At 45.8% G+C, this 71,810-nt stretch overlaps 4 protein-coding genes across 4 annotated transcripts; 2 read left to right on the top strand and 2 right to left on the bottom strand.

Annotated features, from left to right (window-relative positions):
- Positions 1 to 5,135: 5,135 nt before the first annotated feature.
- On the bottom strand, positions 5,136 to 6,003 carry LOC123397006. Its single transcript, XM_045091726.1, has 3 exons — positions 5,813 to 6,003; positions 5,621 to 5,728; positions 5,136 to 5,532 (listed from the first exon to the last, which is right to left on the bottom strand). Exons 1-3 carry the CDS (start codon positions 5,884 to 5,886, stop codon positions 5,136 to 5,138), a joined length of 579 nt encoding a protein of 192 aa, XP_044947661.1. The 5' UTR covers positions 5,887 to 6,003.
- Positions 6,004 to 27,836: 21,833 nt separating this feature from the next.
- Positions 27,837 to 29,549, top strand: LOC123399957 (UDP-glucosyltransferase UGT13248-like). The gene is made up of 2 exons (XM_045094348.1): positions 27,837 to 28,583; positions 28,805 to 29,549. Exons 1-2 carry the CDS (start codon positions 27,924 to 27,926, stop codon positions 29,522 to 29,524), a joined length of 1,380 nt encoding a protein of 459 aa, XP_044950283.1. The 5' UTR covers positions 27,837 to 27,923; the 3' UTR covers positions 29,525 to 29,549.
- Positions 29,550 to 31,394: 1,845 nt separating this feature from the next.
- LOC123399959 (acyl-coenzyme A thioesterase 2, chloroplastic) lies at positions 31,395 to 35,233 on the top strand. Its single transcript, XM_045094349.1, has 5 exons — positions 31,395 to 32,045; positions 33,348 to 33,525; positions 33,636 to 34,123; positions 34,549 to 34,677; positions 34,803 to 35,233. Exons 1-5 carry the CDS (start codon positions 31,479 to 31,481, stop codon positions 34,944 to 34,946), a joined length of 1,506 nt encoding a protein of 501 aa, XP_044950284.1. The 5' UTR covers positions 31,395 to 31,478; the 3' UTR covers positions 34,947 to 35,233.
- A 433-nt stretch (positions 35,234 to 35,666) lies between these two features.
- On the bottom strand, positions 35,667 to 39,115 carry LOC123399956 (formin-like protein 15). Its single transcript, XM_045094347.1, has 4 exons — positions 37,712 to 39,115; positions 37,382 to 37,581; positions 37,013 to 37,257; positions 35,667 to 36,691 (listed from the first exon to the last, which is right to left on the bottom strand). Exons 1-4 carry the CDS (start codon positions 38,818 to 38,820, stop codon positions 35,876 to 35,878), a joined length of 2,370 nt encoding a protein of 789 aa, XP_044950282.1. The 5' UTR covers positions 38,821 to 39,115; the 3' UTR covers positions 35,667 to 35,875.
- Positions 39,116 to 71,810: the final 32,695 nt, after the last annotated feature.

The following is a 71,810-nucleotide window of genomic DNA, read 5'->3' as shown; positions in this document are numbered from 1 at the left end:
AAGACACACGGCAACAACACCCGTCTTCTACTCATCAGATCCACCGTTCCACCAACCCATCAGCCCAATCCGAATATTCCTCTTTCGCTCGCTCCTCCCCGAACCCTCTCGTCGGAACAGTAAGACCGGCAGCGAAATCGCTGCCCGTCTCATCCGCGCCCTCCCCGAGCTAACTAAAGATATGCCTCTGAAAATCCGACAACCCAAAAAACCATGTTTTTGTCAGATAGGGATTACAGATGGAGCCTAACCACTCGGTTGACAACATATCTACCCATTTCACATAGCTAGCGATGCGGTTAACCCAACTACTAATTGTAATTCAATTTCTGCCCAACTTAACACCAAAACCAAAATAGTAGGCGCCGTAGAAACAATTCAACCATGATTGCACACGGCTGGCTGACTGAAGAATTCTACTCATCTCACTGGAACTGAGGATGGTGATAAACAATCCGACCATGTCTGTCAAGGGTATGCAATGCAAGTCATCTCACCGGAAGGAACAGATGGCAATCAACAGTCCAACAACCATGTCGATGTCTTAGATGGGGCGGATCGATATGGTAGGCGAAAAACAAAACCTTTCCTTTCCTACGGCGGCGCAAGTCAACCATATGGATCTTCCTTGTCTAGCAGCAACCCTAGTTATCATGCCAAAAACAAAACTTGAGGCGTGCGGGCGCTTGATCGGTCTAGCTCTCGGGCTGCGGCTCCATGGCCTGCTTGACGTTGACACATGTGAGCAAGACACCATTTTTATTTATGGTACAACACAAAAATGCATAGCCATTAGTCCTGAGCAGAACCAGTTGGTTCAGGGGACAGACAAGCAAACCTGCGTCGACCATCGTCGTCGTCGACGGTGGGACGGAGCCGAAGAAGTAGCTGACGCGGCTAGTAGGCGGTTCGTCGAGGATGTCATCGTGGAGCCCCTGCAAGGCGTTGACGAGGGCGCCCATGTTTGCGGCGCCCCGACGGGCGTGACCAGCGGCATCAGCACATGCCTGGGCGGCCGTGGCAGCTCTCCCGGACGACGACGGCACGGTGAGGAGAGCCGCCACGTCAGAGTAGACAAGCTCCAGCTCGGACTGCGCGCGGGACAGCCCGCGGAGCGCGTGCCTGACCTCCATCCTCATGTCGGCGAGCCAGTCCGGGTACCAGACGTGGTGGTCCATCCAGCGCGGGTCGCGCAGCGAGAAGGAGCGCATCGCTTGCTCGGAAGGCTCGGAGGTCAGCAGCAGCTGCAGCCCGCGGCCGACGTTGAACAGGAGGCCGCGGTTGGGACGTAGGGGCTCGGTGACCGGGACGGGGGACGCGACGGGAACGGGATCCTCGCTGCGGAGCATCCTCCTGCGCCCGCACACCGCCCTCGTCCACCCCGCCTCCTTATCCTCCTGCACCCACGCGCCATCCCTCCTCGACCCTGCCTCCTCGTTCCCGCACACCGCCCCTCGGCCTAGCATCGCCGGCGACAAGGCCTCGCCCCGAGCTCCATCGCCTCCTCTTCCCCATCCCTGTGGTTGAGGACGGGAATGGATAAGCCTAGGGGGCGCTACGTAAAAACGAAACATTTTTAACTTAATCAGGGACTGCGGGTTGAATGCTTGAAAACGAAGGGACTTTTTCGTAAAAAAACCACGACGAACGAGAGAAACAATATTCGTTTTATTATTACTAGCAAAAAATCCCGTGCGTTGCACCGGAAAAAAACTCGCATTATTACATCCTTTTTTTCAACATGATGCCTGAACCAAATAACACAACAAAAAGAAAATAGGGTTCTCTTGCCAGTCGCGGCTGATGATGCATGTGCCACATCTGGCAATGGAGAGCCCACCCGTGGAAACTCCTCCTGGCTGAAACCTTTTCTTTTTCTTTTTTGCGTGTGGTGTAACGTCCCCCTTGATCCATGATCTTGTTATAAGCTGGGTGGATACGATTATACCTCGTAATCTTTGGCCCCGGATACGGTGCTCTTTTCCCGTGATGTCGACAAGAGCTGGAACCCCATATTCTTACCTCTAGCTGGAAACACAAAATCAGCTTAACAACATGACCCCTGAACCAAATAACACAACAAAAAGAAAATAGGGTCGTCGACAAGAGCTGGAACCCCATATTCTTACCTCTAGCTGGAAACACAAAATCAGCTTAGCAACATGACGCCTGATCCAAATAACACAACAAAAATAAAATAGGGTTCTCAGTGATTCGAACCCCAGACCCCTTGGTTGAAATCGAGTGGGGTGACCAGGTTGGCTGGAGTCCTTCATGTGACACAGGACCACGGGATTGCAAAAAATACTAACTAAGCTGCTGGTCTTCTTCTCCGCGCAAGCATCAACAGAGCAGACATGACAGAAGTGCAGCTACGCACCTGCTGCGGCGCGGCCTTGCTGGTGTTGGCCGGACGATGGGGAGGTCTACGCGGGCATGACCCACTGTGCTCGATCCGTAGCGGGCGTTCGATGCAGACGAGCTGCTCGGGTCAACGCAGACGGGCGTGACATCCATGGAGGTTCAGGGAGGCTTGAAGCAAGGGCAACAGCACGGGTCCGTGGGGAACTGCAAGGAACGGGCGGGGGCGACGGGGTCCTGACCGAAGGCGACCGGGTCGATCCAGATCGGGGCCTTGGTGACCGACGACGGTAGCCCTGGCTTCTCCTGTACCTGACAAAATAAGAAGAAGAGAGAGATTCAGAAGGGAAAGCAGGGGGAGGGAGCAAATGACAGAGAGCGAGGAAGAAAGAGCTGGGCATGAGGGCCATGGGAGGGCGCTCACGCGCGGTGGCTTGAGGAGCTCAGGCGCGTCTCCTCGCGCTCGCGTGCCGCCCCCCTCGGCCTCGCCTCTTCAGGGACAAGCCCAAGCCCAAGCCGGAGCTTTCCATGATTGCCAGGGAGGTTTACATAAACACGAAACGTTTTTTAACTTAAAACAGGAGTGCGGGTTAAATTCCTAGCACTATAGGGACTTTTCTGCAAAAACAGCGACAACATAGACGACGGTCGACGGAAGCAATCCCTGCTTTAGTAGTACTAGTACAAATGCCCGTGCGTTGCACCGGGCAAAAAAAACACAACTTGTTTCTTGTATAAAAAAAAGACACAACTTGTTTTATGTATAAAATGTATTATTGAGCAATAAATAAAGTTTGTGATTAGCTTCTGCATCGGACAAACGTTCGGGCGTTTAGGGATGAAATAGGGGTCCGACTGTAGCTCTCTTATCTATTATTAAAATAACTTATGTGTCATTTGGTGTTTGTACGGGTGTTATGAAGGAGAGAGGTCACATGTGGATGGGAATCGTTGAAAACAGAATTAACACTCCATCTGAAAATTGACGCTAAAAATCTGCTAAACAGGTTTTGGAAAAAAGGACACGAGGGATGATGAACAATTCTGAAGCTAGGCATGGTCATTTCAGCTCATCACCGGTCACTCAGCATAACCAGCAGGAACTATGTGCGTTGCTTTTGTAAGGCTGTTTCAGATTGAATTTCATGTTTCATCATTAGTTGTGGATTTAACCTCGCGCTGCTCATCAGAAGTGAAAGTATCCCGTCTCTATCACATATATCAAACAAGCTAGAGGACTCACTCCACTACCAGATCGCTGCTATGCTCAGCAACCAAAGTGAAGCATTCAAGAGAACCACATATGAACCGGTCAGTTTAAGAAGACACACGGCAACAACAACCGTCTTCTACTCATCAGATCCACCGTTCCACCAATCCATCAGCCCAATCTGAATATTCCTCTTCGACTCGCTCCTCCCCGAACCCTCTCGTCGGAACAGTAAGACCAGCAACGAAATCGCTGCCAGTCTCATCCGCGCCCTCCCCGAGCTAACTAAAGATATGCCTCTGAAAATCCGACAACCCAAAAAACCATGTTTTTGTCAGATAGGGATTACAGATGGAGCCTAACCACTCGGTTGACAACATATCTACCCATTTCACATAGCTAGCGATGCGGTTAACCCAACTACTAATTGCAATTCAAGTTCTGCCCAACTTAACACCAAAACCAAAACAGTAGGCGTCGGAGAAACAATTCAACCATGATTGCACACAGCTGACTGACTGAAGAATTCTACTCATCTCACTGGAACTGAGGATGGTGATAAACAATCCGATCATGTCTATCAAGGGTATGCAATGCAAGTCATCTCACCGGGAGGAACAAATGGCAGTCAACAGTCCAACAACCATGTCGATGTCTTAGATGGGGCGGATCGATATGGTAGGCGAAAAACAAAACCTTTTCTTTCTTACAGCAGCGCAAGTCAACCATATGGATCTTCCTTGTCTAGCAGCAACCCTAGTTATCATGCCAAAAACAAAACTTGAGGCGTGCAGGCGCTCGATCGGTCTCGCTCTCAGATGGAAGTTGGTGGTCCTTACGTTGTGAGGAAGAACAAGGCGATGATGTTCGCAAGTTAAGTGCAGCTCTAGCACCCTCTACATGAAATGTATCATTTATCAAACCATCAATTAACTACTAAAAATGTAAATGTACCATGTGAAGATATAATACCTTCACAAGCGAACCCAATGAGTGTGAACCAACAGAGTGTGGATCACCACAGATTATAGAGTCAACAACCTTCAGGACAGACAAAAAAGAGTTCCACATATTCTCAGATGGTCAGCATGAGACCAACAAAGGAGATTATACAGATATAACAGAATACTCTGTAAAGAAAAAATAAGTACCGTGTAAAGAAGTAAATCACAATATGCTTGCAAGTAATTTTTCTGTAACTGTCTTGCTCGTATTTTTTTTGATGAGTAAAGATACATAAAATGTACGACACAGAAAATTGAGAAATCATATTGATGAATAAATTTATAAAGAGTATATAACCACTATTACGAAAACACATCCAAATAGTATTGTGTTAAACTGATCTGAGAAAGCGGTTAAATAGATTAACATCTCTGTGCAACATTTCTAGTTTCTAATTTTACAATGGAGTATGCTCTACCTAGTTTCAGTCATCCAAAACTGAACCAAAACTTGATGCAACCAGCAACCTCACATAAACATGTCCATACATTAACCACGGCCAAAACCATAACTCAACACTCCATCTACAATAAGCCTAGGTTTCTGCAGACATTCCGTGTCAGTAAGATACGGACTCCGTTACATAACAGTGGGAAGAAGACATAACGAGGACCATCGATATCAGAAAGAAGAAAGACAGCAACCAGCCACCCGGGACCACTGCCTTTTCCCTTCGAGAGTTGCCGTGCTTGAATTTCCCTTGCTGCCACTTGTCAGGTGTATCATTCGTATCGACCACAGCTCGTTGTTCACGGCTAGCTTTCCTCCATCTCCTGCGACGTTGATACCTCTCCTGATGAATGGGCTTGAACACTTGCAGCCACCCACGGAATGTATTCTTTGTCTCGATTGGCTTCTCACATGTTTCAGATGTTGCCTTTGATCTTCTTTGGTCGCTGGCATCTCCAAGCATCCTTTCTTTTCGTATCAGTGTTGATGGCACAAGTTGCATGATGCTGAAACAATTGAACCAAGTATAAAATTAAGATCACTAAAGGGCTCCTTTTTAGTAATAAAGAAGAGAGGTGACTCGTTTTCTTGTACTTGTCCAAAGTTTGAATGACATCACTGATTTTGCTACGCATGACTTCAACAGATGCTGATGGTTCACTCGGTGATCCATGTAGAGCCAAGTCGAAATCTTCCAAAGCTCTAGGAAACAACAGACATTATGATAATCATATATGAAGGTAAGTTTATTTCATCAACAAATGCCTGCTTTCCTCATCTATATACCTTAGGCAAAAATCCACAGCCTTCGATGCAGCTTCACGTTGACCATTATAGGAAGCATATTTTACCATCTGCATCACGATTTTCTTAGGATTCAGTCAAACTGAGAATTCATAACATGAATTTTAAATAATTGCCCAATAATGCTGACAGTTCATAATTTGAAATAAAGCAATTGATTTATAAACACGCTAGCACGGCTGCCTAAATAGTAAATAGTTTGGACAAATAAATGAAGAATCTGAAGCTTGTCAAAGAAGTTGTGTGCACAGTCCAAAGAAACAAAAATAGAAACTTGACCACAGAGTGTTTATAGCAAAGAGATAAGGATACATTCGTAACATGAGGCCCTGGACTATATCTGTGGGATACAATAACAGAACTTACTGGTCTGATACTGGAACGTATAAACTGTAGTTGATCTTCAGATCTGGGTGTAGATGGGGGCGTACAAACTGTAGTTGATCTTCAGATCTGGGTGTAGATGGGGAAAGGGGAAGCTCACCACGTCGGTGCTCCTCTGGCCACTCTACCTTCAGAGACGAGACGAGAGGTTCCCTACGTCGCCAAATGTGGAGCTAGAGGAGGGGGAGCGGAGCGCGTGCCTGACCTCCATCCTCACGTCGGCGAGCCAGTCCGGGTACCCGACGTGGTGGTCCATCCAGCGCGGGTCGCGCAGCGAGAAGGAGCGCACCGCCTGCTCGGAAGGCTCGGAGGTCAGCAGCAGCTCCAACCCGCGGCCGACGTTGAACAGGAGGCCGCGGTTCGTACGCAGGGGCTCGGCGACCGGGACGGGGGGACGCGACGGGAATGGGATCCTCGCTGCGGAGCATCCTCCTGCGCCCGCACACCGCCCTCGTCCACCCCGCCTCCTTATCCTCCTGCGTCCACGCGCCATACCTCCTCGACCCTGCCTCCTCGGTCCCGCACACCGCCCCTCGGCCTGGCGTCGCCGGCGACAAGGCCCCACCCCGAGCTCCATCGCCTCCTCTCCCGTCAGCCCTGCGGTTGAGGACGGGAATGGATAAGCCTGGGGGCGCTACGTAAAAGCGAAACGTTTTTTAACTTAATCAGGGACTGCGGGTTGAATGCTCGAAAACGGAGGGACTTTTACGCAAAAAAGCCAAGACGGACGACAGATACTACCTATGAAAATACCTATACTTTGTTGTGTCCATAACAATAATGACTTGATGCTAGATAGGGTTAGTGTTCTTCTGGCATTATAAACTGAAGGCAAAATTACAACAACTAAAGAGAGGCACTGCAGATATGAGAAGGTTACGAGCTTGGGGGCATGCTTGCGGAGCTCAAACGTGGCGAGCATGGTCATGGGAACCCTGATGCCACCATCTTGATCCTCCAGCAACCTAGGGATGATGCCTCTAGCGAAGGGTTCATAACTCTACCAGAACTTGAAAAATCTTGAATGGATGCTCGTGTTCGCTGCCATACTTGAAAGATTAAATAAACCATGTAATCATGATCTTGGCTGGGCTCTTGAGATCACAAAGAACATGTTAGCATTAGGTACATTAGAGCTTACAGGAAAATGAAATAAGGTGACACATCATGCTCAATCAATTTTCTGATTTTCCTCCGAACAAGATACAACCTGCATAGAAGTCAAATCAATAAATTTTACTCTTGTTGTGAAGTCCAAAAACGAATCTCACATGTACTGAATAGCAAAAAAACAGAAATTTATTTTGTTACTCATGATCACTGATTAAAACTGCGAGAGAAAGGATTTAGCAACAACAAAATATGCACGGAAATTGTATCCTAAGTCGGTGTGATCTACCGCAATCTCCTATGATGTTGTAATGCATGAAAATCATGCGGTGGTTGCGGCCAAATCAATCTCATCATTAGTATAATATCATAACATTTGGAACTTGCGGACATTTAAAGAACAAAGGAGAATGAAATCATGGTGTGGAACAATTTCTTTTGCAAATGCATGTCAGTAGATTTTTACTCGTTCCCGCTGCCATTCTACTGAAAATTCCACGAGGCAAATCTAGCCACGCCTTCTTTCATAGCAATGAACTCTAGAACCTTGACCATCAAAGAGAAGATAATTTTTCATCAAATTATCCATCACTGTAATGAGAAGATAAGCAACCATAAAGTAATAAACAAGCCGAATCTGACTGTACCTCATCAAATGAAGGTGGATGAAGTGTGGCAACCTAGCATAGATATTTCACAACCGCAAGGCTTGAGGAATCAATGAAGTCAGAAGCCTCTATGTATAATATGTAGGCATGTCTTCTTAGTTCATGAGCCTGTTATCTACTTTTCAGGAATTGTTTGTAAGCACATTTATCTTATTACTTGACAATCCTCGCTTTTTTCAAGATTTGATCAAAAAATTGACCCCAGCGGTAACTATGGAGTTGATGAGTACGCTAGAATACTAAAAGTTGTGGCTGGAAGCTCGAGTTCAGATTCTATTTATGAATAGAGTGGAGGAAGAACATGAGGTAGGTACTTAAGCTGATGCTGAAAATAAATCAAGGAACTACCCAACTCAGAACGAAAGGTGGGTGCTCACGCTCGTCGTGATCTGCCACGGCTTGCAGCAGCCGACTGACCGATGCCACCACACACAACGGCTAGCCATCCCATTTGAGCGCCCGAAACTCCAGCACAACACCACCGCGCGTCCAGCCTTCAGCGGCCATACATGTCGAGGGCGTGAGTGTGGGGGCACTTGAGGTAGGGGTAGGCACGCTCGGCAGGTAGGTGGCGGCGGACGGCACACTCCACGCGGTGAGGTGCAGTGAGTAAGGGCGGTGCACAGTGAGGCGGGTCGGCAGCAAGTGGCGCGCGGTGAGGCGGCGCGGCGCGACGGGAACGGCGTCGCGGTGAGGCGGGGCGGCGGCAAGTGGCGCGCGGTGAGGCGGCGCGGCGCGGCGGGGAACGGCGTCGCGGTGAGGCGGCGCGCGCGCGGCGACGGACGGCGTCGTGGTGAGGCGGGACGGCGTGAAGCGGCGGCGTGCTGGAGGTCGAGATGGGATCGGGAGGCAGAGCCCTGCTTGTGCGGTGGGTGGGCTAATTTGTTTTTTCTCTCGTCAGGGACTGCGAGTTCCATTACCAGAAAAGAGGAGGGTCTTTTTATAAAAATGCCTCGACGGGTTTTTCGACAGAAGCGATAGCCTCTTTATTATTAGGTAAAGATTAGGGATAGAGGAATAGATTAGGGAGAGAAAGGCCAAAACTGACCCACTACAAAGTGGTGCGGTGCCACCTGCCCGGAGGCCATGGTATAGGAGGCCCGTCGGTGCGGCGTGCGGGTATTGCTCGTGCCCTAGCTCACCCCGCTGAATGTCGGGGAGTGCGTCGTTGTCGAGCGGCTATTGGTGTGGTGTCCTCAGGGTGCGTCGTCGAACTCTAGGCATGCCACCCTCTACGCGGTCCCGAAGGGCAAGTTCTCTTCGCGGGCGACGTACGTCCTCTCCCTCTTTGGGGCGTGGGAGCAGCAACGACGACCTTTTATGGTCGTTCCGGTCTCTTTCGCACGTCAAGTTCTTCGGGTGGCTGCTCACCCTGTCGCGTGTCCATACGTGGGACGTGCTCCTTCACAAAACCATCCTCACTGCGGCGGAGGCGGGGTGCCCCTGTTGCGAGGCTGAGCTGGAGGCTGCCGACCACCTCGTTTTCAGCTGCCCATTCGCAGTGCAGTTTTGGCGGTGCATCGGCTTGTCTCCGGAGGGCCCTACGGTCAGGGCTCTCCACTTCTTCGATGCCTCCCCCACGGTCGGCGCCACCTTGCCGGCTGCCCTCGTCCTTCTTTGTTGTTGAAAAGGAAATGGCACAATGTCGTCGTGTTCAGGGATGGCCTGCCGTCGTGTTCACGGATCGTCTCTTGCTGCTACCATCGCTGCCTGTTTGTGATGATGCGGTGCTTTGGCGTGCGAGGCTGACGACGGATGATCGCATCCACATCGACACTTGGCTCGCTGTTCTTAGGATTGCCTCGCGTTTTGCTGGGGGTGTTTGTGCCCCTTCCCTTGGGGGTGTCCAATAGTGCTGGTTCTATTTCATGTCTCTTCCCTCTGTGTAATCTGGACGCTCAAGTTTTTCCCCATCTCTATACGTAATACATTCAGGTGGTGGAGGGGCTTTCCTCTCCCCCTGTTGAAAAAAAAACAAAGCGGTGAGGTAATCCTTATGGATATATTCAAGCTAATCTTTCTATATGCTCCCTCCATTTCATAATGTAGTGGTTGTAGATCTTTTGAAAAGCCAAGCTTAATTAACTTTGACCAAAGTTGTAGAAAAGAACATCTACACCATGAGACATACCTTGATATCGTATATATTTGGTGTTCTATTTATAAAAAAAATCTCTATAACTTGGTCAAAATATGTAAACTTTGACTTTACAAAAAACTCCAGACACTATATTATGGAATAGAAAGTATAACTTGTGCAATTACCTATCTCTCCATGCTTACGGAGATACTCTCTTTTTTTCGGCGGGGAAGCTGACCTAGATACTCAACTAGTACTTCACATAACCACCAAATTTCTGAAACTGTTTTATGCAGCCTTTTAACTTTTATTACCACACCCGCAAAAATCAAACTATTACCATTTTATCTGCTTTCGTTTTCTATAGAATACGTTTTTACACACGTGATGAAGAGATCTTCGACACTAGATCTCATATGGATATGTTCCGACGATTTTTTTGAGGTTAAAAGTTGTCATGTCTATTGTACATAAATGGTCATAGTGTTTACATTGAAGTTGCCATGATACGTTTGCGTTACCTTTTCTTCGATGTTTAAGTTAAATTTTGACATGTTATAAAAAAGGAATTAAGAAACTACACTTGCCATGATGATTTAGTAAAAAAAACATGATCCATGAAATAATTTTCACATGATTCATAGTTAAACAGTAATTCATCATCAATTAATTTAAAAATGCTTGGTCAATGGCTTAAATTTTCCATGAACTATAAATTACAACTGTCATTGTGAACTACTTAAATGATACGTGCACTAATATTTTTCATGATCAAAATACTAGAATTTCCTTGGTAAAAATACTTAAATTGTCATGATCTACAAACTCAATTTGCCATGATGAATTAAATTTATCGTGATTAATTACTAAAAATCATGGTTAATTAATAAAAATTGCCTTGAAAAGTAGTTAAAATACAATGGTAGCTTAAATCTGAAGAAAAACTAGATGAAACATGTCGTTCCAACTTTAATGTAAAGACTATGGCAATTTTCATGTAAACATCATGGCAACTTTTGGCCGAATTTTTTTGTCCAAAAAATATGAATACGATATATAGTTTTGAAGATCTCGTCAAGATGGATTTAATGATGAAAACAGATTTTTTTTATTTAAGATATAAAACATTTTTAAGTCGAAAAAACAAAAAAAAAGTGTTTGTTGATGTCATGTGTTTGATTAGGCAAGATGGGTGGTAATAAGGCGTTTGGATCATGTTGCTTCGTATCATACATGGGACATTTATCATTTAATAAAATACATGTTGCGACCATTTGAAGCATTTTATTTTCCAAGGAAACTAAAACAAATATTTCGATTGAAATAGCTGAACATGGTAAAAACAATATGTTTACAAATTTAGAAACAACAACAACAACGTGAGCTCTCGAAAGAGGCTTGTGCCCAACTTTATAAACAAAGGCCGAACAATTGAATCGGTACATAGTGGCGAGGTAATCCTTATGAATATATTTGTATGAATGTTTCTATATTCTCCATCCATTCAATAATGTAGTGGTTATAGATTCTCTTTTAAAGCCAAGCTTAATAAACTTTGACCAAAGTTGTAGAAAAGAACATCTACATCACGAGACATAATTTTATAATGTATATATTTGATGTTGTAGTTATAAATATTTTTCTCTATAAACCTAGTCAAGATATGTAAACTTTGACTTTACTTTAAAAATCTAGACACTACATTATAAAACGGAGGGTGTAACTTGTGTAATTAGCTATCTCTGCCTGCTCACGCAGATAATCAAGTAATACTCCCCATAACCATGAATTTTCTGAGATTGTTCTATGCAACGTTTAAACTTTAAACTTTCATTACCACACTCACAAAAAAATAATACCGATTTTATGCTTTAGTTTTACATAGAAATATTTTTGGGGGTTAAAGAAAAATATTTATTACCAATTTATCTATTTACAACTGTTTGCACAGATAGATAGATTCGTCGCCTTTGTTCGTAGCCACCGCCTCCTGGCTCCTCTCCCCTAAAAGCCGAGGGTTCCTCCACCTCCTGCTAGAGTCGCCGCCGGTCCGCCTCGTCTCCCGTGGCCTTTGGGCCATGGGGACGTGATGGATCCCGGTCCTTACCGGTGGGAGGGATATGTTTTTAGATGTTTTTTTAGTTTTGTTATGGTTTGCATCTTGCTTAGGAAGTCGAGAGGACGACAGCTCCTTGAAGATGGAATAAGATTTTTCCGCCTAGCCCTCCGTTCAGATGGTGAGTCTAGCATCGTCGGTAGGCATGTGGAGGTGTATCTCCCGTGAATTTGTCTTTGGCGGACCTGTTCGAATCTGGTGTTCATTCGTCTATGATCGTGTGTCTTCAGGTTGCATCCTTTCGACATATGCTACTCTTCATCACATCGGTTGTTGTTGTGGTGCACTGCTTCTATGGGGCCTTAGCACGACGATTTCATGACTGTCTACAACAATAAGTTTTGCCCGATTCCGACAAAGGAGGGACGATGGTGATGGCGTGCCTTCGGCTCGTTTCAGTGCTTGCAGTCGTCGTTAGGTGGCCTACGAATATGAACGTAGTTTTTATTATTTTTAATAAAGTTTCCTGTAATTTTCATTATTGTTAATGTTCCTTGTACTACCATAATGGAATATGAATAGATAGAAGTTTTTCGCCAAAAAAAAAACGAAATGAGATATATACACAGGGCGTGAATTCAACACATGCTTACGATACATCTGACACTCTTTCTGGTTTTATCATTCTGCATTTTCAGGCTTGCATTAGACACTGCGTGACGGTACTGCCTGCCTGGCGTTGCATCTCGTGGTCGCCATGGCGAAGAAGTGCGTTGAGATGGATCGACCGAGGCGACCAGTGGCGTGGCCATGGCAGGTTGCTGCTTACAGACGGCGCGCCGGACACGAGCTGGAGTACTTCTTTTTGTTTTGTTTAGCTAGCTAGGCCTAGCCTACCACGCACCGCCGGAACCGGCTGGCCCGAAGGATCGGAGAACGTACGGCTAGCTGGGCGGAGGATGATCAACGCCGGCGCGGCGCCGTGCGTGTCACCAGTGACGGTAGCGATGCGACGTCATTGGTGACGGAGAACCACGGAGGAGGTTCCATCGGCCGTACGGCAGGAAACGGCCGCAGGTTTCGCCATCATGCAACACCGGCAGCGGCCGGTGATGATTGGGAGGGTTGACGCGCGCGCGTGAGGTCATGTTCATGCACGTTTTCAGTTTCAAGATTCTCTTCGCCGACGGGTTATTCCTGTTAAGAATTGATTAAATTAATTCTTAGATATGTTACTTAGTCTTCAAACAACCATGCACTTCCTTGACTCTTAAGAAAACTATGTAATAACTTAGTCCTTAAATAACTTAAAGTTTACATGACTCCCAAGCAACACGTGTACTTCCGTCCGGGTATAAATACCCCATTGTTACCATCAATAAAGACTAATGGATCATCTTTCATTCATCTCTCTAGGTTCTTTACTATCGACTTCAAACACGTTATCAGCACGAGGACTCTACCTGAAAGAAATCGCATGACAGAAGTCTCCATGCATGCGTTGGTGGCACCACTGGATGTGGCGTCTCCATCTAGCGCTCGTGGCGGCACCTTGATGACGTCGCTGGATGCGTTTGTATGGGGCCGTCGATCAACATGATCCGGTGGCTAGACGACAAAACAACGTTGCTATGACACGGTAGTACGGTAAGAGATAGTCCTCCATAAGCAAATCGAAGGCACAGACGAGCACTTCCGCAGGAGGCGAAACAACGGCCACCACCGCGGCACCAGCCCCGGCCGGCCTCTTCGCGTGCCGTCGGCGGAGACGACTGGCGTAGCAAGCGCGGCGACGGCAGGCTGTGCACGGCTGCAAGGTTGGCTGCGACAGAACGTCGGGCATGCATCGGCATGCATGCAACCAGGGATTATTACTTTGACATAGTTTTATTATTCTGTGAGGAAGTAAGAGCTAACCATCCTCGATCGATCTTGATAGATTAATGTAGATGTCTCGTTCGTTTGTTCTCGTTTTAGTTTAAAAATAAATAAATAAGCTAATCAACTTTGTGATGGTTTTCGCATGCGTTCATTGAGAACAAGCCAACTACTACGGCCACTACGTCGCTCCGGTGTTGGGCGACATCAACCCGCGGTGACATCGTCGGGAACGCATGAACAGCCATGACGTAGTTCTTCCTCGACGACACACGACACCGTCCATGATGATACTCTGCAGGAATCGCTATCACGAAAAAACTCACAAAAGGCATACTACAAAAGGGATACACGCTTCCCGGTAGCGCGGCACGGCAAGTCCCCGATGATCCGTCTGAAGGCAAGGCCTTCAGTCGTCGAGCCATAGGAAGACGGCACAGCGCGTCTCACACGCTCGAACATCGCGGCACTCTTCTCTTCAGCCCACCGGCATAGAGGTGGCACCCAGCCCACGCGGCGGACCTCGGCCATGACATAGCGGTTCGCACCTAGTAGCCCGACGCGCGATGTTCTCCGACTCGTACCCAAAGCGCTCTTCCCCAACGCACCCTCCCGCCGAGCGGCTGCACAAGAACACAACAAGCATACAAATCGTGTAGGCGAGGCCACATGCATAAACAACGGCCGTGTTTCCCAAACGCCATCACACACTCACGCAGAAGATAAGCATGTGGTGAAACCTTATCCCTTCGATAGGTTTGCAGTTTGGCATTTCCTAGTTTATTATTAACGAAAATACCCGGACCTCAGGCTAGATTTTTATGTCTTCCTAAATTGCATGAAATATAATTATGTACCATCTACATCGTGAAATATCATTTGAAGCCTCATGTCTTCATATATTACATAAAATACAAACTATTAAATTGCATCTATATGTATTACCACGGTGATACTAATGCAAAAGAATGTTTTGTGTATATTTATTCCTTCGGAATTTAAGACATGCATGTTTAGGACAACAGTTATAACTTTGGGATGGAAATTAAATTTTCTTCCAAACATTGATATAAACTCAAATAAGAGTTATAAAGTGTCATACTTAATATGACTTGCGCAAAATTTATTTATGAATCACAAGGTATTGATGACATCTACTGCACAATTCATAGATTATTCATCATTGATGTGAGGTCTACATCATGTCATCCTCACATATGACTACCTTCAAAGTGTTTTTCTTAAATATAGCATAACATAAGGTAATAGAATTATGAACATATACTGACAAAAGTCAGACTGTGTTTTCTATTACTGCGAGATCTACACCATATTGGTGACTATCTTCAAAGTGTTATCCTATATAAATTGAGGTGTACACATATGGCTATAAGGCATCAGCCGTACTAGAATTTTCTCCTCTGAAGCATTTATTGTTGTTGTTCTTTAAAATATTTTACTCTCATAGTAAATAATTTTCTTGCACACTTTGCTTGAATATGTAATAGGAAACTACAGAAATATTTGCATATACATATGATTACCTTCTATTACATTGGTAAAATACATGGCAATGGAGCGTGCTTCACTATTTCTAACTATAATGTCGTCCATCCATCAAGATGGATCCCATAATTTATGGTAACGATTGAGTGTCTCAACATTTTCCCAAGGTCCACATCACATCGTGGTTATACTTTCATAGTGACTAACCAATGTTAAGCATGCAAGTCTATATGTTTTGGCAGTGACTCTAAAGTCACACACTTCCTCAAGAATGAAGTGCAAAACATTAGAAATAATTTCATTACGTGTGTTATATTGGATACATCCAGGTTCACCAAGGATCACCTTGACATGATTGTTCTCAAACAAATCATTTATTCATATATGTCACTTACTCCTAGAAGTAAATTAAATAAATGCATTAGCATTTTCAAGTAAGCATGACTCACATTTCCATATACAGTAAATACATGTTAGGTGAGATTATTTATTGTAAGATGATTCACGACATCAGTCGTTGTATCCACCCGTGGTCTTATTGCCACTATAACTCCACCTTCAGGAAAAAAAATTGTGGCTATTCTTTTAATAGCTATATATGTACATATTGCATTTTATATGTCACCAACTTCATTTGATTCTCAAGCTAAGTACATAAATGGATGAATATATATTCACCTTGAATGTTTCCTTGAAGAGAAACATGCTGCCATGAGCACATTTGGAATGATCACCCAATAATTTTCAAGGCCTCAAGTCTATCGCAACTTACAATCTTGGTAGACTTTAAGTTGAGATTTTGTGATCAGATATTTTTCATATTTAAATATGATTTAAAAGCCCATAATACACTTTACATCCTCTTATGATGGCATTACCATTTTCATGGTAAAGAAATATATTGTATCTTAAAATCATCATATTCACCCAACGGGTGCTATACCATTATTTCAAATATTTTCTAGTATTGAGTAGCAAGTGGGTGGTCACAAAATTGAACCATGAGAAATTCAAAGTAAAGTGGAGGCTAAAGATAACCAATGACAGAATTACCTTTTAATTGGGAATTGATCATTTTCAAATGATCACAAAGACAACTCTTAAGTTTGTCAAATGTGTGGTTATATAAATATTGTACATATGATTACCAAACCCTCAAACATATGGTCAAACCACACGATGAATTTATTAAAACGCAAATAGGTTCATTGGGATATTTGAAAATTTGCAACATATGACCATAAACTATTCTCGTAAATGATGTTCTCGAATCTTCATCAGAAGGAGAACCAAAAATATAGTGCAATAAATGAATGATCAATTCTTTTGCGCCTATGATATGTTTGCGTAAATCATTTTTCAATAATATGGGAGACCTCATGTAATATCCTGATTATTTTCACAATATTGTTTGCCTATACTTGTACTACTACATGTAGTGCAATGTCCAATATCCTATTTATTGGACATTATATTTGATAAATTTTAAATGTATGGATAAATTCATTCTTAACTTTGTTGCGTACAAAATAATTTTCTAAATCCTACAAAATATTTGGCTTTAAGCCTTACAATCCTGGTTTGGGGTTGATTAGAAAAATTATTGGCAATTCTATTGGTCACATTTTTTTAGTTACAATATTTCCCAAATCAATAGATTTTATATGCACCACATGTGTCATACGGAAAATAAGTTTTAAGTCTCTCTCACCTTAAAATTTCAAATGAGCCACTCATTCTTCCTTGAACACATTCAGAAGATATGTGGATTAATCAACCATTATGTTGTATTATATAGATACTTCATGGCAGTCATGGAAACATTTATAAAATGATTTCAAGTGTGTCTGACATAACTAAATTAATTGCTTAACTTCTCAAAGTAAGAGCAAGTTATCCTAAACAAGGGATAAATTCATTCGAATGGACAACTTTGTTGAACTCATTTCACAAGCAATGTCTGATTATACATAATACTTTATGTACATACCCACAATGGTTTAGTTAAATATCTTATCAAAGATAGTGAAATTAATAATATGACCAAACTTATAGAATTGTAATTTACAAGCCTCATGCTAGACAAATACGACATTACACACCGTAAGTATGATATAAATCATACCAACTGCATATCATACTACTTTCCCTTGTAGTATTTACGTGGAAATCAACAAAGTATTTCCTATCTACGATATTCTGGTTACATACCTATATCACTACTCCAGCATACACCAATGGGCCCTCACACAAAATTAGGGATCTATGTGAGGAATAACAATTTATTCATCAATCAAAATTATTCATAGCCCGTATGTTGATTGCATCAGCAATAAGGACATTTCCGGCATTAGGGGGAGATAAGTACCAGAACTAATGCCGAGAAATAAATTATAAATCTTACTGACATTCAGTCCTTATATCCACGTACTCAAAGAATCTGAACAAAAAGTTTAGAATCACATATTTGCAACACATTGCAAATCCGCCACATACATTTACCGATGACAAAGGTGTTACTCAATTATATTCCTGCAGTAAAGTGTCAGAAAGAATGGAGGTACCTGATAGACCACTCTTCTCCCGAAATGAGAGCAAGAGGGGGAGAAATCTGACCACACGAGATATAATCTCGCATATGCTTCCGCCGAAATAGAGGAAATCAATTCCTCAATGAGTAAATGTAATTCAACATCAAGTTGAAAGACACCTCACTGGATGCTCATCATCCAAAGCCCAACATAAATGCGCACAAATGTTTTGGTGTCGGGACATCGAAACACATTGACTCCATTGTTGTAGGAAACCATAAGGAGTTAAAATGATTAAATACATTTCCACAAATTCCATTGATTCCTCCAGAATCATATAACATAAGTCTACATATGTCGACATATATTTCTTCTCAAAATTGCTAAAACTTTTTGGGCCCTGAACCAAAATCCATGGTAGAGTGCCTCTTGCACTCATATTGGTTCACATAAAAGGAAGCAAGTAATGAAGAATAGCCTCGCTCTGCAAACGAGTGGTATTTACCACAGTAATACCTACTCCTCATAAGTATCTTCCATATGGAATACTAAAACTTCTCATTCATAGACAAAGTCAATGAGGTGGTGAGAAAGTGAGGCTTGTAGCAAAAGGGTTCACCCAGAGACCCGACATCGATTATGATGTAACATACCCTCTTGGTACGAGTGAAACTAGGTTTCGATACTAAATATCATTGGCAATAAAATAAATAGTAACATCCATGCAGTTGATGGATGAAGTGGCTACATACTCATATGAGTCACTCATTTCGAAATTTATAACAAAGTCACTCAAGGGCTTACAATTCCGAATCCAAAATAAATCGCAACGTATTTGTGTAAAATTCCAGAAGTCACTCTATGGCTCGAAATAGTCGGAAATCATATGGTACTACCGATTAAACGATTTTCTTCTTCGAAGGATTACTCAAAGAATGATGATTTTTTATGTGTTAACTAAGGAATCCCAAATTTGAATTCCTTATACCACCTGAGTGCGTATTGATGATTTCGTCATCAATGTCTCTACAAGACATAAACATACACAAAATCATCTCAAGACGGAAAATTTGGATTTAATCAAATTTAGCTTAAGTTTACAATTTGAGCATTCTCTCAAGAATACATATAAGTCTACATATATCCAAAACATATATGAGAAGTTCAATTTGGATGTATCATATCAATAAATGACCTGTATGGCCATACTGCCCTGATCAGGTACAAATATATTCTTACATAGGGGTGATAATGAAGTGACATAAAGACCTGAAGTTCTATCTCACTTATATGAAAGCACTCATATGCTTGCAAACTATGTCAGGCCTGACACCATATTTGCTATGTTTGTTTAGAGTGCAACCTCTAATAAAAGGTATATGCTTGATATATTGAATATCATCCTATATCTGAAGCTCACATAAATCTTGGATAATTCCATCAGAAAATACAAGATATGACTATGATATGATGTAATGATTTTGGATTTTTATTTGATCCCCAAAATGACATATCAATGACTGAATTTGCTGGAATAGCCTTCATATGGAAGTCATCTAAATGGACTTTAATGGTTATTTCCACTTACCATTCCGACGTAATTGCTTTATCTAAAAGCATTGCAAAATATGCATGATTTGGAAGAATGATTAACCACACTCAAAATCATGTGGTTGAGATTCAACACAATCACATAAACTTGATTAGTCAAGATCCTATAACTTGTGTTACTCAATTCCGATAGGTTATATGAAGACCAATATCATAAGGCACATTCCTCAAAAATTACTTATCCTCATGAATTATAGAAAAGTGAGGAATGCAAATAATATATTGTGAATAATTCACAATGTCATGATAATGTCAATAGACTTGGTATGACACATCCTCCATATATGCAAAGTTCAGGGGGAGTAATCTCCCAAACTATAACCTGTTAGCAATCATCAGATTGCATATATTGTGCTCTTTTTCCCTTGATGAGTTTTTCCCTAATGGTTTCTCCTAGAAGGTTTTTAACGAGACAATATAAACACAAGTGTCTATGTATGTCATATCATTTTCTTCTTATATTTTCCCAATGTGTTCTAAAGGAGTTTTCAATGGCATATCAGATCGCGCTCTTTTCCCTTATGAGTTTTTTCTGAAAGTTTCTCATAATGGTCTTTAATGAGGCAATATCTTTTCAAACATCATATGTCATACTTTCTATTTTTCTTATTGGGTTTTTTAAAAGAAGTACTCAAGACATATCAATTGTTATCTAAACTCACCAATGAGTTTTCTCCTTCTTCAAAGGTTTTTCTCATATGAGTTATCAAGAGACAATAATCATTATATGTTGCATCATTTTCTCCTTATTATTTTTCTCACTGGGTTTAAAGGAGTTTTAGCAACATGTCTGCACAATTCTCCTCATATTTTTCTCACAGGGTTTTTGGAAGAGACTTTCAAGACTATTCAAAGAATTTACCAAGATGATGCATATACTCAAAAAGATGCGTTGTACAAGGAGGAGTGTTAAGAATTGATTAAGTTAATTCTTAGATAGGTTACTTAGTCTTCAAGCAACCATGCACTTCCTTGACTCTCAAGGAAACTATGTAATAACTTGGCCCTTAAATAACTTTAAGTTTACTTGATTCCCAAGCAACACGTGTACATCCGCCCGGATATAAATACCCCATTGCTATCATCAATAAAGATTAATGAATCATCTTTCATTCATCTCTCTTCGTTCTTTACTTTCTGCTTCAAACAATTCCCTCTCGCAGTTTCACTGATCGGCCGGTCAGTACGCCGTAACGAAATTCGACAGCGTAATTAACGACACGACGAGACGCGGGACACCGATCCGATCGTCGATCGTGTCGCTCTACACACCACATCATCGTCCAAAACGTACGCCTTCCCGTCTCTTTGCAGGCAAGATCCATCCTTGAGTTGAGCACCAAGCCACCACCGACACAGTCATGCTGCTCTATGAGATACGTACGTGCATGTTCAGACGTGTCCGAACGTGTCGTGCATGTGGCCGCACACGTTTTGCATGCACGTCCTAGTTTGGACGCCACGGCCGCCAGCATGAGCACCATATACATATGCTTGTGAAGCGAGATGTACACATATATCCACGGCCGGCCATGCACGTCGCCAGCTGCAGTAGCCGCACCGTACGCATACGTACTGGTTGGGGTTGTTGCTTGCAGTATCAACGTCGTCGCCAGCAGAGCGCTGCACCCTACGCATGCATGTGCCTCGTGTGCTCGTGTTCATGAAACGCAACGCTCCACATTTCCTATACGTAGCACCCAGGAGTTAATGACGGGCAGGGATCCATGCATATACGGATGAATGGGATCGTTTTTGCCTCTTGGAGGAATGGAGGTAATATGATCGTTTTCGCCTCTGTAACATGACGTTTTTTTTTTCTTAGACTGAAAATTCGATCATGTATACAATACAATATACTCCCTCTCTAAACTTTTATAAGACGTTTCATTGATGCAGTGAATATTGTTTTTTACGAAAAGTCAAAACGTCATAGGCTTTGACCAAATATACCGTGGAAAAAATCAACAAAAAGTATATCAAACAAATGCAATATAAAAATATGTCTCATGGCATATCCAATGATATTTCTTTGGTATTTTGGAAGTAGGTATTTTTCTTTAAAAACTTGGTCAAAGTTTTTGAATTTTGCTTTTCAAAAAATGTACATGCACTAGACAATGAAATGAAGGGAGTAAAATATGATATTGATTATGTTGCCAATGTTGCAAAATATTATTGTCCTTATTTAGTTCTTATAGATTTTTTGGAAAAGTCAACCTCATAGACTTTTACTAGATATAACAAAGAAATAGTCAATATGACACATGTCAAATAAATACAATATTAAAATATGTATCGTGATATATGTATTCATATTTTTTTGGTATTTTAGATGCATATATTTTCTCTATAGACTTGGTCAAAGTTTAAGTTTGATATATCAATACAAAGAATATATGCACTACAAATGAAATGGAGGGAGTACAATACAAGATTGATTATGTTGTCAATGTTGCAAAAGTAAAACAGTGTGGGTAGATCTCATACGACATTTAAATGGTTTTTCATAAAGATAGACGCTCACATACATGGATAGACAGTCACCTCTATGAACGCACACACTCATATGTGCACCTTCGGAATATTGAACCGAATGATGTTCAGAATGAACTCGGGTGGGTAGATCTCACTAAGGGGAAGTGAGCATGCTCGGTCTAGTACAAAAAAAAAAAATAACGGAAAGACGACAATTTTACCTCGTCATTTTCACAAATAGTCTGCAAACCAATGCCCACCTCCAAGAAAATACCTCTAAGGAGGATCAACGCAATCGTTGAACTTCAAACGTCCAATCAGAGATTTCCCCCAAAAGCATACATCAGAGATGGATGGTTACAGAGTTCAGCTTCAGAGCCGCTTAGACTTTGCTCAAGGTTTTGTGTGGTACATATGTACATTGTAAATTCACGTGTTTTTTTATTGTTGTTGCAAAAACTAAGGGGTGTATTCAGATGTGTTGTGGATCATCACATTAAGATCCAACGGTCATACCATCCATGTCTTTGATATATAGGACTTTATTTTGTTAGAAACACCTTTAATTTTATTTATACTCGTAACAATTACAGATACACCGATTTGGATCTGAAATCTAGGAAAATACAAAGTAACTCTTATGACTAATAATTACAATAAGATCTTGGAAATACCTTCTGTGTGGTATAAATCTCTGCTAGAAAAACACTCTCAAGACTTCGATAAATATGCTGCAATTGGACCAAAGCAATGACATTGTCTCTCTTTCACCCACAAGAACATTACCAATAATGGTTTTTGAAACCACCTTGACTTGCCGATCCAAAAATATAGGAAGCCTTGATTGATGGAAATTCTTGGGCTGGGGATGATTCTTGGGCTGTCGAATCATAATATCTTCACCATAGCGTCGATGAAAAAATTCACCTAGAATCAAATCAACAGACAAATCTTGACACACCAACATAAACTCATCAGGTTTGAATAATCAAATCCACGAGGACACAAAACTTTCCAACCTCATGGTACCGCCAAAAGAACGAGATTAATTTTATTCTCAAAAACGGACACAGGACGTTGACGAAAAACATAGAACTCTTACAGATCCATGCCCCCCCCCCCCCCATCTCAACGCCAATACGTCAGTTGGAGGGAAGGGACCAACCCTTGCCCCAACTGCTTCCATTATCGACTTGTTTGTGCTCCCTGGCAATATCACTTCCATGGTTACCATCCTCGCCTCCCTACCGCTGTGATATTTCGACATTGATCCCTGATGCGGTGCTCGTGCGACCCCTAGGGTCATAAAAAAATTGAAAAACCAACCAACGAACGATGAAGAAAAATGAAGCAAGAGACTTTTATGGTTATACATGACATTTTTTAATTCTATATGTATTATAGGATTAAAAATGCAAAGCTGACATTTTTTATGGTTATACATGACATTTTTATTGTGAGTGTAAGGTTGGCACCCCATGGGTCAAAGGCTAGGTCCGCAACTGCAAATCAGTAATGTGAGAAACTAATTGTAATAAATACAAATTCTACCATAAATATAAAAATATTACACATAACTTGCTATTATGTTTTGTTTATGTATCATCTTTCCTCAGTTTGTCAAAGGTGAGGGAGAGACCGGGGTTCGTTAGTTCTCAATTGAGCGCGCGACAATTAGTCCCTGGAACACAACAATTTATGCTGGTAATTTTTTACGCTGCATGATAATTTTCATGTGGCAAATCCTATACATAAGCATCAAAATTTTATTTGTTTTCGCATGATTATTTTTTTGGAGTAACATTTTGAAAGATAAAAAAGTCAAATGGGAGGACTGGGACCGGGTCAATTTTGGGAAATCTTACGCCTTGAGATCCGGAAAGTAATGACTAATGAGCGACTCGATCGCATGCGCTCCATTGCAACCGGAAGTCTCCGTTGAAACAGCTAGCCGGTAAACGGAAAAAGGGCGGGGTTGCTGTGTCAACAGCACCGTGCATGTCACTGATGACAGCAACGAGGCGACGTCATCGAGTGACAGGCAGAGCGAGAACTAGTAAACAAAAGGCCAAGGTATATATCCAGCTCGCGGCGCCCAAGAAAACGGCCGCATGTAGGTTTCCGGCCATCTACGTCGGTGGTACTGTTTCATCGGAGGTTGACGACGATGGCATGGCTTTTGTGTGGGGCACTTGAAAGAGAGTCTGCATGCTCCAGCAGGTTCTCTCTCAGGCTGGGCTGGTATATATAATTCCTTGACACATGCAGCGTTTGAATCGAATAACCGGCCCGGCGGCAAAATTAGCGTGCAGCGCTCGATCTACGTACCGCATGGTATAATTCCTTGAGGACGAAGCCACCGACACATGCTACCTAGGCTCTCAGGCTATGCATGCATGTGCCCGGGGGAATCGACTTGACGTAGCAATGGCTTCATAATACGAACGTCCCTGTAGCAAATGACAAGACATGACCCTTCATCGACCTTCTTCTCCATCGAGGTTAAATTAAAATTACACGTGCGTTCGCACTTCTGTCTCATAATCGACACATGCATGATGCATGGGCGTGGCACGGTTGGCCTCGTCGTTGAAACATCGACATGGGCGTTCCAACATCTCGGCGCCGGCATCTCATGTACTCTATGCATGCATGCATGCTCCGCGTAAATTAATTAGTGCCTGCTTTCAAGTACGACATCACATGCAGGCCCCTGGTCTGTCCTCGTGCTTCGTCGACTGGTCACGTCTCGGCTGGCACGTTCGGGCTTAGCGACCAAACACCAAAGGCTCCATGGACAGTTTTAATTTTCTCTCAAGGTCCTCCGTCCGTTCTTAAGGCCCTGTTTGTTTCATAAGTCCTAGGACTTTTTAAAATCCCAACTTATAAGTTATAAATCCCTACCTGTTTGTTTACAGGGACTTACGAGTCCCTATCTGTTTGTTTACAGGGACTTATAAGTCCATGTTGCACCTAATAAAATACACTTGTTCACATAACCCTTGTTCATACAAATGAATTGCAGAATAGTGACAACCGAAATAACAATTGTTCATAACACTTGTTCGACCGGGCGGCGATCGGGCGGCGACGGGGCGGGGGCGGCGACGGGGCGGGGCGGCGACGGACCGGTGGGCCGGCGGCGATTGGGGCGGCGACCGGCGAGGGGTAGGGCGGTGCGAGCGACGAGGTGTAGGGCGGCGGCCACTGGATCGATGCGGGAGACTTTTTCCACGGGCCTAACCAGCAATAAGTCCCAATAAGCTCCTACTAGAGAGTCTTATTTGATAAGTCTCAAATCACCATAATAAGTCACAATAAGTCCCTTGTGTTTGGTTTAGGTGGGACTTTTACGGACTTTTTTAAGTCCCAAAATCAATAAGTCCCTAAAAACAAACACCCTCTAAGTATAAATCTTTTTAGTTCTCGCTCTGCCTGTCACTTGATGAAATATCTTAAAAAATATATATTTGGGAACGAGGAAGTACAATTTAGTTTTATACTTCCCTAGTTTCCTGTGACCCAGTCATCCATCTATTCTCGTCAACAGTCAATGTCGTTCCTGCAGAACAAAAAATAGTCAATGTACTCCTGGTTCTCTGCGCATCTTGGAGCATGATTCAACCATTGTCTAAAAAAAGCTTGGTCAATGTAGTATCTCGGGATCAGCGCAAATGCAACACATGTGAAAACGTATTACAATTATATGTGCACGAGTACAATGGTGTTATTTTAGAAGTGTCACATAGGATAAATTATGAGGTGAAGGAGAGATAACTCGAAAAAAGGCTTTGCCTCTCTTATTTAAGAGAAAACAAGAGGTGATCTTTTATCATAATATGTCTCATCATGTTTTTAGGAACAACTAATTATAAAAGATAAGGCTAAGAGACGACCCATTGTAGACTATTTTTTTGTCATCTCTAAATTGCATAGAAGATTTAAGATAAGACTATCTTATCAACCATTGTACACGCCTTTAGAGTTTTTATTATAAAAATGAATTGCCGACAATACTATTACATGTGTTGTTCTTTGCGAAAAGCATATTAGTCAAAAGGATTCCCTCCATTAATTTCAAGATACATTGCATGCTAGTAGTTCCTTCCTACTTTGTCAAACTTTATGTGTTCGGAAAAGAAAATACTTAGTTTGACTTGTGACAAAACTAATATGTGGTGTATTATGAAATGAAGCGATTACATATATAGAGTTGTAGCAATAATTTGGCTACATGCATTACAGTGATAAACTATTTGAACTTATTTGAAGAAAGAAAAAGCGCATACTTAGGATTATAAAAAGCTGCAATTTCTATCAGAACAACCTATTCACATTGGGCAAAGATACATAAGCAAACCAAGGAGAGCACCGGCTCCATAGCAGAATGCCTTTCCATACTAACCTTAAGTCTACAATTTTGATTAATTCCACTAATTTTCCTAAATAAATAAAGTCATTAGATGACCGGCTGTCTCTTTTTAGGAGTGACTCGGAGTTCAAGTTCATCTTAGATCTAGCTGGGATTTTTTCCAAGGCCCGATGCCAACTAACCTATTTGCAAAATAAGAATGTACAAATTTGAAGGTGCATAAACTTTTTTTTGATGAAAATACAAAGACCATTCAAGATATTTTGTGGATCGTGTCATCAAGATCACACAATCCATCCATCCACGCCATCCTTTTAAATGTCAGCTATCCAAGTTTAACCTAGCCCCGACTTACTTCTCTGCCTCCTTAGTGGTTTATCGTCCTCGAAATTCCGCGCGTTACCAACCCACTGCTTAGAGCCTTTCGATGATCTCTGACAGCCCCTCTTCCTAACCATCTTCTCCTACCATTACCACATCTCCTTGCCCATCACAATGTTGTTGCCACCTCCGTCTCTCCCTCCGGAATTGCTTATCTATTTTTGCGACAAGTAATTTCGGATGAAGGGAGGCAGTTAGTAGAAAGATGAAAGTAAGCAGCCATCCCGAGACAATACAAAGAAGAAGCAAGAGGAGAGCAGCGATTCGGTGCCCACACTCATCTGCACCAGCGCTGAAGAAAAAAAATCAAAACAAATACTAGAAAAATTCAAAAAACAAATAGCATGGTAGATAATTTGGTGTGTGATGTGCGCTCCAGATTTCAGATCATTTGAATATTTGAGTACCTCTCGACAAAAAAGACAAATATAAGGTTTATAAAAAAAAATAGTGTTCATGTATTTTTCTGATTCAATTTATCTTTTTTTGCTTAGCGCTACTCATATGTTCAAATGATCTAAAATTTGAAACACATCTCACGCATCAAATTAGCTATCATGATTTTTTTTATTACCGGATGCAGTTTTGCGTGGGCTTAGAAATGGATGTTGGATGCAAGAGGCACTATTGTGAAGCAAGGATATAAGCCGATGGGCCCAAGCAATCAAGCATCTCGGTGCAATGGCAACGGGTGGAGGAAGCTCGTGAGAAGCATTTTGCCCACACAAATTGCATTTGGCGTTTTATGGTTAAACCTGGAAGGTGTTGTCTAAATCAGTAAAACCTCCTTGTTTAGGAAAGTAACAACCGTCTCTACGGAATGAAGAGACGCTGCAACTGCACATACACTCTGAGCTAGTGTACAAGTTTCCTTTTGGAACCCCAGCTGTGTACGTAGGTCGTTTGGCCAGGTATAATACACCTAATCCTTTCTCCATTTATACCCAGCGTCCATCTCGATCTCGTCCTCCCCACACAAGCACTCGCATCAGCCAAGAAGCTCCCCAGAGCTCGCTGATTAACCGCACCCCCGTAGCCATGGTGCACGCCGACGAAACCACCCACATCCTCCTCGTCCCGTACCCGGCCCAGGGCCACCTCAACCCGATCCTGCAGTTCGGCAAGCGTCTCGCCGGCCACGGCGGGGTCCGGTGCACCGTCGCGGCGACCCGGTTCGTCGTCGGCTCCACCAAGCCGTCCCCGGGCTCGGTGCACGTCGCCGTCTTCTCCGACGGCTGTGACGTCGGCGGGCCCGCTGAGCTCGGCGGGCACAAGGGCCCCTACTTCCAGCGGCTGGAGGCGGCCGGGTCCGAGGCGCTGGACGAGCTCCTCCGGTCAGAGGCGGCGCGGGGCCGGCCCGTGCGCGTGGTGGTGTACGACACGTTCATGCCATGGGTGGTGCCCCTGGCACGGCGGCACGGGGCGGCGTGCGCGGCGGTGCTCACCCAGACGTGCGCCGTGGACATCGTGTACACGCACGCGCGGGCCGGACGCATGCCGGTGCCGGTGCGCGAGGGGGGCTCCAGCCTCGAGCTCCCCGGACTGTCGTCCCGGCTCGGCGCCGCCGACGTGCCGACGTTCCTGACCGACACCGACGCGCACCACCCGTCCCTCCGCGACATGCTCATGAACCAGTTCGTCGGGCTCGACGCCGTGGAACACGTGTTCGTCAACTCCTTCTTCGACCTGGAGCCTCAGGTGAGCGCCTGGCCACGCGAATCCGCCCTTGGCATCATATGCCGCGCAGAGCTAGCTTACGTGCGCTCAATGCCAGGGCGCGCGTTGCATGCAGGCAGCAGACGTGCAAGCACGTCGCTTGCAACGTGCAATCAATTGACGTCTACTGCCATTATAATTGACTCCAAGCACTTGCACTGACGACACCGGCTACGTCCGTGTGCTTACGTACGTATGTGCAGGAAGCGGGGTACCTGGCGTCGACGGTGGGGGCCAGGACGATCGGGCCGACGGTGCCGTCGGCGTACCTGGACAACCGCCTGCCCGACGACGCGTCCTACGGCTTCCACCTGCACACCCCGATGACGGCCGTGACCAAGTCTTGGCTCGACGCGCGCCCGCCGGGCTCCGTCGTGTACGCCTCCTTCGGCAGCATCGTGGCGCCGGGGCCGGACCAGATGGCCGAGGTCGCCGAGGGCCTCCGCGACAGCGGCAGCCCATTCCTGTGGGTGGTCAGGGCAACGGAGACCGCCAAGCTGCCCGAGGGCTTCTCGGCGAGGGCGGCGGCGCGCGGGGACCTGATCGTGCCGTGGTGCCCGCAGCTGGAGGTGCTGGCGCACGGCGCCGTGGGGTGCTTCGTGACGCACTGCGGCTGGAACTCCACCGTGGAGGCGCTGAGCGCCGGCGTGCCGATGGTGGCCGTGCCGCAGTGGTCGGACCAGCCGACCAACGCCAAGTACATCGAGGACGTGTGGCGCGTCGGCGTGCGCGCGCGGCCGGACGCCGGCGGGGTGGTGAGGAGGGGGGAGGTGGAGAGGTGCGTGAAGGACGTGATGTGCGGCAAGGGGTACAGGAGGAGGGCGTCGGAGTGGAGGGAGAAGGCCAAGGCCGCCGTGAGCGAGGGCGGCAGCTCCGACCGCAACATCGCCGATTTCCTCTCCAAATATCGCGTGGCAAAATGATCTCGAGCACTTTTTCAGAATCAGACTGTTGGGGTTTGTGTTTGTGTGGTTTGATGGTCTCTGATGCAACACTTGATTTGTTTTTTAGCAGATGGCAACGGCCGATTGTTGGCTAGCTTCAAAAATAGTTTAAACCATGGTGAGCTCGTTTATTTATCTGGTCGAGTTCTTCTTCCGATTTCGATCAACTCGACAGCAGCTTTGAACTATTTGTCTGCATTCTCCGAAATCCTAGAACGCTGTAAAAATATCTCCACGTTTCTCCCATGCAGAAAAAGACACCACGATTTTCTGGTTTCTGTTAGTAGATGTTTTCAGGATATTTTTTTCAAATGAACTTCAGATGATCTTTCTCTACGAGCGGATGGCACACAGCCGCTGCACTCCACTGTCGAAGCCGCTGCACTCCACTGTGGCAAAATGATCTCGAGCACTTTTTCAGAATCAGAATAAAAAGGTCTCGAGTTCTCTAAAGCGTGAGGGTCATAATCTCTAATGCGTGTCATGTTGCACAATTCAGTTAAATTATGCAAGTGCATACCGACATCTTCAGAAGCAGAGAGCCTACAAATTGGTCATGTTGAACCATGAAAACTAATTTCAGTTTGATCTCATATTCGGTAGCAGCAATCGCAGGTTGTGTTATGGATTCACGCATAATGTTATTGCTAGGAGTAGCAAAACTTTCAAGATTATGTGTCATGGTAATTTTTTGAGGGATTTTTCAACTGACAAGACTTGCAACGAAATTAAAAATAAAAATAAAACACAAACAAAAACCGAAACAAACTTGAATAAAAACTCTAAACACAAAGACTAGGAACACTCAACTCCTCCCACACAACGACGTCAGAAAAATGCTTGATACTTCATTTTAGTGACCTACAAATGGAACAGAAAATACCCACACATGTTTCCCCAGAGGTGACCCTGAGTTATCAAACCCACGAGGGAAAGGTCCCTTTGAAGCCAGGGTCTCTAGCAAACTTTTTTTCCTAGAAACAATTCCAGCTTTTGTCCGGATGTAAATAAATAACCTTGAGTTGAACACTTACAATAAAAAGTGGTACGGATATGATGTCATTAATGCTTATTACCATGTATTTGTGTTGGGACGAGACTATGATCTTAACTCGTGCGCTGGAAGGTACCCATTGAAATATCCTAGTTACGAATCGAAGTGGGGGATGTACGGATATGATGAAGCATCATAGGCTTCCGTTTGTGCTTCAAAGAAACTACGACGACCGTTGGTGATGCGACGGAGCATCGCCGTGCCGGTGTTGGTGTTGCAATGAAGCATCGCAGGCTTCCGTCGATGCAGCGATGAAGCTGCGACGGGCTATGATGGAGCACCACCGCTCCGGGTTTGGCACTGCAATGGAGGAATCAGTGCGTTGTTGTTGCTACAAGTTGGGGCCGCGCGACAGAATGATGCAGGAGGAGACGAGGGTGTGGTGGGAGCTGTGAACGAAGAGCTCCGCTGGTGGATGGGGGCGTCAGCTTCGAGCAAAACGCCGCTATTCTCCCATGACAACGTGCATCGTTGCTCCTCCGCACACGAGATGAGATGACAGCAAGGCGCGCGTTCGACGAATCTCACAACTCCACTCCACGGGACGGACCCGATGACCAAAGAACCGGATGATTTATAGCAGCCGCCTTCTAGAAATTATTATTCCACCATGTACTCTCCAAAAACAGAAGAAATTATTCCACCATGACAGGCACAGGTGCTTTCTGGATCGCCCGCCACAGTTAACCGTGGAAGATCCAACGGGCCTGCGCAGGAAGTCCACACCAGCACTCGAGATCCGACGGCCAGGAAAGATCCGACGACCGCTGGCTCCGCTTTAGGCGTGTCCGTCCTACTTTCCACCGCACCTTGGCCGCACCAACTCGCCATCAAACCTCCGTCATCTTCCCACATGGCCGGAGCCGCCTCGGGATCGCCATGGCCATGAGATCCTCGACAGCGACGTCGCTGCTCTCCAGAACCCTCCTCCTCCGCGCCACCTCCTCCTCACCCCACCTCCTCGAACCGTCCGCGCACCGGGTCCCGCGGGTCGGATCGAGGGCCGCGTCTTCGTCGTCGTCGTCGGGCAGTGGGGATCCGTCGGGCCAGGAGCCGGCGCCGGCGCCCATGGACTCCCCGATCAAGGTGTTCTCCCACCTCCGCGGCGGCGGGGCCGGGGCCGGAGGCGCGGCGATCGACGCGGGCGGGTCGGCGCGGAAGCCGCTCAGCCTGTGGCCCGGGATGTACCACTCGCCGGTCACCAACGCGCTGTGGGAGGCGCGGTCCAGCATCTTCGAGCGCAAGATGGACGCCGGGGGCAACGCCGAGGCGGGCCCGCAGACGGAGCTGCTCACCAAGACCCCCGCGCAGAGCCGGACCACCATCGTCTACAAGTTCGCCACCGACGACATCCTCCGCGAGCAGTACCGCGACCCCTGGAACGAGGTGCGCATCGGCAAGCTGCTCGAGGACCTGGACGCCCTCGCCGGCACCATCGCCGTCAAGGTATTATAATTGCGATCCTCCCTCTATTTGTTAATCATTTCACATCGAATCAGGGAAAATGTCCTGTTCCATAAAACTTCAGGCATTGGGGACGTTCGATGTGATTGCGAGAGAAAATGGTAATCCCTTTTATTTCAGAGGAAAGGTTGCATCATGATCCAGCTTCGTCAGAAAACAAGAATAATGCATTATCATCTATTGCAAGATTACTCATTTCGCAGCCAAAACAAGACCCAAATTGCAGAATAACCTTCCATCTAAAACAGGGTATTCCATTGCCATCATAATACTGCAACTAAACCAAATATACAAACCATTTTCCAACTAAAATAGGGCGTTCCTTAGCATCCCCCCCCCCCCCCCCCCCCCCACACACACACACTCCACCGCCTTGCCTCTGAGATCATCTGTAGTATTTTGCAGTCGTGTTGGTCAGATATTTTAGGTGCCCGTAGAAATGGCAAAGTTCTGCTCTGTAATGATATAGCTTGTTGACTCGTTGTCACAACTCACAATTAACTGACTTGACAACTGAACTGGCACTGGCTGTATATTATACGTAAGTAAATATTAAGCAGAAGCCAGGATTCGGGGTATCTGTTGTTTCTAGGTGCTCATGGAAATGTTCAGATTTCCTGAATCTGATTCCTCTCACAAAAGTTGCCAACGGTTCAGATTCTAACAACTAAGATGCATGATTCATCCGGATGTATTCACTACTCGGTACATCCAGAGAATATCACTGTATCACACGTTTGAAACTGGAACGAGTAATTAACCATGCTGAATCAGGATTGCGTCAGTTTGGTAATGGAAGCAGCAGAGGCTACACACCCTTTAGGTAGCTCAATGGTACAAACTGTTAAATAAGTAAGGCCTTTAGTAGCTTTCCTTTCCTTCTTTTCTTGAAAGATTGCTTTCCTTTCCTTTTGAACAACGGCATAAGTAGCATTCCTTCCAGGCTGTCAGTTCAACATATACTACTATACAATTTTTAGAGGGAAAAAGCTCCAGCCCCAGCTCCATTGAATAACAACGAAAACAAATATGTCTGATACAACTTATTTGGGAAAGTAAAGCTTGCGGAGGAACAGCAAAGGGGCTGCCTCAGCAGGGAAACATATACTATACACTGATAACTTGATTATTTATGGATGACAGATAACTATGATGAGGCTGTCAGTTCAACATATGTACTATAACAATGATACTTATGTACAACAGATAACCGATATCTGTTAATTTATGGTGTTTTTAACATCCAGCAGGAATATTTCTTGACAAATCTTATGTGACACGCAGCACTGTTCAGATGACGATAGCACAACAAGACCCCTTTTGTTAGTTACTGCTTCTGTGGATAAGATGGTCTTAATGAAGCCACTTCGTCTGGACACTGAAGTAAAGATTGTTGGGGCAGTTACTTACGTTGGCCGCTCTTCGATTGATATACAGATTGAAGTGACTCAGATTGATCAAGGTAGTGTTGCTAAAGAAATTATCGATCTTCTTATTTATTCGATTTTGAACGACTGTCATGTATGATAGATATTTTTACTGTCTTGTCTGACATTTTACAACTTGCAACAGATGGTGATACACAGTCAGACCCAATTGCATTGACGGCTAACTTCACATTTGTTGCACGAGATTCAGTGACCGGAAAATCCGCTCCAGTGAACCGCCTTTCACCAGAAACCGAGAGAGAGAAGCAGTTATATGAAGAGACAGAAGCACTGGATAAGGTGAAAAAAAGGAAAAGAGAAGAACAGAAGGGAGTGCTTGAAAAGGGGGTACATAAGCTTGGTGCTGAGGCTGAGAGGCTGAAGGCTTTACTGGCAGAGGGTCGTGTTTTCTCTGATTTTCCTGCTTTGGCTGATAGGGATAGCATATTGATGAAGGATACTCGCCTGGAGAACTCCCTTATCTGCCAACCTCAACAGCGGAACTTGTATGGACGGATATTTGGAGGTTTCTTGATGCACCGAGCATTTGAGCTTGCTTTCTCGACTGCCTATGCCTTTGTTGGGCAGAGACCGTGTTTTCTTGAGGTGGACCATGTCGACTTCTTAAAGCCGGTAAGTAACTACTCCCTCCATTGCCAATGATCTCACTCCCACATGCATGTAAGGGATAATTAATGTCCTCCTTTGTTAGTACTACGAAGCAAACACCATTAATATTGCATCGGTTAGTGTTAGTGACCTTGTATTTGTGCAAATTGTAATTTTGATGGTGGCCTTATATATAAAAATGGAGGGAGTATATTAGAGGGTGCGTTTCTGAGTAATTAAGCTCGTATCTTCAGACAATCAAGTCGTCATTTCTAATTTAAGAAGTAGAGGTACTCTTTCTACAACTATATTAGAACTAGTGCCGAATTTAAATAGGAAAACCGTTCCATGGTTGCTTCTTGGTAATTACCTCAAATTAGCACTAAAGGTGTTATGTAAGACTGGATCATGGATGTGGGGAATAACGATGTCCAATTGTGATAGCACAGGTGGATGTTGGAGACTTTCTTCGATTCAAATCATGTGTCTTGTTTACCCAGCTTGAGAATAAATGGCAGCCCCTGGTAAATGTCGAAGTTGTCGCTCATGTGACAAGGCCTGAGCTCCGAAAAAGCGAGGTAATCTCACACTGCTGCCCAGAACAAACTGTTGTGACTGCAGCAGCTAAACCTCTAGTCTTTGTACCTCGTTGAATACTTCCATTCACAGTACTACATTGCTGATGGCTTTGCCCAACAAACAGATCTCCAACACATTCCACTTCACCTTCTCAGTCGGCAGCGACGCGCTGAAGAACGGACTGAACATCCGCAATGTTGTTCCCTCAACCGAAGAAGAGGCACGCCGTATATTAAACCGCATGGATGCGGAGGGTTTGTTCGACTGATCCTTCGGCAGAGTCACTGGTTCCAGCCACAGTTTTAGGAACTTTTTACTAGCCACATTAACTAGTGGGAGATGTACCCCATGATTTGAACATCAGCCGCGTATGCTGGCAACCAGACCGGCAGAAGTGTAGCTTTTGGCGTTTCTTTTGGGAAATTATTTGGAGCACATACAGTAGGATACAATAACCCCACAACCTCGAGACCCGAAAATTTGCTTTTTGTGAGGGCTAAATCCATTGATTATATATATACGTACATAATGGCAGGCCCAGCGCACAATTTCTTATTTGATTATGCATCATGGCATGGCTGCATTGCATCAACTCACCTTGTTTATTTGCTGAAAATGAAAGCCAGTTTCAGCATGTAAACAAGGATAGAGGCCATCAGGTCAGAGGGAAAGAAAGAAATGCAGGGATAATTCCCTTGTCAGCATGGGAAGCAAAAGACGAATCCCAGCAGATCCTGAAAGGTGGTGGCTGCACTGCAGCAAGTAAATGTAAATGCGGCTACTGGCTACTTCTGCTTTGATCATGTGATTGGTTCTTTTCTTTTACACTGAACTTTTATCATGAGATCAGAACGGTCAATTTGCCAAAAGATTTGGTCTAGTACTACTGCTAGTGAGTGACTGATTCTTGGCATGGCTGAATCATCATGTACAAACGACACTTTCACCTTTGCTGGTAGGCCATTGGCTGCCGGATGACGCTTTAGCATGCTGAATCAAGTACTGCTACGATATAGACTTTGATGATCTACACTTACTCCAAGCATTGCTGCTCTTCTAGACATCGGGGTATCTGCTGAAGTTACAAAATACTAGCGATGATTACAGGTTGGGTCCTCCGCATTGCCTGCTCATCTAGACAGTAGCTAGGATGCAGATTCCAAGCTGAGACATTCAGGTGTCTTGCCCTACTGACGGCTACTGCGACGATGACGACGAGCTCTCCTCCTCGGAGCTGCTGCTGGACTGCGCCGCAGCGTTGAATCGTGGAGGAAGGGCCGCGCTCTCCACCCGGCGCGAGGTGCTGAAGCCCCCTGTTGTCGCCGTCCGTTCGTTCATCCTGCTGACGTCCTTGCAGACTCGGTCGAGGACGGCGAGGAAGTCGCGCACCACCATGAAGATCCTCAGCGGATGGCCTTCCTCCTTGGCAGAGTTGCCGTGGAAGAACTCGGTCGTTTCCCTGACGAGGGAGAGGGCGAGCCCCTCCTGGGCCTGCACCGCCGTGATCTCGGCTTCGGCCTTCTGCAGGAACTCGCCGATGGAGGCACGGAACCTCTTGCAGCGGTCGTCCGAGCCCAGCTGCTGGTTCAGCTGCAGGACGTCGCTGATCTTGCTCACGCCGGCTGAGAGCTTCGACACGCAGCTGGCCAGCGAGTCGGAGTCCATTCCCGCCGCCTTCTTGACGTTGCCCAGCTCACCGCCGAGGCTAGCCACGATCTTCAGGCCAACTTTCTTGCACTGGAAATCATCTGCAACGGCGCTCACCTTGTCTTTCGTTTGGCTCGTGGATACAATGTTTGCACCCTCAGACTTGGTGATCTCCTCGATGACGAAGTGCAGGAGCGTCGTCTTGCCATCCGTGCCCTTCACATCGACCAACTTGAGGAGCGAGTCGAGCTTGAAGGCGTGCGCGTTCCCACGGTTCGTGCCGGTGTTCATCCGGTTACCGGTCTTCAGGACGGCATCCAAGATCTTGTGGAACAGCCTGCTGCCCCTTAGCTCCTCACACGCTGCCTGAAATGGTAATGGATCACAAAGTTTATAAGTGACTGTTTACCTCTATGCTGCAAGGAACCCCTGAATCAATAATTTGAAGTTTTAAACAAGATTACATGATCGTGCCCAAGCATGTCTACATGATGACACTAAACGGTAAAGACCGCAATGCGGCGAATTATCATAGGAACATGGCACATACGGCGCTTTAGATCGCCGAGCACAACTTTACAGAAACAAGAGTCCTTTAACTCGATTCAGGAGACACTGTCATGGCACGCCTGACCCCTTTTTGTCATCTAAAACTGTTTATAGTACAAGTTAGGACATGATTAGTACCTCGAGGGTTTTGAAGGCGGTCTTGAGGTAATCGACCTCCGAATCGAAGTTGGCGATGTAGAGCATCGCCTCCGCTCTCTTGAACGCGAACGGTATCCCGAGCACTGCTTTGAGGAAGCTCTCGGCGGGGCCGAGCTTCGACTGAGCATCCTCCCTGTACTCTCTCAGCTTGAGCTCTTCTTCTCTGGTAGGGGCCATCTTCAGCAGCATCTCCAGCAGCTCGGTTCCAAGGCTCTCTGCCTGGCCTGCATTTGCAAGAAATGGCAACACAAGCGAAATGTTCATGGAGCTGGGTGATCAGACAAAGCATTTACAGAATGGAAGTTTATAAAATGAAATGTGTGTGGGTATTGTGTTATCTCTTCTCACCATCAAGCAGGGCCTTGCACACTTCTTCCTTGGTGGCGTCCAGCGCCCGTAGCATGATCGCGATGTTCTGCGATTTCTTGGCGTCGAGCACCTTGTTCTCCTGGTTGAAGGGTGCGCCGTTTGCCTCCTTGAATCCGTTCTTGGGCATCCTCCTCGTCGAGTTGGAGACGAACAATGTCTCGATCATCTCCTCGTTCACTCTGTTAGAGTACACGCAGTGGAACAAATAGGCAGCGGTGAGCTTCAGAACGAAATGGATCCAACACATGGCAGCAGCTATGATGCAGAGTATGGTAAATGAAGTACTCCAGAGCGGTGGGGAGGGCTCACCGGAATGAGCTCGCCTTGAGCTGGTCCCACACCGTCGGCCTGCCGGAGCTCGCGCGGAACTTGTCCCAGTGCAGCGGCTTCAGCTTTGGTAGAGCAGCCGCGCCGGCGTCCACGTCCTTCTCCTCCGACTGCGGCGACTCCTCGGGGTGGACTGCGCCAGCCGAGGCTCTGATCACCGTGGGCGCGGGGCGCTCCGAGAGCCGCCTCGGCAGCCAGCCGCTGCCGTTGCCGGCTCGCGGCAGCAGAGGGGGCGGCATTGGAGGTGCAGGTGCCGCTTGCGCGCTCCCGTTGCCTTTGCTCGGTGGCATTGGTGGTGGAGGTGGTGGCGGCGGTGATGGCGGTGGGACACCCACCGGCGCCCGGTTGTCCCCTATTATGTCTTCATTGACGGGGCTTGACAGCGGGCTCATCCTTGCCTGCTGCTGGAACTGCCGTGGCAGGGGCGGCATGGGCCGGAGCTCCGGCGAGCTGGTGCTGGAGATGGTGGCGGTGGAGCCCCGGGGGTGCTGGTCATCATCGTGGAGCGCGGGCTTGGCCGGCGAAGGCTTAGGCAAGGCCGGCTTTTCATACGCTTCAGGCTGCGGCTCGGGCCGGCCGCGGCGGCGGCGCGCGAGGAGGTAGACGAGCGCGGCGGCCAGCACGGCGGAGGCCACGGCGGTGACGAGGAGGAGGACGGTGAGCAGGCGGTGGGAGGAGAGGAACGCACGGAGCGGCGCCGGCGCGCTGCGGGGGACCGGCAAGGCCAGGGAGGACATGTTGGCCGGCGCAGTGGGGTTCGGCAGGGAGGACGACGGGTCGCCGTTAACGCCCGCATCACCGACCCCGACGGCGGCCGGCGCGGGGTTGGCCACCGTCGGCGGCTGCGGGGGCGCGGCGTCGGGCAGGAACGGGAAGAAGGGGGCGGGGGGCGGCGGCGGCAGCGCGGGCGCGCTCTCGAGTGGGAACAACGGCTCGTGCAGCCCCCTCCTCCCGCCGTACCCTTGGTGGTAATGGCTGCCGTCGCGGCGGCGGTGGAGAGAGGCGGAGCAAGAAGAGGCGAGGAGGAAGAGGAGGTGCAGGAGCACGAGCAGCCGCCGCCGCCGCGCGGGCATCGGCATCGGCATCGGCATTGGCGCGCGCAAGCAAACGGCCAACGGCCGGCGCACGCCCGAGACGACAACGACAAGCCCCGCCCGCCCGCTCGCCAACTACCACCTACCACCTACCACGCCATCGCTCACGCGAGCTCGGCGAGAGAGACTGCGGCGAGCTGGACCGAGCTCAGGCCAGCGTGTGTGGGAGAAGGGAGAGGGGAGCGAGTCAGTGAGAGTGAACGCTTGTGAGCAGCGGCAGCCCAGCTAGGTAGCTGTGAACGCAGGACGAAGGGAGGGAGGGGGGGCATGGGCGCCTGGGTAGTGGTGCACTGCCACGGAGCGGAGCGGTGTCGCGGGTGGGAATGTGTGCTTTGGATGCTTGCGCCTTTCGGTGTCACACACGGAAACGATGGATGGGGCGCGTGCAATGTGCAACTGCAACGCGCATCGCGTCGCGTCGGCGTCGCGTTGCCGTGCCTTGCCGTGCGCTGCCTGCGCTTTCGAGCTGGTTCCCATGGAGGCGGCCGCCGGCAGCAGTACTACGTGTGGCATTGTTTACTCGCCGGTCAGTGTGAGGACTGACGAGGGCCTCCGCGTGGACCGGTATCCGATGTTCGATTAATCGAGGATTTTGCCCATGAAACTGCCAAAGGGGAAAATATCCTGTGACACCAAGCATGGCCATGATATTAAAAGAAGAAACGAAAACAATTGTGACTGTTCACAGGACATGTCTGTTATCCCCCAAACAATTGTGATAGTCTTTTGAAGTCAGCCTTGTAAGTGTGATGATCAAGTGCGTAGAGAAAAAAATCCAAATAATCCAGGATTGTAGGTTCTAACTCACACAAACAATTCGAGTTCAGAACCGTGCTCCTCTTCTTTTTAAATACACAAAGCTTGCATATCTTTTGTTATGAACGAAAAGAATAATTAGTACAATAAATAATGCATCCCATAAACGCAAGAAGTCATGAACATGATGTTTGGAGACCGTCATCCAACGTTGTCTGCATACATTTCAACAATTATTTAAACTAACCGGACGAAATTCCTGTAAGTTGGGCGGATTATCAAATAAACCAAAAGAGATTCACGCAAACACGGTGGATTTTAGATAAACATCGACAAAATTCATTACATTTTGGACATATTTCAGCTAAAATTAAAAACTCGTCCGACCCTAGAGGTATAATTCCTAATCTAAATGATCGTCGATGTCGGGACCTCGATCCTACGCTATAATAATCTAGCATGTAACATATCACATCATTTTGTGTTCTCACCCACGGTAATCCCCACGGCTGCCACCTTACCTTGGCCGGAACCGTTTGCGTCATTTGATTCACGTATATGAATATGCCGCTAGCATTCAAATATGAGAGAACCCGGATCGACATGAGTAGTTATAAATCCAAGTGACGCGTCCATACAGGAAGAGGCATACGTAATCTAGCAATGCAGGTGTCGATCATCAACTGCATGTAGACGAGTCATAGCAAGCTACACATACTCCATTACACCGTGAAACATTTCGGTCATCAACTCCGTGTAGACGGGTCATAGCAGGCTACATGGACTCCATTACACCGTGTGACATTTCTCCATAAGACAGACACAACAACAAAGAAGGATACACGCCGGTCAATCAATGTGTTTGAGCAGTAGCACACTACTAAAAGTGGCTGGAGGAGCCTGAAAATCTGCAACGACCCTCCCAAGGTTAAAATCCCAATGCTCTACCAACTGAGCTATACACCCGATTTTACAAGAAGGCTTGGTGCGGAAAAGAAAAGAGGGCGGACAGGCCGCTTTCTTCTTATCACATCACAAGGGTGCGGCTGTATGGTATAGTATTGTGGAGCAAGTTTGGGAGTCCTTTCCACTCATTGAGGATTCTATCTAAAAAAAGGTCAACGGGGGAGACTACAGTAGCTCGAACTCAGACCATCTACGAAAAGGTAAAGTCGTCTTTCCTAGGGTTCCACCGAAAGGAGTTGTGTTCTATGGTTTGACGTTGTGGAGGTCCAGCACTCTTCTAAACGAAGAAAGAGGGGATTCGCGCTACCACGTGAGCGGGCGCTCCGAAGTAAAGGCCAAACACTTCGGCCTAAGGGGAATGAGCAACAAAATGACAAGATGAGGTGCCCCGGGTACCCCCATATAGAAAGAAGGGTCGAAGGTTTTCGGCCTGTAGCTCCCCCACCCCTCATCGAGTGGTGCTTGTTTGGGGGGGGTGCCACCAGAAAGCGGGCTTGAAGCTCTCGCCTTACCAACAAGCCGACTATTGATGGTGGAGTGAGACCTCTGTTTGGGATTCCCAAGCTAATTCGATCAACATTGAACTTCGCGTACAAAACCAATAGTGAGACTAAGGTCTCCTATGCAAAAACATAATTAAGCAACCATGAGTACAAGATACTCGACAATACTTACATCAGAATTGTCTACATATGCATCAGTATTAGTGAAGGGCTTGTGAAATTTAATTGCAGCAAGCCAGTTTTGACTCTTGGCTAACGTGTACTACGACTACAAGTAGTATCTTTGGGGTGAGAGAGCGCACACGAGTCCACATTTTCACCAAATCAATACACCACTACATCTACCTACCGCAAGGCCATCCATAACACTCACACTTATCTTGCGTATTTTAGAGTATCCATTTCAAGTTGACTATGTACTACATAAGCATTCCAAGTCACTACTAGAAAAAAGGCTATTAGTGGCGCACCACTTTTTGCTATTAATGGCGCACTATAGGTGCGCCACTATTACCACGCCACTAGTAACAAATACTAATGGCGCACCTATGGTGTGTCATTAGTATTGCAGGTAACAGTGGTGCACCTTGTAGTGCGCCATTACTAGTAACAAATAGCAATGGCGCACCTCTGGTGCGCCACTGGTAACTTTTTTTTTGATTTTTTTTGATTTTTTTTGAATTTTGAAGGCGAGAAAATAGTAGTGGCGCACCGTCTAACACCCACCGTGCACCATTGCTATTTTTGAATTTTGAATTTGGATCTGGATCTAGATCTGGCTCATTTTTTTGGCTTGTTTTTTTGCCCTTTTTTGTTGCCTGATTTTTTTTCAAATTTCATTCTCGACCTGGATCTGGTACGTTCTTTGTGCCGGGGGAGCTCCACACATGGCCGGAAGTAGAGGAGGAGGGAGGAGAGACCGTGAGGATCAGGAGAGGAGGGAGGAGGAGGTCGCCGGAGAGGAGGAGAGGAGGAGGTCGCTGGAGGAGGAGGTCACCGGAGGAGGAGGTCGCCGGAGAGGAGGAGGTCGCCAGAGAGGAGGAGAGGAGGAGGTCACCGGAGAGGAGGAGAGGAGGAGGTCGCCGAAGAGGAGGAGAGGAGGATGTCGTCGGAGAGGAGGGGAGGAGGAGGTCGCCGGAGAGGAGGAGAGGAGGAGGTCACCGGAGGAGGAGCACCGTGAAGGAGGAGGAGGTCGCCGGAGAGGAGGAGATGGAGTGAAGGAGAGGAGGAGATGGAATGGAGGAGAGGACGAGAAGAATGAAGGTGTAAGTGGCTGGCCGGCCCTTTTAGCTCAACTTAGCAGTGGCGCACCTTGCAGTGGTGTGCCATTGCTATTTTTTTGAATTGTGAACACGGGAAAATAGCAGTGGCGCACCTTACACTGGTGCGCCATTGCTATGCTACATAGTAGTGGCGCACCTAGGCGTAGTGCGCCATTACTATTTACTTATTTTTTGCATTTTTTCGATTTCTTTTGCCTCCAGATCTTAAAAGCATCATAACTTTTTTTTCGGTTAGGTTTTTGGGGATTCTAAAAATCTTCAAGAGGGTTCTCTCGGATGTGGGTAATTATTTCCTTCGGATGTAACTTTTCGAGTAGATGATTTTTCATATAAAAACTTTTTCATCGGAGGTCGTATGCAAAAGTTACGACCATTTTAACGAAACACGGCGGCCTTTTGCAAAAAAAAAATCAAAATTCATGTTTGTTAATTTTCCTAACAACTAGAACACATAACACATGGGCATCTATTTTTTTGAATCTTTTATCATTTTCTTTTATTTTTTTAAAGACCTAAAAGGCGATCCCGTGGGGTGTTTTTAAAAAACCTAAATGGCGCACCACACCCAGGTGCGCCACTACTATGTAGCATAGCAGTGGCGCACCTAGGTGTGGTGCGCTGATACATCTCCGTCGTATCTACTTTCCAAACTCTTTTGCCCTTGTTTTGGACTCTAATTTGCATGATTTGAATGGAACTAACCCGGACTAACGCTGTTTTCAGCAGAATTGCCATGGTGTTGTTTTTGTGCAGAAATAAAAGTTCTCGGAATGACCTTAAAATTTACGAAGAATTTTTTTGGAATTAATGAAAAATACCTATGCAAAGATCCACAGGAGGAGGTGTGCGAGTGGGCCACAAGCCCCTCGGCCGCGCCCACCCCCCCCCCCCCCCGGCCGCGCCATGAGGGCGTGTGGGGCCCACGTGGCTCCACCGCCCCCAAACTCAGCTCTATTTTATTCCGTCTCGCCCGGAAAAAAATCAGAGAGAAGGATTCGTCGCGTTTTACGATACGGAGGCGCCGCCACCTCATGTTCTTCATCTGGAGGGCAGATCTGGAGTCCGTTCGGGGCTCCGGAGAGGGGAAATCGTCGCCATCGTCATCATCAACCTTCCTCCATCGACAATTCCATGATGCTCTTCACCGTTCGTGAGTAATCTCATCGTAGGCTTGCTGGACGGTGATGAGTTGGATGAGATCTATCATGTAATCGAGTTAGTTTTGACGGGGATTGATCCCTAGTATCCACTATGTTCTAGATTGATGTTGCTACTACTTGGCTATGCTTAATGCTTGTCACTAGGGCCCGAGTGCCATGATATCAGATCTGAACCTATTATGTTGTCGCCAATATATGTGTGTTTGAGATCCTATCTTGCAAGTTGTAGTCACCTACTATGTGTTATGACCCGGCAACCCCGGAGTGACAATAGCCGGAACCACTCCCGGAGATGACCATAGTATGAGGAGTTCATGTATTCACCACGTGTTAATGGGTTGGTCCGGTTCTTTATTAAAAGGAGAACCTTAATATCCCGTAGTTTCCATTAGGACCCGCTGCCATGGGAGGGATGGACAATAGATGTGATGCAAGTTCTTTTCCCTAAGCACGTATGAGTACATACGGAATACATGCCTACATTAGATTGACGAACGGGAGCTAGTTACATATCTCTCTGTGTTATAGCTGTTACATGATGAATCACATCCGGCACACTCATCCATCACCGATCCACTGCCTACGAGTCTTTTACTACTGGTCCTTTCTACGTTACTTTGCTGCTACTATTGTCGCTACTGTTGTTACTTGCTGCTGTTGTCACTACTTCTGTTCCTTGCTACTGCTGTCACTACTGCTGTTACTTTGCTGCTATTTGTTGCAAGACTTTTCTAGAGCCGTTGCCGGGGAAGAATAGTCCCCCGTCCACGTGCTATTTACTGGCGCCATTGATACAACAAGTTAGGAATAGTCTGCCGTCAACAGATCTTTTTATGACACAGTTGCTATCATACCACTTTGCTACTGATACTTTGCTTGCAGACACTAATCTTTCATGTGTGGTTGAAATTGACAAACTTAGCTGCTAACACTTGAGAATATTCTTTCGCTTCCCTTTGTGTCGAATCAATAAATTTGGGTTGAATGCTCTACCCTCGAAAACTGTTGCGATCCCATACACTTGTGGGTTATCAAGACTATTTTCTGGCGCCGTTGCGGGAGAAGCACAACTATATTCTCTGAGTCACATGTGATTGACGTCTGCTGGTCACTATGAGGAATCTGAAAGATCCAAAAACTAAAATATTGCCTTCCACTACGAGGAGAGGTAAGGAACTGCCATCTAGCTCTGCACTTGATTCACCTTCAGTTTTGAGTAAGTTTGCGACATCGCCTCCTGCCTGAAATCTTGATATGTCGCGTGTGCTTGATGATGCTACTTCTGCTGCCCATGATGCTATGCTTGATCCTATGCCTGATGATGCTATGCTTGATACTATGCCTGATGATGCTATGCTTGATACTATGCCTGATGATGCTATGCTTGATACTATGCCTGATGATGCCATGCCTGATACTGCTTTGCCACTAGGTGCATTCCTTGATGCACAACTTGCTAGAGTTGCTGCTAGACGTGATGATACTTCTGAAACTGCTGATACTATTGAAGTAGAACCTGCTACTATGCCTGAATTGCGTGTTATGCCTGAGCGCTATGTTATGGAGGGAGAGATAGCTGAGGACTTTCTTGCGTGTAAGGATAGCTATGGTGTTGAGAGACTACTGCGCAAGTGGAAAGAAAAATCTCTAAACGCTAGGATGAAATACGACCCGAAGTTTGCTACTTCGCCTATCTTTGTGACTGCTAACGGCAGTCCCCGGCAACGACACTAGAAGAATGTTGTTGACGAGTCCCTGACTTGATGCCTTCACGACAACAGAGCCAGAACTGCTCCCAGTTGCTCAACAATTAGCAATTTTCTTGCAATGGCCCACCAGCGCGTGGGTTCGCGACAGTTTTCGGGGGTAGAGTATTCGACCCAAATTTGTTGGTACGCCAGTCAGGAGGTGAGAGAATACTATCGAGTATTAGCAATTGAATGTGTCAGATTCAACCACACCTGAAAGATTAGTATCTGCAAGCAAAGTATCAGCAGCAAAGTAGGATGATAACAACGGTGTCAGAAACGATCTGTTGACGGCAGACTATTCCTAACTGTCGTATCAATGGCGCCAGAAGTTGCCCGTTGACGGAAATTGTCTTTTCCCGTCAACGCCGAGTGAACCAGAATTGTAGCAGGTAGCAGCAGTGTAATGAGTAACAGCAGTAGCAAGGAACAACGGTAGTGACAGCGGTAGCAAGTAGCAACAGTAGTAATAGCATAGAGCAAGACAAGTAACAGCAGCAGTGGGACAAACTCGTAGGCAATGGGTCGGTGATTCGTTTGGATGATATTCATCATGCAACTGTTATAACAAGGAGAGATATGTGGCTAGCTCCCGTTCGTCAATGTGATGTAAGCATGCATTCCGTGTGTAGTCATACGTGCTTAGGGAAAAGAACTTGCATGACATCTATTGTTCATCCCTCCCGTGGCAGCGGGGTCCAAAAGGATACTACGGGATATTAAGGTACTCCTCTTAATAAAGAACTGGAACAACACATTAGCACTTGGTGAACACATGAACTCCTCAAACTATGGTCATCACCGGGAGTGGTTCCGGTTATTGTCACTCCGGGGTTGCCGGGTCATAACACATAGTAGGTAACTACAACTTGCAAGATCGGATCTAAAACACACATATATTGGTGACAACATAATAATTTCAGATCTGAAATCATGGCACCCGGGCCCTAGTGACAAGAATTAATCATGGCAAAGTAGTAGCAACATCAATCTCAGAACATAGTGGATACGAGGGATCAATCCCCGTCAAAACTAACTCGATTACATGATAGATCTCATCCTACTCATCACCGCCCAGCGAGCCTACGAATAGATTACTCACGAACGATGAAGAGCTTCATGGAATTGGAGAGGGAAGAAGGTTGATGATGACGATGGTGACGATTTCCCCTCTGCGGAGCCCAAAACGGACTCCAGATCTGTCCTCCAAATGAAGAACAGGATGTGGCGGCGCCTCCGTATCGCAAACGCGACGAAATCTTCTCTTCTGATTTTTTTTGGGCGAAAGTGAATTTATAGAGCTGAGTTTGGGGGCGGAAGAGCCACGTGGGCCCCACAAGCTTGGTTGCCGCGGCAGGGGGGTGGCCGCGCCAACAGGGCTTGTGGCCCACTGGCCCATGCCCTCCGGTGGATCTTTGCGCAGGTATTTTTCATATTTTCCAGAAAATTTCTCCGTAAATTTTCACGACGTTCCGAGAACTTTCATTTCTGCACAAAAACAACACCATGGCAATTGTGCTAAAAACAACGTTAGTCTGGGTTAGTTCCATTCAAATCATGCAAATTAGAGTCCAAAACAAGGGCAAAAGAGTTTGGAAAAGTAGATACGATGGAGACGTATCAACTCCCCCAAGCTTAAAACCTTGCTTGTCCTCAAGCAAATCAGTTGACAAACTAAAAGAGAAAGAAAAACTTTGACAAACTCTGTTTGATCTTGTTGTTGCAACTATGTCTAACTCGTAACCAGAATTTTAGCAAGATCACAAGTTAACCACATAAGCAAGTGACACAAAGGTCTCACGGAAACTAATATCAATGGCATAATCAGCTAGCAAGCAAATAATAATGAGTTTCAGATACCAACAATTCAATCAAAACAAGCATGAAGCAATATGAATAGGTGGTATCTCGCTAGCTCTTTCTGAGACCGCAAAACATAAATGCAGAGCACTTTCAAAGATCAAGGGCTGACTAAACATTGTAGTTCATAACAACGAAGATCCACACATAGTCATACTCAATATCAATCAAAAGCAAAGCATAAAAATGACAAAGGTGCTCTCTAATTGGTGCTTATATAAGAAGAGGATTACTCAACAGGAAAAATAAATAGACATGCCCTTCGCAGAGGGAAGCATTGATTTGCAGAGGTGCCAGAGCTCAAGCTTTGAAAACAGAGATAATAATTTTGGGTGGCATGCTTTCATTGTCAACGCAATGACCAAGAGTTCTCAATATCTTCCACGCTACTCATGCTATAGGCGGTTCCCAAACAGAAAAGTAAAGTTTTAACTCCCCCACCACCAATCAATCACACTCCACGGCTAGCCGAATCCTCGGGTACCGTCCATACTAACATCAATCCAGGGGGAGTTTTGTTTTACAGTTATGTTTTCGATTTAAGCGTGGAACTGGGCATTCCAATTATAGGCCCTTTCTCGCGAATGACAGTGAATAAACACATGTCTAGGATAACACGCCTAACATGGAAGATATCAATAGCCCCCTGTCACCACATGAGCGGTTCGGGCATGCAAAACAGAATATTTCTTGAAGGTTTAGAGAATGGCACATGCAAATTTACTTGGAACGGCAGGTAGATACCGCAAATAGGTAGGTACGATGGACTCTCATGGAAAAACTTTTGGGTTTATGGAAGTGGATGCACAAGCAGTATTCCGCTTAGTACAGGTGAAGGCTAGCAAAAGACTAGGAAGCGACCAACTAGAGAGCGACAACAGTCATCACAATGCAATGAGTTTGACTAACATGGAATGCAAGCATGAACAGGATATAAATCACCATGAACACGAACATCATAGAGGCTATGTTGATTTTGTTTCAACTACATGCATGAACATGCGCCAAGTCAAGCCACTTGAATCATTCAAAGGAGAATACCATCCTATCATACTACATCATAGTAATCTCAAAATCTATGTTGGCATTCAAGACAAACCATTATAAGCTCCTAGCTAAATAAGCATGGCATCAGAAACTATGATCTCTAAGTTGTCATTGCAAACATGGTTCTCTCACAACAAAGCTGAATCTGGGATGACAAGCTAGTCATATTTACAAAAACAAAATAGATAGAGTTCATACCAGCTTTTCCAGTCTCAGTCACTTCATCATATATCATCATCGTTGCCTTTCACTTGCATGATCGAACGATGTGAACAATAATAAGAGTGCTCGTGCATTGGACTAAGCTGAAATCTGCAGGCAAACACAAAGGAGAAGACAAAGTAATATGGCTCTTTGAAAGCTAAACAGGTATGCATGCAAGAGCCACTAAACATTGTAACCAATATCTTCTACCTTGACCCAAAGAAAAAGAAAACTATTTACACGGGAAAGCTCCCAACAAGCAAAATAAGAAAGGGAAATCTTTTTGGGTTTTCTCAAAAGGACACAAAACAAGAAAACAAGCAAAACGAAAATAAACTAGCATGGATAATACAGTGGCAAAGTGTAAACACCGACGAACAAAGTAAAAGCATAAGCATAAATGTAAGGTCGGTGAGAACACGTACTCCCCCAAGCTTAGGCTTTTGGCCTAGGTTGGTCTACTCCCAAGGAGGGAAATAACCAGCTCCGGGATACTCCGAAGCAGACTATGGATGTCACTGTTGTGTGAGCTCCTCTGGCTCCCACTGATAAACTGGCGTATGGTACTCGACTGGCGGCTCGGGCACGGGCACCTGTGGTTGGGCCAAGCCCCAATATACGTAAGTGTCCGAGGGCATAATAGTGTACCTGCCTGCATGAAGATCCAACAAAGAAGGAGCAGGCAAAGTAATAGTCTCTCGATTACCCTGACTAAATACCAGGTTATAAATCATCCGTCTACTAGCATCTCTATCTAGCAAATCATGGCGAACCATGCTGTCATAATCCAGATATTTCTCAAGGAGAAGCATCTATTCTTCCTCGCGAAGTCTAATAGGTATTTCAAAGTGTCTAGCAAGACGAGTAGCATAGATACCTCCATAGACGACACCTTTGGAACGGTTTGTGTTCAACCGCTGCGCTACTATAGCACCTAGGCTATAAGTCTTAGTGCTATAAAGGCGTTCGCGCAAGACTGCAAGGTCTCGAGAACTAAGTGATCCAGCCTCCCCATGGCCAATCAAACATTTTTCCACAAATAATGAGAAGTACCGAAGCACAGGAAAATGTATGCTAGGAATTCTAGCGCGATACACTCCTCTCTCCTATCCAACAACAATAGTACCTATGAAATCCTCCAAGTCCCGTGGACAAGGATCATGAATATCCCCAACATAAGGTAATTTGCATGCATTGCAAAAATCTTGTAGTGTCATGCACTGGGGGATATCGTACAACATGAACTCAACCATGGGAGGATTCTTCCTCGGGTAAAAGTTGAAGCTTTGAACGAAAATATTGGTGAGGAGGAGGTATTGTGAGCACTTATCTTCAACGAACGTTGTAAGACCTGCGTTCTCCACCAAGTAATAAAAGTCTTCATAAAGCCCGGTAGCGCGCAAAAATTCATCACTTGGCCACTCGCAAGCTCGAACTTCCGTGACTCGAGGAACCACGTACTTGGGGAGGTCCTTCTCATCCTCCTTGGGGTTACGGCTTGAAGAGCCTCTCAAGAACCTCCTCATCTTTTTCCTTTTTCTAGATCTGAAAAATTCTGAAATTTTTAGAGACTTCGAAAGAAAAGTGAATAAAGATCAACCCAACTCATAGCAACTACTCCTACTAGTTCCTAGAGACCGTATCACGTGCTAAAACTACTTGGGACCAGCTAAAATCAACATTTCAAGCTCAAGAACAGGGTCACCAAGGTAGCAAGAATACGCGAAGGATAAAGCACTAGAGAAAAAACTAATTGGACCAATGGAGGAGGCACTTACCAAGGAGTAATTTCCCCAAAACGGTTCGGAGAATGATGCTTTGAGCAAGGAGATCGAAAATCACAGCCAAATGAGCAAGAACATGGGTTTGAGCTGTGAAAGGATTTTTTCTGGAGGAAGAAGAAGAGGGTGGGAGCTGGAATGGGTGGAGGGGGGCCCTGTGGGCCCCACAAGCTTGCTTGCCGCGGCCAGGGGGGTGGCCGCGGTGACAGGGCTTGTGGCCCACTGGGGTGGCCCACTGGGGTGGCCCCCAGGCCAGCTCTCAGTCCCAGTATTTTTCAAATATTCCAGAAAAAATCATACTAGATTTTCAGGACCATCGGAGAACTTTTATTTTTGGGGTATTTTTCTCCGGGACGCTAAAACAGGAAACAGGAAAAACTAAACTAAACCTATCATTTTTCTTCTAAGCAACAGAAAGTGAAAGCTTAAAACAGAGGTATGTGACTCTTTGATTCATCCATTTCATGGTCATCGAAGGAAATCCGTCAATGGGGTTGATCAAATCCTCATGACAAAACTTTCTCGAATCGCAAGAGAGAATGGAGAATTTTCGAATAGCCACTAAGTCACCTTAATGGGGATATGAATCTCCCCAACAAGCAAATCATACTTCATCTTGACACGAGGAATAGGGCATTCAAAGCTCCCAATAAGAATCGATGAAGTTTTTTCGATAGCATTGATGCAATGTACTTGATATCGTTTCTTCGGAAAGTTCACGGTATGCTCATTACCGTTGACATGGAAAGTGACATTGCCTTTGTTGCAATCTATAACAGCCCCTGCAGTGTTTAAAAAGGGTCTTCCGAGGATGACAGCCATGGCATCGTCCTCGGGAATATCCAAGATAACAAAGTCTGTTAAGATAGTGGTATTAGCCACCACAACAGGCACATCCTCGCAAATGCCAACAGGAAAAGCAGTTGATTTGTCGGCCATTTGCAGAGAGATTTCAGTGGGTGTCAACTTATCCAGTTCAAGTCTACGATAAAGAGAGAGAGGCATAACACTAACTCCGGCTCCAAGGTCACATAAGGCAGTTCTTACGTAGTTTCCTTTAATGGAGCAAGGTATAGTGGGCATTCCGGGATCATCAAGTTTCTTAGGAGTTTCACCTTTGAAAGTGTAATTGGCAAGCATGGTGGAGATTTCAAGATCTGGTATCTTCCGTCTATTGGTCACGATATCTTTCATGTACTTGGCATATGGAGACATTTTGAGCATATCAACTAACCGCATCTGCAGATAGACGGGTCTTATCATTTCAATAAAGCGCTCAAAATCCTCATCATCCTTTTTCTTGGATGGCTTAGGGGGAAAGGGCATAGGTCTCTGAACCCATGGCTCCCTTTCTTTACCATGCTTCCTAGCAGTGAAGTCATTCTTATCGTATCTCTTAGGTTGTGGGTTATCAGGATTAACCGTAGTGTTAGAGCATATATCTCCATATGTGGTTTTGGTAATTGATGACAATTCCTATGGACTAATGGTTGCCTTAAGTTACATTTATAGGATTTGTCCATAGGCACTTCTTGAAGTCCATCTGTTGGGTTCAAGGAGTTTATATGATGACCAAGATGGTATTCAAGGTATTATCTAAAGAATGGTCATAGAGACACATGGTTGATCAAGATCTCAGACAAAGAGTAAATCAAGATGATCAATACACAAAGCGTACAAGAAGTACCGAGAGGGATCAAGTGATCCCATGGTATGGTAAGCATTGTCCATTACATGTTTGTGAACTAACCCATGGTCTTCTGAGAGTTCTATGTGGGGGTTAGGTGTGTGTCCATGGGCTTGCGTCAAAGGGAAGATCTCATACAACCCATGAAGTATGACGTCAAGTTGTGATCGTCATCAAGATTGTGATGTGCAAGTTCAAGTGGATCAGCACGAAGATATCATGCTTGAAGCTTGCCGTCCATTGTGGTGGCAATGGACTTGTGAAGATAAGCTGAAGAGTGGCTCACCCATAGTGAGTATGGGGAATCAATCAACTAGTCTTCATCAAGCCAACGCAATCAAGAAAGGTGGTCCATCTTGAGGAAGCCAAGATCATCATCATCTAGCTCAAGAGGACGAGGTGCAAGGTATAGGTTTGCCCTTGATAGGTTTTCTGTTAAGGATAGATTGCTGTACTATCAAGGGGGGCTCTCAAGTGAGTAGCTTGATCGTATCGTTCGTTGAGAGCTCAAACCATTTGCATCCTTGCATCATACTTCTTGGTTCTTGTTTGGTGTTTCTCTTTGTGAGTTTTAGAGCTTATGGTCATCTTCGTGACAAGCTCGAGTTCATCGAAAACGGAGTCCATATGCATCTACTATAATGTTTTCGATGTTGGATTTTTTGCCGGTTCTTCATTCATAGAGGACTCACATCTCTATATCATTGGCATTTTCATATCTGCATGGTCTTAATATTTCCAACAAGCTTGGGTTTGCTCGATTCGGAGCTCGTATGCGAAAGTTATGGCTGTTTCAGTGGCGAGCGGTAGTACCGCTAGCCCTAGCGGTAGTATCGCTAGAGCTGGCGGTAGTACCGCTATCCCAGCGGTAGTACCGCCCCTGGCCAGCGGTAGTACCGCTCCAAGTTTTTAGTACCGTCATCTTTGCGGTTGTACTGCATCGGACATTTTTGCGAAGACTTTCTTGGCGGTGGTTGGCCCGGTAGTATCTTTGCGCTACCATGGGCTCAGCGGTAGTACCGCTGCAGCCAGCGATAGTACCGCTGGAGGGTCAGCGGTAGTACCGCTGTAGCCAGTGGTAGTACTGCCGGAGGGTCAGCGGTAGTACCGCTGGAGCCAGCGGTAGTACCGCTGGGCTCGGGCTGTAAGTGGGGGTAACGGTCTGATTCCTTCCCCCACTATATAAAGGGGGTCTTCTTCCCCCTTGGTCTTACCCATCTGTTGAGCTCTTTGTTGAGGCATAATTTATGCGTAAGTAATGTTGGTGATTGATGACAGTACCATACAGGACTAATCGTGTGTGTCAAGGTTTCAGGCAACATTCGTCAACGGCACAAGACGACACGACTCTTCTCTTCGGGAACGGAAGCACGGCGCTATCCTAGATTCTCTTCATTTGAGTCATAGGAAAGCCGTACTATTAAGAGGGGATCCGTAGTGGAAAGGTTTGGGTGGAATCTATCTTTGCACACGCACACCTCTATTTTCTCCCTTTCCTTTATCCTTGGAGCGGCCCTCGCCTGTTTGTTCTTTGCGTCTCGGCAAAATGGTCCCCAGCGGTAGTACCGCTGGTCCCAGCGGTAGTACCGCTGGCTGGCGGTAGTACCGCCCCTGTTCAGCGGTAGTACCGCTGGCCAGCGGTAGTACCGCCCCTGGTCAGCGGTAGTACCGCTCCAGGTGCCCTGTTCCACCTACCTAGCGGTAGTTCGTGGACGGACCCTTTTGCAAAGACTTTCTCGGCGGTAGTAGTGTTTATACACTACCAAGGGCCAGCGGTAGTACCGCTGGTCCAGCGGTAGTACCGCTCGAAGCCCCAGCGGTAGTACCGCTGGTTCCAGCGGTAGTACCGCTGGAGGCCCCAGCGGTAGTACCGCTGCATGCAGCGGTAGTACCGCCAGGCAGCGGTAGTACCGCTCCTTCCCAGCGGTAGTACCGCTGGATCTCGGGCAGAGAGTGGGAAAACGGTCTGAATTTTCCCCCCACTATATAAAGGGTTCTTCTAGCTGAGGAACCCCATCTCTTACCTCTCTAAGCTCCATTGTTGCTCCACAAGCTTAAAAGTGCCCGATCTCTCTCCCTAGCCAATCAAACTTGTTGATTCTTTAGGGCTTGGTTGAGAAGGCCTAGATCCACACTTCCACCGAGAGAAAAGTTGATTCCCCCACCTATCCCTTGCGGATCTTGTTACTCTTGGGTGTTTGAGCATCCTAGACGGTTGAGGTCACCTCGAAGCCATATTCCATTGTGGTGAAGCTTCGTGGTCTTGTTGGGAGCCTCCAAGCTTTGTGTGGAGTTGCCCCAACCTTGTTTGTAAAGGTTCGGTCGCCGCCTTCAAGGGCACCTATAGTGGAATCACGGTACCTTGCATCGTGCGAGGGCGTGAGGAGAATACGGTGGCCTTAGTGGCTTTTTGGGGAGCATTGTGCCTCCACACCGCTCCAACGGAGACGTACTTCCTGTCAAAGGGAAGGAACTTCGGTAACACATCCTCGTCTCCATCGGTTCCACTTGTGGTTATCTCTAACCTTTACTTTGTAGTTGCTTTTCCTTGTTACAATATCTTACTTGTCTTAATAGGTCTTGTTGATAGTTTCTATAGGGGTCACCTCTTTGTCATATTATTTGTGAACCCGTATAATGTTTACCTTAACTTGTTAAGATTAATTAAAAAGTGGTCGTTGTCTATTCACCCCCCCTCTAGCCAACCATATCGATCCTTTCAATTGGTATCAGAGCCACGTCTCTTTATTAAGGGTTTAACCGAAGGCGAAGAGGAAGTGAACCATGGGCAACCCGAGGGCATGGACTTGACTTCGGTCACAAGGGACGACTTGAATACGGCTATGGCAGCCCTCAAGACGTCCTTGACGAGCGAAGTCAAAACCATGCTTAAGGAATTAATTGATGGTCTTAGAAGTTCACCCGAACCGGCTTTAGTGGTTAAACCCACCATTTCCGATTCGGAGGCCAACTCCTCTAAGGAAGCGGCTAAAGGTATGCAAACTGCTTCACCTCACGAAAAGGATGGGACTGGAACACATGCCTCTGTTCCACCTCCCATGACTTATGGAGGACCCGTTCTCGCACCTCGTCTTAATCCTGTTGGTCCTCCTCCTAAACTTGTGAAAGGTGACTTTGCTAACTGGGTATTTTCTATTAAGTCTCATTTGAATCACAGCTCAACAAACTTGTGGAGAATTATCGAGCAAGGATATTACCCCCATGACCCAAGCAACCTCACTCCAAGAGAAGATGCAGACAATCAATATAATCACTCTGCGCTGTTTATCCTTCAGTCTGCTGTGCCACCTGAAGATCTTCTCCACTTACGTCCCTTCACATTGGCCAAGGATTGTTGGGAGCATATTATGGTGTTGTATAAGGGAAGCTCAAGTATTCAACGATCCAACTATGAAGTGATACTTGATCAGGCCGATGAGTTTGTGATGAAGGAAGAAGAGGACCCTCGTGATCTCTATCGGAGGGTGACTGCTATTGCCGTGGCACTAAAGGATCATGGAAGTAAGGATGTGGATGACACTTGGGTCAAACGCAAGTTTCTCAAAGCCATCATGCCTTTCAACAAAGCCATGTCATCTGTCATTCGTCAGCGGCCAGACTTTCACTCTTTGTCTTCCAGTGAAGTGTTGGATGAGTTCATTGCAATGTCAATCATGAACGAAACTGCCGACAATGCACTTGCTCGTGTCCGATCAAAAACCGCTTCACCCAAACTTGCGTTGAAAGCAAGAGTAATGCTTGAAGAAGAAGAAGAAGATGAGGAAGAGGAGAGCTGCCCGGAAGACACAAAGTATGCCTATCATGAGCACATGGCTCTTGCATCAAGGCAATTCTGGGGAAATAAAAGGAACTCAAGACCAACCTTCAACAAGAACAACTCAAGTGGTTTCAAACCCAAACAACGAGTAAGGACATGCTATAACTGTGGCAACGTGAGTCACTTCCTGGCAGAATGTCCATATGAGAAGAGAGAAGACAATGGAGGCAAGCTCATTCGCAAAGACAAAACCAAATCATTTCCAATCAAGAACAACTTTGTGAAGAAACCTCACCCAAAAGGAATGGTGGCCCTGGAGGAGTATCCTTCTGATGATGATGATGATGATGATACAGTGGCAACGGCAACTGTTGCTATAGCCACTACCCCTTCCCAGAAGGTGTCTCTTTTCAACGCCCCCAACGAGAACCACATCACCAAGTGCCTCATGGCAAAAGGTACCAATCAGGTAACTTCTATCATTAAGACCAACATTACTTCTACTCCTTCATTGTTAAATTGTGTAGAAGATAGTGATGTTGGAGAACTTAATGAACATGATCTTGATAAGTTTCTATGCACTATTAAGGGAGAAACCAAGAAGCATTTTGTTGCTCTCTTGGAACAATTGGGTGAGGCCACTGACCTTATTGAGTCTCATGAGGAGACCATCTCCGAGCTTCATGGACATAGTCGTGACTATGCCGATGAAATTGCCGAATTATCTAGTACTCTTGAAGAAGAGCGCACTCTTCGTTTGGCTCTTGAGGAGTCATATAACGATGACTGCACTAAAATGCAAAAGAAACTGGATCATGATGTTGTTCTTACTCGCATGCTTAAATCTGAAAAGTATGCTCTTGAGGTTGGCCGTGACAGACTCAAAGAAGAGTTTGACATACTTGACAAGGCCCACAAAGCCTTGAAAGGTGCTCATTTCGCTCTGAAAGAGTCTCATGATCAACTCCAAGCAAAGCTTACCAAGGAGATCTCTACTTGTCCTCCCTTTGTGCTAATTGATAATACTTGTGCAACTAACCCTTGTTGTGAGCATGTTCATCTTGTGGAAGAAAATGCCAAGTTAAAGGAGAAACTTGAGAAGGGCCTTGTGTCATGCAGACAAGGTGAGAAGAGTCTGAACGATCTCTTGAGCACTCAAAAGGGTGTTGTAGGAAAGGAAGGAATTGGACTTACCTCCAAGTCAAAAGGTAAAAGAAAGAACAAGAACAAACAATCTCTCACCCTCATGGACATCTTTGTCAAGGAGGGTGAGGGTACTCAGAAGGTGAACAGGAACAAGGTGGACTATGGGAACCTCAAGAAGGGCAAAGCCGCTCCTACTAACACAGCCGGCAAACTCAATTCCTCTTATGTGTTATGTTGTGCTAGTGATGGGCATGTTTATGCCAGATTTATTGGTTCCTACGATGAAGATATTGAATGGGCTATCTGGGTTCCTAAGACCCTTGTCTCTAACATGAAAGGACCCATTAAAAAATGGGTACCTAAAACCAAGCCTTGATCTATTGCAGGAGTTTGCTTCCGGTGGGGTGTCATGGTTGCTCGATAGTGGAGCAACAAATCATATGACCGGAAGCAAGGACTTAGTGGTGGATGTGCACCCTTCTCCATCTATGCCCACCCATGTCCAATTCGCTGATGCATCCTCGTCAAAGGTATTGGGATTTGGTAAGGTGGTCGTCTTTCAAGATTTGTCTATTGAGAAGGTCATGCTTGTTGAGTCTCTTGCCTACAATTTACTTTCCGTTCGTCAACTTGCAATCATGGGTTTTTCCACATTCTTTAATCTTGACACTGTGGTCCTCCTAAGGAGCAAGACTCTTAAAGTAGCCTATGTTGGACATGTCGAAAATGGTCTCTATGTGGTAAACTTTTCAAAGCGACCCACTAAGACTGCGACATGTCTAATGGCTAAAGTTGACGTGGGCTGGCTTTGGCATCGCCGTTTAGCTCATGTCAATATGAGGTCTTTGCAAAGTCTTCTGACAGGGGACCATGTTCGTGGACTAACAAATGTGAGCTTTGCTAAAGATCGTGTTTGCAGTGCTTGCATTGAAGGAAAGATTCATGAAACTGCTCATCGTCCATCAACTCTTATCTACACTAAGAGGCCATTGGAACTTCTTCACATGGATCTGTTTGGTCCTCCAACATTTGATAGTCTTGGAGGCAGAAAGTATTGCTTAGTAATTGTTGACGACTACTCAAGATATACCTGGGTATATTTCTTCAAAAGGAAGAGTGAAACTCAACAAACGGTCATCAACTTTGCCAATGAAGCGCAACGTCAACATGAAGCAAAGATCTTGATGATTAGGAGTGACAACGGCACCGAGTTCAAGAACTATACCCTAGATGAGTTTCTAGGTGATGAGGGAATAAAGCACCAATATTCTGCACCATATACCCCTCAGCAAAACGGCGTGGCAGAAAGGAAGAACCGGACCTTGATAGACGCTGCAAGAACAATGATGGCAGAATTCAAATCTCCATACAACTTCTGGGCAGAGGCCATCAACACAGCATGTCATGCGTCCAATAGGCTCTACATCCGCAAAGGCTTGAACAAGACTCCGTATGAGATTCTAACTGGAAACAAACCCAATCTCAAGTACTTCCGGGTATTCGGTTGTAAGTGTTTCATTCTTAAAAAGGGAGCTCGGTTAGCTAAATTTGACTCTAGAGCACATGAGGGTATCTTTGTTGGTTATGCTACAAACTCTCATGCTTACCGTGTCCTCAACAAGTCCACCGGACTAATTGAGGAGACGTGTAACGTGGAGTTTGACGAAAATAATGGCTCCCAAGTGGAGCAAAGTGGTCTTTGTGATATAGGTGATGAAATTCCTCCCGAAGCCATAAGAAGAATGGGGATTGGTCAAATACTCCCCATTGAGGAACCCCTTATGGCAGAAGGAGAAGGACAATGCTCTACTCAAGTGGAGCCATCACCCCCACAAGCCCCACACGCTTCCGATGAACAAAGAGAAGACTCTCAACAAGTTGATCAAGCTCTCGGTCAAGATCAATTGCCTAACAATGGTGATATGCCCACTCAAGCACTACCCCAAGACCTTGAACCAACACGAGATCAAGATCAAGAGCAACCACTTATACAAGATCAAACTAGTGAACCTGCTCAAGTCGAAGGACAAAGTGATCAGGAGACTGTCTCACAATTCCCTTCTGGAGCTCCAACAACCGGCTCAAGACGCAAGGGCAAACAAAAGATACAAGTCGATGCCCCCCTGTTATCTAATGAAGAACTCTTGGAGCGTCGAGCAGCCAAGAATGTGAACAAGCTGAAAGCCAAGTCACATCTTATGAAGAATGTTCTTGGTAGTTTAAAAAGGGGAGTATCTACTCGTCAACAACTTTGGAACTATTGTGAGCATCACGCGTTTGTCTCGTATTGTGAACCTCAACAGGTACAGGAAGCACTCGATGATGAGGATTGGCTTATGGCCATGCACGAAGAACTTAACAACTTCGAGCGCAACCAAGTATGGGATCTAGTGCCACGACCAACGAAGGAACATAATGTCATCGGGACCAAATGGATATTCAAGAACAAGCAAGATGCAAATGGAATTGTGATTCGAAACAAGGCAAGATTGGTGGCTCAAGGCTACTCCCAAGTCGAGGGTATCGACTACGGTGAAACCTTTGCCCCTGTCGCTCGTCTAGAATCTATTCGCACGCTACTTGCTTTTGCTTCTCATCATAACTTCAAATTACAGCAAATGGATGTGAAAAGTGCATTTCTTAATGGTCCTTTAAATGAGTTGGTATATGTCAAACAACCCCCGGGATTCGAACATCCCAAGCTCCCAAATCATGTGTACAAGCTCAATAAGGCACTCTATGGTCTTAAACAAGCCCCACGCGCGTGGTATGAGTACCTTACTGAGTTGTTACAAGATCGTGGGTTTGAAATTGGGAAGATTGATCCCACTCTGTTTACTAAGAGGGTTAAAGGGGACTTGTTCATATGCCAACTATATGTTGATGATATTATCTTTGGCTCTCCTAACATTTCATTCAATGAAGAATTTGCTACGCTAATGACTGAGAAGTTTGAGATGTCCATGATGGGAGAGTTGAAGTTTTTCCTCGGATTCGAGATTAAGCAAGGTCTAGAAGGGACATTCATCAAACAAGCCAAGTACACTCAAGACATGCTCAAACGGTTCGAGCTCGAAGATGTCAAACCGGTCAAGTTTCCCATGCCAACCAGATGCAAGCTTGACAGTGATCCCAATGGTAAAGCAGTGGATCAAAAGGTATACCGCTCCATGATTGGATCCCTCCTTTACCTTTGTGCATCTAGACCGGATATTATGTTGAGTGTAGGGATATGTGCACGGTTTCAATCCGCACCAAAAGAAAGTCATTACATGGCTGTCAAACGAATCTTTCGGTATTTGGCTCATACCCCAAACTTTGGCCTCTGGTATCCCAAAGGAGCAAACTTCAATCTAGTTGGCTATTCTGACTCAGACTGGGCTGGAGATTGTGTGGAGAGGAAGTCAACATCTGGAGGGTGCCAATTCCTTGGTCGCTCTTTGGTAAGTTGGTCGTCAAAGAAGCAGAACTGTGTCTCCTTATCATCCACCGAAGCTGAGTATGTGGCAGCTGCAAGTTGTTGTGCACAATTACTATGGATGAGGCAAACTTTAAAGGATTATGGTGTCACTTGTGACAAAGTGCCTCTTCTATGTGACAATCAAAGCTCCATCAAGATTTCCCTCAACCCAATGCAACATAGCAAAACCAAACATATTGATATTCGTCATCACTTCATCCGTGAACATATCAAGCTAGGTGATATTGAGGTTCACTTCATTCACACTGAAGAGCAACTTGCAGATATTTTCACCAAGCCACTTGATGAAGCAAGGTTCCGGGAGTTAAGGCATGAGCTAAATATCATTGATTCGAGTAATGTGGATTGAAACTAGGCATATTGCACCTCACTTCACATTCCATCTTGGTCTAGATGTAGGCATGGACATAGGGGGAGTGTTGTTCTCTCAATGAACTCTCCCTCCTCTCATTATGCGTAAATCAATCTAGTCTTTCACTTTAGCCATTGTCAAATGGCACTTGTGCCTCAGAGACGAGCATTGGTCATGAACCCAAGGATAATTCTTCGCGGTGTCATACCATTGTCTCAAACATAGGTGGCCTCGGCCACCGCCCTTCATCCTCTCTTGCGTATAAAAGAGAGGATATACAATGACAAGTCGGTACTTTTTCTTAGAAGTCATCCCTTTTTACTCACTTGTCATGTGCCCAAGTTTTCCCGCTTTCCTTGGCCGTGCTGAAACATGTACAGCGGTACTACCGCCAGGGGTAGCGGTACTACCGCCAGGACCCCAGCGGTACTACCGCCAGGGGTAGCGGTACTACCGCCAGGACCCCAGCGGTACTACCGCCAGGTGTAGCGGTACTACCGCCAGAGTTCAAAATCTAACTCGGCCGGCCGGAATATTTCTAGGGTTTCGAGGGGGAGCGGTACTACCGCCAGGGGGAGCGGTACTACCGCCAGGACCCCCAGCGGTACTACCGCTGCACCCCAGCGGTACTACCGCCAGGTAGCGGTACTACCGCTGTAGTACAGCGGCACTACCGCCAGGTCAGCGGTACTACCGCTGCGTATACCCCTTGGGCTATATAAAGGGAGGGGGAGCCCGATTTTCAATCTATTTTTTCTTCCTCGCGGCTCCTCCCTCCCCTACCCCGAAAACCCGCTGCTTGGATCTCTCTTGGAGGAGCTCCCTCTTCCCGTTGGTGTGGAAGGGCTGATTTACTTCTTCTTCCTCCTCCAAAGCCATGAATCCCGGTAACAAAAGCTCCTCCCCTCTTCTATTTGGTTGTTTTTCGTGTTCTAGGGTTAGGAGCATTGGGGATTGCATTCATCTTGTTGATCCAATGGCTGGTTGCTAAGATTGCTGCCGTGGTTTATGGTTTCATCGTCTTAGATCGGATATTTGAACCTTTTCGTTTAGATCTAAAACGTGCTCTCTCTCTTGCCTATGCATGTTCGTACCTCGTATTACTATGTGTTCCTTCTGACAATAGGGCTGATGGATACGTATTAATGATTATATATTCAGTCCATGCCCTAGAATATGAGTTTTATATGTCTAGATCTGACAGTCAAACCCCCAGCGGTACTACCGCCAGGGCCCAGCGGTACTACCGCCAGGGGTAGCGGTACTACCGCTTTGACCCCCAGCGGTAGTACCGCCAGAACTGGCGGTACTACCGCCAGGGCCGACGGTACTACCGCCAGGTGTGGCGGTACTACCGCCAGGAGCATTCACGGTGTTTTCTCCTTGGGCTTAGCAATGCATGTTTTCTTTTGTTTCTTTTCTCTGCACTTTCAAGATCCATTGCCTTGACTTTTCGTGTTGCCTCTTTTTCGCTTTGTGGTCTGTGTCACAGGTGGCTCTGCTCGCCGTTCGAACCCCCCACGGGACACGGCATCCAAACAGTTTCGCAACACAGAGGCGCCCGAGGGGTCTGCCACGTCTGGTCTCCCCCCTAAGAAGAAGTCCTTCAAGAAGGTTGCCCACAAGGACAAGAGGGTGAACATCCGAGCAATGTCTCCTAAAGAGTTTCTGCAGTTTCGCACCAAGAACCACTATCTCCAGGAGAGGGAGACGATCGAGGGTGTTGAAAATGTCTGGGTTAAGGACCATTGCAGGATATATCAAGATGTCATTGCAAACTTCAAGAAGAATTACATCTCTGTCCAGTGGATTGATTTGGCACATCTTCAGCGGCATACAGATTACTTTGGTGATGCTCTTGCTTTGATTGACAAGATGGGGCTCAAAAACATCATCACCTTCAAGAAAGATTTTGATCCCACGGCAGTTGCTCAGTTCTACGTCACTGTTCATTTCTCCCATGATGAACAGCGCTCCATGATTTGGATGACTGGGCCACAGAAGATGACTGGTTCCTGGTCAGAGTTCATGCAGTTCTTGCACATTGATTTTCAGGGTGCTGACACCCCTCTTGGGCTGCGTCCTCACGCTCCAGTCCCCGCTGATAAGGGCCTTGCAAAGGACAGACTGCAGCAACTATATCTGAGGAAGGGGGTGCTTCCCAAGCACCTGGACATTATGCACCGCATCTTTCGGAACACCCTCTTCCCTCGGAGTGGTAACTTCGATGAGGTCCATGGCGTCTTGGCTGAGATGTTGTTACTATGTGAGGAGGCTATGTCTGTGGAGTCTGCTCAATTGGATATTGCAGATGTGATGTTCACAGAACTATGGAACTGCATTATCAACCGTAAGGTCCCTATCTACGGGCCTTACCTGTTTGCTTACATCTGTCACAAGTGGCAACAGGCGTTTCCGGATGAGGTGCTCTACGCACAGTCTGACTATATTGTGCATGACCCAATCAAGCTGCGCATCAAGGATAAGTGGACCAACCCATCTTCCTCCTCTCAGCAAATGGACACAGATACAGAGACCGCTGCTGGTAGAGGACCTGCCTCTCAGCCCCGCTCGTCTGCCATGCCATCTTGGGCTATCAAGTTGCAGGACAAGATGAAGACTCTCTTCTGTATGCAAGCCAAGGGTCAGTATCAGTCACACGTGGCTGAGAAGCAGAGCCGCCAGAGGCATAAGCGTGTTCTCAGGACCTTGGATGTGGACATCTCCAGTGGCTCAGAGGACGACATCACGCCGGAGGCCACCTGGATGCAGGCTCAGGGGTACCAGTGGTCGGGTGATGAGGCGGAAGATGAGGAGGAGACTGACCAGGAGGGGACCGACGAGTCTGGTGATCCTGAGGACGAGGAGTAGCTACCTATGACATTAGGTGTGCCCCTTTTTGGTGTCTTGTGCCAAAGGGGGAGAGAGTCTAGGGATTTGATTTCATTCGAACTTTGCATTGCTTTGCTGATTTGCTTTGAACTTGGTTTGCTTTGTTTGCTATCGTGTGTGAGACATGATCTACCCTATGTGAGTTTAGATTTATTTCCATCATATGTTGTGAGTCATATGTCATATATCTCCATCCTTTTTATTCTCATATTATTATCCATGCAAATCCGGTATTGTCATCAATCCACCAAAAAGGGGGAGATTGTTGAGGCATAATTTATGCGTAAGTAATGTTGGTGATTGATGACAGTACCATACAGGACTAATCGTGTGTGTCAAGGTTTCACGCAACATTCGTCAACGGCACAAGACGACACGACTCCTCTCTTCGGGAACGGAAGCACGGCGCTATCCTAGATTCTCTTCATTTGAGTCATAGGAAAGCCGTACTATTAAGAGGGGATCCGTAGTGGAAAGGTTTGGGTGGAATCTATCTTTGCACACGCACACCTCTATTTTCTCCCTTTCCTTTATCCTTGGAGCGGCCCTCGCCTGTTTGTTCTTTGCGTCTCGGCAAAATGGTCCCCAGCGGTAGTACCGCTGGTCCCAGCGGTAGTACCGCTGGCTGGCGGTAGTACCGCCCCTGTTCAGCGGTAGTACCGCTGGCCAGCGGTAGTACCGCCCCTGGTCAGCGGTAGTACCGCTCCAGGTGCCCTGTTCCACCTACCTAGCGGTAGTTCGTGGACGGACCCTTTTGCAAAGACTTTCTCGGCGGTAGTAGTGTTTATACACTACCAAGGGCCAGCGGTAGTACCGCTGGTCCAGCGGTAGTACCGCTCGAAGCCCCAGCGGTAGTACCGCTGGTTCCAGCGGTAGTACCGCTGGAGGCCCCAGCGGTAGTACCGCTGCATGCAGCGGTAGTACCGCCAGGCAGCGGTAGTACCGCTCCTTCCCAGCGGTAGTACCGCTGGATCTCGGGCAGAGAGTGGGAAAACGGTCTGAATTTTCCCCCCACTATATAAAGGGTTCTTCTAGCTGAGGAACCCCATCTCTTACCTCTCTAAGCTCCATTGTTGCTCCACAAGCTTAAAAGTGCCCGATCTCTCTCCCTAGCCAATCAAACTTGTTGATTCTTTAGGGCTTGGTTGAGAAGGCCTAGATCCACACTTCCACCGAGAGAAAAGTTGATTCCCCCACCTATCCCTTGCGGATCTTGTTACTCTTGGGTGTTTGAGCATCCTAGACGGTTGAGGTCACCTCGAAGCCATATTCCATTGTGGTGAAGCTTCGTGGTCTTGTTGGGAGCCTCCAAGCTTTGTGTGGAGTTGCCCCAACCTTGTTTGTAAAGGTTCGGTCGCCGCCTTCAAGGGCACCTATAGTGGAATCACGGTACCTTGCATCGTGCGAGGGCGTGAGGAGAATACGGTGGCCTTAGTGGCTTTTTGGGGAGCATTGTGCCTCCACACCGCTCCAACGGAGACGTACTTCCTGTCAAAGGGAAGGAACTTCGGTAACACATCCTCGTCTCCATCGGTTCCACTTGTGGTTATCTCTAACCTTTACTTTGTAGTTGCTTTTCCTTGTTACAATATCTTACTTGTCTTAATAGGTCTTGTTGATAGTTTCTATAGGGGTCACCTCTTTGTCATATTATTTGTGAACCCGTATAATGTTTACCTTAACTTGTTAAGATTAATTAAAAAGTGGTCGTTGTCTATTCACCCCCCCTCTAGCCAACCATATCGATCCTTTCACTCTTGTTCTACCTCCATTGTTGACATTCTTAGAGCTTGCTTACTCTCAATCCCTCCAATGATTCTTGCTTGTTCTTGAGGGAAAGAGAGAGGAGATCTAGATCCACATCTCCACCAATCACTTTCTCCTCTATGTGAGGGGAACCCCTTGGATCTAGATCTTGGAGTTCTTTGTGAGCTCCTTGTTCTTCCTCTCATATTTCTCCATAGCTTTCGTTGTTGTGGAGGGATTTGAGTGTGAGGGACTTTACCACTTCGTGTATTCTTGCCATTGCATTGGTTGCATCGGTTTGAGTTCTCCACGGTGATACGTGGAAGTGAAGTTTGAGAAGCTTATTACCTTTGGTACTTAGTACCCTAGATATTGTTCTTCGTGGATGCTTTGGCGTCCTAGAAGCTTGGTGGTGTCTCGGAGCTCAATCATTGTAGTGTGAAGCTCCGGGCAAGCGTTGGGGTCTCCAATTAGGTTGTGGATGTTGCCCCGAGCAATTTGTACGGGTACCGATAACCGCCCCCAAGGGTTGCCACGTGTACGAGTTCGGTGACCGCCCCCAAGGTTTGGCATTTGTACGGGTTCGGTGACCGCCCTCAAGGGTCCCTTAGTGGAATCACGGCATCTTGCATTGTGGGAGGGCGTGAGGAGATTACGGTGGCCTTAGTGGCATCTTGGGGAGCATTGTGCCTCCACACCGCTCCAACGGAGATTAGCATCCGCAAGGGTGTGAACTTCGGGATACATCATCATCTTCGCGTGCCTCGGTTATCTCTTACCCGAACCCTTTACTTATGCACTTTACTTTGTGATAGCCATATTGTCTCTTGTCATATATCTTGCTATCACTTAGTTGTTTATCTTGCTTAGCATAAGTTGTTGGTGCACATAGGTGAGCCTAGTTGTTTGAGGTTTTGTGCTTGACAAATTAAACGTTAGTTCTATTCCGCATTTGTTCAAGCCTAAACCGTAATTATTTTAAAGTACCTATTCACCCCCCCTCTAGGCGACATCCACGTCCTTTCACGTAGGTTCAATCTCCACAGCCTTATCATTGCTAGGTTGAGCATTATTATGAACATCGTTGTCCATATTGTCACCAGGTTCATGTTCACACCAGATTGTGTTTCTGCATCACACGCAGAAATATCATTTGGTTCTTCAGGTGTGACAGTATTTGGTGAACTAACATGCAGGTTTCTATCATCCTTCTTCTTCTCCTTAGGATGACTGGGTGTATCTGCATTAATTCCTTGAGAATCTTGATCAATTCTCTTAGGATGACCCTTAGGATACAAAGGTTCCTCAGTCATTTTGCCTCCTCTAGTAATGACTCTGACAGAGTTGTCATTTAATTCATTGAGCAGGTCATTCTGAGCTTTAAGTACTCGTTCTACCTGAGTAGTAATCATAGAGGCATGTTTACTCAGAAGCTTCAGATCATTGACATTTCTGTCTACACAAGCACTTAAATGACTAAGCATACGAGTACTTTGTTCCAAATGTCTGCTAACATAATCATTGAAACTCTGTTGTTTGGCAACAAAGTTGTCAAATTCATCAAAGCATAGGCTAGCAGGTTTATCAAAAGGAATATCACTCTCATCAAACCTACGCAGATAATTCACTTCCACTACCTGTATCGGGTTATCGAGACCATGGATCTCTTCGATAGGTGGCAGATTTTTGACATCTTCAGATCTAATGCCTTTCTCTTGCATAGGTTTCTTGGCTTCTTGCATATCTTCGGGACTGAGGAATAGAATACCTCTTTTATTCGGAGTTGGCTTAGGAGTTTGTTCGGGAATAGTCCAAGCATCATCGTTGATCAAGATGTTATTCAGTAGGATCTCAGCTTGTTCTACAGTTCGTTCCCTAAAAACACAACCGGCACAACTATCTAGGTGGTCTTCAGAGGCATCGGTAAGTCCGTTATAGAAGATATCAAGTATCTCGTTCTTCTTAAGAGGGTGATCAGGCAAAGCATTCTGTAGCTGGACGAGCCTCCCCCAAGCTTGTGGGAGACTCTCTTCTTTGAGTTGAGCAAAGTTGTATATTTCCTGCAAGGCAGCTTGCTTCTTATGGGCAGGGATATATTTCTCACAGAAGTAATAGACCATATCCTCGGGACTACTCACACATCCAGAAGCAAGAGAAGTGAACCAGGCTTTAGCGTCATCCTTTAGAGAGAAAGGAAACAGCTTAAGGATATAGTAGTGGCGGATCTTCTCCTCACTAGCGAAAAGGGTGGCTATACCGTGTAGTTTGGTAAGATGGGCTACGACCTTCTCAGACTCATAACCGTGGAAAGGATCAGATTCGACTAGAGAGATTATCTCAGGGTCGACAGGGAATTCATAATCCTTATCGGTGATAAAGATAGGTGAAGTGGCAAACTTCGGGTCGTATTTCATCCTAGCTTTCAGAGATTTTTCCTTCCACTTGAGAAGTAATTTCTCAGTGTCAAGGCATCCTTACACGCAAGAAAATCCTCAGCTATCTCTCCCTCCATAACGTAACCCTCAGGTATATCAGGGAATTCATATCTAGGAGAGCTAGATCTAGCAGGAGCAAAAGCAGGTTCTATCTCAATCGTATTGGTAGTTTCAGAAGCATCACGAGCATTGCCAGTAACTCTAGCAATATGAGCATCAAGGAATACCACTAGTGGCATATCAGGCAAAGTAGTATCTCTAGCAGTATCAAGCATAGCATCCTCAGGCAAAATAGCATCTCTAGCATCATCAGGCAAAGCAGTGTCAAGCATAGCATCTCTAGCAGTATCAGGCATAGCATCTCTAGCAGTATCAGGCATACCATCTCTAGCAGTATCAGGCATAGCATCAAGCATGGTAGCATCATAAGCATCATCAAGCACACGCGACATATCAAGATTTCTAGCACGAGGTGATGTCGCAAACTTACTCATAACTGAAGGTGAATCAAGTGCAGAGCTAGATGGCAGTTCCTTACCTCCCCTCGTGGTTGAGGGCAAGACTTTGGTTTTTGGATCTTTCAGATTCTTCATAGTGATCAGCAGATATAAATCCCAAGTGACTCAGAGAATATAGCAATCCTCCCCGACAACGGTGCCAGAAAAATGCTGCTAACGACAGTCCCCGGCAACGACACTAGAAGAATGTTGTTGACGAGTCCCTCACTTGATGCCTTCACGACAACACAGCCAGAACTGCTCCCAGTTGCTCAACAATTAGCAATTGTCTTGCAATGGCCCACCAGCGCGTGGGTTCGCGGCAGTTTTTGAGGGTAGAGTATTCGACCCAAATTTGTTGGTACGCCAGTCAGGAGGTGAGAGAATACTCTCGAGTATTAGCAGCTGAATGTGTCAGATTCAACCACAACTGAAAGATTAGTATCTGCAAGCAAAGTATCAGCAGCAAAGTAGGATGATAACAACGGTGTGAGAAACGATCTGTTGATGGCAGACTATTCCTAACTGTCGTATCAATGGCGCCAGAAGTTGCCCGTTGACGGAAATTGTCTTTTCCCGTCAACGCCGAGCGAACCAGAATTGTAGCAGGTAGCAGCAGTGTAATGAGTAACAACAGTAGCAAGGAACAGCAGTAGTGACGGCGGTAGCAAGTAGCAACAGTAGTGATAGCACAGAGCAAGACAAGTAACAACAGCAGTGGGACAAACTCGTAGGCAATGGGTCGGTGATTCGTTTGGATGATATTCATCATGCAACACTTATAACACGGAGAGATATGTGGCTAGCTCCCATTCGTCAATGTGATGTAGGCATGCATTCCGTGTGTAGTCATACGTGCTTAGGGAAAAGAACTTGCATGACATCTATTGTCCATCCCTCCCGTGGCAGCGGGGTCCAAAAGGATACTACGGGATATTAAGGTTCTCCTTTTAATAAAGAACCGGAACAACACATTAGCACTTGGTGAACACATGAACTCCTCAAACTATGGTCATCACCGGGAGTGGTTCCGGTTATTGTCACTCCGGGGTTGCCGGGTCATAACACATAGTAGGTAACTATAACTTGCAAGATCGGATCTAAAACACACATATATTGGTGACAACATAATAATTTCAGATCTGAAATCATGGCACTCGAGACCTAGTGACAAGCATTAAGCATGGCAAAGTAGTAGCAACATCAATCTCAGAACATAGTGGATACTAGGGATCAATCCCCGTCAAAAGTAACTCGATTACATGATAGATCTCATCCTACTCATCACCGCCCAGCGAGCCTACGAATAGATTACTCATGAACGATGAAGAGCTTCATGGAATTGGAGAGGGAAGAAGGTTGATGATGACGATGGCGACGATTTCCCCTCTGCGGAGCCCAAAACGGACTCCAGATCTGTCCTCGAGATGAAGAACAGGATGTGGCGGCGCCTCCGTATCGCAAACGCGACGAAATCTTCTCTTCTGATTTTTTTCTGGGCGAAAGTGAATTTATAGAGCCGAGTTTGGGGGCGGCAGAGCCACGTGGGCCCCACAAGCTTGGTTGCCGCAGCCAGGGGGTGGCCGCGGCAACAGGGCTTGTGGCCCACTGGCCCATGCCCTCCGGTGGATCTTTCGCAGGTATTTTTCATATTTTCTTGAAAAATTCTCCATAAATTTTCAGGACGTTCCGAGAACTTTCATTTCTGCACAAAAACAACACCATTGCAATTCTGCTGAAAATAGCGTAAGTCTGGGTTAGTTCCATTGAAATCATGCAAATTAGAGTCCAAAACAAGGGCAAAAGAGGTTGGAAAAGTAGATACGATGGAGACGTATCAGTGACCGATAAGGATTATGAATTCTCTGTCGACCCTGAGTTAATCACTTTGGTCGAATCTGATCCTTTTCACAGTTATGAGTCGGAAATGGTTGTAGTCCATCTTACCAAACTGCATGATATAGCCACCCTATTCACTAGTGAGGAAAAGATCCGCCACTACTATATCCTCAAGTTGTTTGCTTTCTCGCTAAAGGATGATGCTAAGACTTGGTTCACTTCTCTTGCTCCTGGTTGTGTGCGTAGCCCCCAGGATATGGTCTACTACTTCTCTGAAAAATATTTCCCTTCCCATAAGAAGCAAGCTGCCTTGCAGGAAATATACAACTTTGCTCAAGCTGAAGAAGAGAGTCTCCCATAAGCTTGGGGGAGGCTTATCCAGCTACTGAATGCTTTGCGTGATCACCCTCTTGAGAAGAATGAAATACTTGATATCTTCTATAATGGAGCGATGCTTCCAAAGACCACCTAGATAGTTGTGCTGGTTGTGTTTTTAGGGAACGGACCGTAGAACAAGCTGAGATTCTACTGAATAACATCTTGTGCAATGAGAATGCTTGGACTATTCCCGAACCACCTCCTAAGCCAACTCCGAAGAAAAGAGGTATTCTATTCATCAGTCCTGAAGATATGCAAGAAGCCAAGAAATCTATGCGAGAGAAAGGCATTAAATCTGAAGATGTCAAAAATCTACCACCTATCGAAGAGATCCATGGTCTCGATAACCCGATACACGTAGTAGAAGTAAACTCTCTGCGTAGGTTTGATGAGAGTGATATTCCTTTTGATAAACCTGCTAGCTTATGCCTGGATGAGTTTGATAACTTTGTTGCCAAACAACAGAGTTTCAACAATTATGTTAGCACACAATTGGAACAGAATGCTCATATGCTTAGTCATGTAAGTGCTTGTGTGGACAGAAATGTCAATGATCTTCAACTTCTGAGTAAACATGCCTCTATGGTTACTACTCAGGTAGAACAAGTACTTAAAGCTCAAAATGACTTGCTGGACGAGTTGAATGACAATTCTGTCAGAGTCGTTACTAGAGGCGGTAGAATGACTCAGGAACCTTTGTATCCCGAGGGTCATTCGAAGAGAATTGAACAAGATTCTCAAGGAGTTAGCACTGATGCACCTAGTCATCCTAGAAAGAAGAAGAAAGATGATAGGGATGTGCACGCTAGCAACCCTGTTGCTGACACACCCGAGAGTCCAAACGATGACTCTGTTTCTGATGCTGAAGCACAATCTGGTGATGAACATGAGCCTAATGATAATATCAATAGTCATGTTCATGTTAATGCTCAACCTAGCAATGATAAGGATGTGGAGATTGAACCTGTTGATCTTGATAACCCACAACCTAAGACTAAGAGATACGATAAGAATGACTTCGCTGCTAAGAAGCATGGTAAAGAAAGGGAACCATGGGTTCAGAAACCCATGCCCTTTCCTCCCAAACCATCCAGGAAAAAGGATGATGAGGATTTTGAGCGATTCGTTGCAATGATTAGACCTGTCTTTCTGCAAATGCGTTTGACAGATATGCTCAAAATGTCTCCGTATGCTAAGTACATGAAAGATATTGTGACTAATAAGAGGAGGATACCTGAGGTTGAGATTTCCACCATGCTTGCTAATTATACCTTCAAGGGTGGAACTCCCAGGAAACTAGGTGATCCCAGTGTGCCCACTATACATTGCTCCATTAAAGGCAACTACGTTAGAACTGCGTTATGCGACCTTCGAGCCGGTGCTAGGGTTATGCCTCTCTCTCTTTATCGTAGACTTGAACTAGATAAGTTGACACCCACTAAAATCTC

This window comes from Hordeum vulgare, chromosome 5H, assembly GCF_904849725.1.
Source record: "Hordeum vulgare subsp. vulgare chromosome 5H, MorexV3_pseudomolecules_assembly, whole genome shotgun sequence".
Taxonomy (NCBI): domain Eukaryota; kingdom Viridiplantae; phylum Streptophyta; class Magnoliopsida; order Poales; family Poaceae; genus Hordeum; species Hordeum vulgare.
This window is presented reverse-complemented; position numbering and strand designations above follow the sequence as displayed.

Bases quoted from the DNA above. Each gene is read 5' to 3' on its own strand.
- LOC123399957 (XM_045094348.1), top strand. From the start codon at position 27,924: ATGGTGCACGCCGACGAAACCACCCACATCCTCCTCGTCCCGTACCCG. The intron at 28,584-28,804 runs GTGAGCGCCTGG...ACGTATGTGCAG, and splicing joins TCTTCGACCTGGAGCCTCAG to GAAGCGGGGTACCTGGCGTC.
- LOC123399959 (XM_045094349.1), top strand. From the start codon at position 31,479: ATGGCCATGAGATCCTCGACAGCGACGTCGCTGCTCTCCAGAACCCTC. The intron at 33,526-33,635 runs GTAGTGTTGCTA...AACTTGCAACAG, and splicing joins AGTGACTCAGATTGATCAAG to ATGGTGATACACAGTCAGAC. The intron at 34,678-34,802 runs GTAATCTCACAC...CCCAACAAACAG, and splicing joins CTGAGCTCCGAAAAAGCGAG to ATCTCCAACACATTCCACTT.
- LOC123397006 (XM_045091726.1), bottom strand. From the start codon at position 5,886: ATGCAGATGGTAAAATATGCTTCCTATAATGGTCAACGTGAAGCTGCA. The intron at 5,729-5,812 runs GTATATAGATGA...GTTGTTTCCTAG, and splicing joins GCTGTGGATTTTTGCCTAAG to AGCTTTGGAAGATTTCGACT. The intron at 5,533-5,620 runs GTACAAGAAAAC...CAATTGTTTCAG, and splicing joins GTCATTCAAACTTTGGACAA to CATCATGCAACTTGTGCCAT.
- LOC123399956 (XM_045094347.1), bottom strand. From the start codon at position 38,820: ATGCCGATGCCGATGCCGATGCCCGCGCGGCGGCGGCGGCTGCTCGTG. The intron at 37,258-37,381 runs GTGAGAAGAGAT...TTGCAAATGCAG, and splicing joins GTGCAAGGCCCTGCTTGATG to GCCAGGCAGAGAGCCTTGGA. The intron at 36,692-37,012 runs GTACTAATCATG...TTACCATTTCAG, and splicing joins CCGCCTTCAAAACCCTCGAG to GCAGCGTGTGAGGAGCTAAG.